Source organism: Cygnus olor, chromosome 1 (assembly GCF_009769625.2).
Source record: "Cygnus olor isolate bCygOlo1 chromosome 1, bCygOlo1.pri.v2, whole genome shotgun sequence".
In the NCBI taxonomy this organism is placed as follows: domain Eukaryota; kingdom Metazoa; phylum Chordata; class Aves; order Anseriformes; family Anatidae; genus Cygnus; species Cygnus olor.
The window spans coordinates 189,746,392-189,818,480 of record NC_049169.1 but is presented as its reverse complement, the minus strand read 5'-3'; the positions used below and the strand labels follow the sequence as shown (position 1 = coordinate 189,818,480).

Genomic DNA, 72,089 nt, shown 5'->3' with positions numbered 1-72,089 from the left:
ATCAAAGAACTGAAGAAACTGAACCAAAATTTACAGGTGTCCTTTGCTTTGATCACTAATTAAAATGTGACTTATACTCACAGTGTCCCTATTAGAGGACTTGACACAACAAAGCATCCGAGGTACCCGATTATTTCTTGTAATGCTGTGAAAGACAGGTGTTCATTCCTGGGAAAGCTTTGAAGCTAAAAACAAAATAAAATTAAAATTAAAGGATATTTCCAGGTACATAGTAATCATCTTAATACTTACATTTGAGGGGGTTTTGTGTGTGTGTTAAATACTGACAGAGCTCCTGGCTGGAAAGGAATGCAGACAATGAGGTGAAGTAAAGCCTTGTAAGTCATTTGAGATCAATCGTCAGAGAATGTGCCTCAGCCGTGTCATTATCAGATTAATAGTCAAGTTCCAATTTAAGCTGGAATTATTTGGATAACAGAAATCAAAAGGAAAGTTTTTGCAAACAATTTGCCTTGAAGCAAAATAAAAGTATTAGAGATAGGATTTTTGTGATTTTCACCACACCCCTTGAAATTCCGTGCTCCGTAGGCAGACCATGGGAGCCAGCCCCAGCACCCTGGGTTGTTCCAGCCTGACATGTGATGTGGATCAGGCCATCTGATCTCCCCTGTGCTTCCAGCAGCCAGCCCAGACACTAGAAGCCCAGCCTACTGGTGTTAATGGGCCGTATGGCAGCCATATGTGGTGATGATACAGAAAGGCTAGCTTAGGTTAGAGATTTGAGGATGTCTTCTTACAATAGGTCATTTGCTAAGTGAGCTTTCCTGCAGCTTTTATCTCTTTTTTTTTTGCTCTCCATGGCAAACATTATAAAAATCTCTCAACCTTGCCATTTTCTGTTGCCCCCTACTAACTTTGCTTTCTATCCCTTCTTCTTCTCTTAGTCAACTTTCATAAGCTTGTAACATATCATTTAGGTTTATCTCTTCTTTGAAATAGCATTGAACATGTCTGGAGGTTGAATCAGCTATTAAAGGCGACTTATGCGCAGAAAGATCCAAAAGAAATGCACTACCCTATCCAAATACTCAGTGACTTCTTAAGCACTAACACATCTTCTCCCCTCCTGCTGTGCCTCTATGAGTTTCACTAGCATTTCATAAATGTGCTATACAATGTGAGTGGTTGTTGTACCATCTGATCTTTCTAACACCTTGGGGTGGGGAGACCCAACAACATGCAGGAAGTTCATTGCAAGAGCATTGGCTTCTCCTGAGGTGTCACACTCCTCCTGTGACCCAGAAGTGGTGGCAGTTATCAGCTAGTGCTGCATGGCTTCCAGTGTCAATGCTGAGCATCTGTGCAGTGTCCATCCCCAAATTCCTAGTTTCCTGGAGGGAGCCAGGAGTCAGAGGAGAGGATCTTCCATCTGTCAGTCTCATCCCCGTAATCTGTGTGTACTGTGGGTGTTAAGGAAATGTGTTAGACCACTCCCCTGTCCCCAAATATAGAATAACTGAATAATTTCTGCAGCTGTGGAGAGATCCCATTCGTTTTGTCCTGTGGTTGGATGCATTGACGATGCAGGGGCAAGGCATCACAGAAACAGGGCAGCTCTGATACAGCTTAGATAAGGACGCCATGGTTTTATTGCTTCTAGTCATGGGGGCTAGCTCCCCATTTGGTTTAAATCTTCACAGCTCCTTTGGCTTTAACTTATGCCATCTGCAAAGTTGGTCTGCTCATACCATACCATGTAACAATTAAATCAAGGATTTAAGGAGTAAGCCTTGCAGTGTTTTGCTGTAAGAAATGGATTTCAGAACACTAGGTTCACCAGACTGATGCCTGTAGTTCAGGGCTTCTATTAGGCATCCTAGACTGAAAAGGATGACAACCCATGAGCAGAGTCAGTTAAAGACAAGCAGGCAAAGCAAATCCCAGGTGTTTTGGCAAAGTTTCTATGAGGAGGATGAACCTGTGAAGTCCTGTGTCGCTAGGAGGGGGATCTGCCTGATTGCATGCCCTTTGGTAAAGACTGTGAAGTGCTCTTCCTGGAGACCAGACAACCCTCTTACCCATCAGGGATGCTTTCTCCATCAGGGCTTATGTTCTAATTTAGCAGAATAAGTGACTCCAGAATATGAGGACTCTTTTTTTTTTTTTCTTTTTTTTTTTTTTTTTTTCTAATTTGCCTAATGTCAGATATTGGACCATGCTATTTTTGACTGTGTCTGTGTCCTTGAAGTTGTACCTAGTGGTATCCAGGTCATTGATGTCTGTATACATTCTGCACTGAAGTTTTTTTAAAAACATAGAGTGGATGATCAACATTTCTCGCTACAACATATTTTCACCAGATGTTTCATGTCCATTGATAGGTACTGTGTCCTCACTCCATTCTTAGTTAGCAACTTGTTATTTGTCAGTAAGCACTCTTGAGGAATATTTCTGTGAAATATGAAAAGCTTGCAAATATACTTAAAACTATCAATTAGTTAGATGAATGACACGAAGAATGATTCAACAAAGCTGTCCAGAACAGTGCACTAATGAGGACAAAACTTTTCATCCTTTCCAGGAAGAGTCTCCTTGATTTCTGTTATCATTAACATCTGTACTCTTCAATGCAATTCATATGCCTTTAAAGAAATGTAAATTAACTCCATATTCCTAGACATTCATTTCTGAATACTGAGTGCAAAATTTTACTCATGGTGACAGAGATGAAATATCACCCTATTTACTAATCATAGCATCATAGAATGGCTTGGGTTGGAAGGAACCTTAAAGATCATCTAGTTCCAACCCCCCTCCCATGACCTAAGAGTCTGCAATGTGAGGAAAGAGAGGGTGTAGACAGTATCCATCTCCTTTTGCTCTTCCCAAAACTTTAAAATAGAAAACAGTCACCTCTTATTTGCACAGCTATTGTTGATGTGAGTCCCCCCCTATTCCATGCTTTTTAGATTTTTCTTTATCTTTGTAATCTCCATGAAAAATTATTTGCCAGGGAAAACATCCCTAAAATAAATGATTTTAATATTGCACTGTAAAGAAAAGAATAATTTCACAATTGAAAAGAACTTAAGAAAAGAAAATCATGGATATAAAGGTCAGATGCAGCCTTAGATGTCAGGTGGAAAACGGAGGGACAAAACTCCCTCTCTTCTGCTGATCTTTGGCTGCTGTGTATATGAACTTATATGACTGTTACAGCTGTGGCTTATTTCATTGTTGGCTGTTCTGTGAAATATTGATTATTCCAAAAGTCTGTGTCAGTAAATTTCCAAGAAGTCATTAGCTGATGAAGATATGTATTTTACTCTAGAAGTCATTAGCCGATGAAGATACGTATTTTATTCTAGAATTGTTGCTGTATCTTTATATATGTAACTGAACACTTGATCTACCTTTTCTTGTCAGGCACTGAGAGAAGGGTTGCAAGTAACTTATATATTCTCTTTCCAAGGATTTACTTTACCAAGCAAAGCTGAGAAAGAAAAATTGATACCTGTTTTAGAGTATATACATCCCTAAAATTACAAAATTGGCCAGGGAAATAGTTTGGGATAGCCTGTTTATTTAAAAAGGAGTAAAGATAGGCCATTATTCAGATATACTGTTTTGTTGATGGGAAAAAGGGCTACGGGTAGAACAGCTGTTTAAAAAACTGAGTGAAAGTTTTGGGTGAAATTCTGTTCTGAACTGAGCACTTGGCACCTATGTTTTTGTGACACAGGATCTGCATGTACACAAGATGCAGGGCAGATGCATTCTCTGTAAATACATGGTTAGCATGTGAGTGTTTGTGCATATATGATTTTTTTTTTTTTTTTTTTTTACTGCAAGACTGTTACAGGCATGACTGTAACAGGTGGCATTATGATAGCTTCAGTATTTCAAAGCTGTGTCAGTACACGAGAGCCTTCCAGAACTGAAGTATAACATATAAAAATGGAAATTAAAATGAAATGAAATTAAAAAAAAAACACAACTGAAGTAAACCCCAAACCCTTAAAAGCTTTACTATGAACAACAAGAATCATACATTTATTTGTACATGTAACTTTAGCTGTAAATTTCTTATATGCATTTTATTGTTTTTCAGAAAATCATGATTCTGTGGATCTGACTCATGAGAAAATGTGGGTGTAGTGCCCCATGTCCTTCCTGCCACCCTCCAGTCACCCATTTTGAAACAACCCTAATTTATTTATCAATGTAAAACTGGCAGTCAAATTTCTGGATCCTCAGTTATCAAAGGGTAGATGGATGGATGTTTATGATATTTTCATTATCATATTCTTTTTTTCCTATTTCTCCATCAATTTCTGGAAAGAACACTTGCTGATATAATTGTCACACGATAATTTGCAAAACACTTTTTCCTTCTGGAGATATTTAGGATGAGTAGCATCTATTATGTTAATTTATCATTGCTGCAAGCAACACATTTTTATTTCAGAATGTACTTTGTGCATTCACCAGCCACAATTCAGTTTTATCAAAGAGTGTAATGGAAAAATGTAGGTACATAACTTGACTGGCAGGAATTAGCACTTCACACATCGGGGCTCGATGTCTTTTCAGAAGATTTTTCTTGGCAAGCCTAAGCAGCTGACTTCAATACAGGAGTAACTGGATGAGATTCTATGGTTCAAATTAAAGAGACAGACTGGATGATCTAATGTTTTCTTTCTAACCTTTGCATCTCTGAGATGGGGATAACTCATGTGAGTCAGGCTACTTCTCTGTAAGCATATTTAACTGTAACACATGCTTTTTTATTGTGCTAGGCCATTTCTGAGGCACTCACAATGATCTGCATTGACAGAATTTTACTTTACAGATATTCGGTTGAATAGTGTTGCAACAAAGGTTACGGATGAGTTTGATAATAGGTGTTATGGACTTTTTTTTTTTTTTGTATCTGTATTCTTTAGAAATTGCATAGCATAATAATTCCTGAAAGCAGTTTAAGACTGTGGTAACTGAGGATATGAGCATATTTTTAGATTACAGCTGTGCTTTTCTAGTTTAAAACTCTCTGTCAAAGATTGTACAGAACATGAAAATGTGATCAACCTAAACCATAAACAAAAATCCCAGCCCAACAACCACATGGAAAAATAGCCAACTGCAGTCTGGATTACCACAACTGTCAACAAGGTTTCCATTCAGAAATCCTCTCTTTGGCCTGTCTTCTAATACTATCGTTAATGGAAGGAATGCTATTAAAGAAGGCAAACTCCTTTATATAGTTGCTTTTGATCACATACCAAGTAGAGTTTCAACCAGAGAAAATGAATAAACATCAGTAAGAATATGCAAACAATTACAGCATGTTTTTTCTGACTCCCTCTCCCTATCTCAATTCTAGTGTACGTGGACATGCATAACTTTTTCAGATGCTTAATATTCAAATATTATCCAGTGACATTTTGCAATTGCAGAATTGTTGCACATTTTCTCCAGAGACTCAAAACCGTGCAGCTAAATTGTGTAGCTTCATTGTGACTTGTCAGACAGGGTGTCAAATTTTCTCACAGCTTGTTTTATAGTAGAAGTAGATGCAGTGGCAAGAGTTGCAGGGAAAGGTGGCAAGAACCATTTATGATTTATTATTGCTCTATTCTGGGTATTTGCAGAGGGGGTTAGAAAGCACTTTCTCAATACATAGCTTTAAAGATACCACTTAAAGGAAATATCTCAACTTTTATTCAGGTTGCCAAATGACACTTAAACCTCAGTCTCTGAGATGCTGGCTTTGATCTTCAAACGTGTAATTTATTGCAGTGGAAAAACAGAGATAAATTCAGGTTCACTATTACAGTGTTCGATTCTTCTTGATTTTATGAAGAAGCAAGAAACAAAGTTATAAAGTTAGGAAAAAAAAGTGTGTAGAATGTATAAAAACCTATTTCAAAATTGAGAGTGTTATTGATTATCTAGTTCAAAGCACAGGTGCTTTTATTAATGGCAAGTCATGATGTTTGGAACGTACTCCTTTTATTTAGTGGATGAAATGAATCATCGATTCTCTCATTACACTGATCTGTCTCTATAAATTCAAAGATGTGAGACAATGCTACTATAGCTAGTACTCTGAGCATGGCCTGCTAAATCCTGTGCCATCTATCTTTATAGTTGTTTGTACAGAGACCTGCTGCAAAATCAGCTCCATTTATGTACTGCTTAACACCTCTGTTTTTATATAAAAGCTGCAGTTCAAAAATACAGATATGTGGATAACAAAGTTCATATCCTGCAATGGAAATATAAGGCTGTCTGTCAGTTTTCACTAGCTGACCCAGCTTTAAAGTAGTGGCTGTTTCTATAATGGATTATTTCACTGGAAATTCAGCTCAAAAAATGGACCAGACTTTGCAATGTCTCTCTCTGTGAGGATCATGCACTTGCATGCTAATAGTCCGGATCAGGGGTATGAATCTGGTAAACTTGTTCTACAGTAGCTCCCGGAATGATTTTAAATGACTCAGTCTAGCACTGACACTAGGAATGGCCTTCTCAGCACTGATTTTAAATAATGATCTCCCCTGATGCTCAGTGCCTAGCCTGCCCACAGAAACATCATTTATTTGGAGACTGCTGCACTTCTCAGTCCACTAAAATTGTGATGAAAGTCTTCCTTCTCTTCAAGTATCTCTTTGCCAGAAGCAAATAGCTATGGCAGGCAGATAACAGGAAAAGTACCTCCCAAGAGCAAAATGAAGTTTTATTTAATGTGCTCTAGGATAAATAGTGCATTAAAATGTTAGTATGAGCAAATTTCTTTAAACAGTTCTTAAGACCTAGACAGAGATGCATATCAGTGGTTTTTGCCACATCATCCCTTAAGCAAAAAATACACCCAAGCCCCAGAGGCATACTTCCCTCTATTTTTCTGTCACCTGCAGATTTCTGGGTAGGTCACCCGTTTCTAATGTTAGCCTATCTCTGGACACTTGAGGTTATTTTACTATACAGAAATGCATGGTTTTCCTCAGAAGTTGTGAGTTCTGCTGAACCAATGCCAGAATGAACATTGATACCAGGTGCCGGCTTTGGCAGAATCCAGTATCACACCTACAGATAAAGTGTAAAATTACATGTGTCATGCCCAAGCACCACAAATTACTCTGCCCTTCATCTCAAATAAAATGATAACTCCTACTTTGAGACTTCAGACAATGTAGCCTTGGCAAAAGGAAAGTTTTTCATAGCCAAACACATCAAACCTAATGTATTTTACTGCACCAGAGGGGTTGACTTTTAAAGAGAATGCATTCCAAATTGAATCTACCTTTGGGGTATAAAATAAAACATACTGTCCTGAGCAACTATAGTGATAAACAGTATTTCACCTGCTTGGAAGGAACCACAATACTCCCATGCTTACTGCTGGAGGCTTAGATATGAAGGTGATACAGACAGAAGCACATGGGGGCTCATGATGAGAGAAACAGAAGGTTAGGAGTGAAGCGCTCATCTCCTTTGAGGTTTCTGACTGTTGCTAAAGCATCTGAGATGTCCATATTTTATGCTCATTGTCAGAAAGCTATTGAGGATTTGAGAGGAGTAGTGGTCATAGCAGGTCTCACCATGAGAGGAAGGTGATGACTCTTCAAGCTCTTGGGACCCTAGAGGCCACTGCTGCTCTCCCAAGATCACAGCCACCACGTGGGTGGCTGGGAGCTCTCTGGGTATATCCCCAGATTAACTGTTTTCAATCAACAAAAAACACATCTGGGCCTTTATCTCCATACTTTAGTTTCTCTCATCTCTAACTCATCTAGAAATTTTGAACCCTCCAAATGCATGGCTGATCTAATTGGACTCAATCTCACAGAGGAGCTAGTTAGCAAATAAAGTTTTGCTCAAAGTGAGACCTGATTTAGCAGATGATTGTTAATTTTTAAAGGAGGGTTGGGGGAATTGTACCTACCACTTCTGCTATTGACATCAAAGCTGTGGTTAGGTAGTGTCAAGTGGTTAGGTAGTGTCAAGTTCTCAAAGGACTACACTTGTAATTAGTCTCTAAAAACATGACCACAATATTTGCTCTGTGAGCCTTCACATGAGGAAGTCCTTGAGTTGTGCAGAGCCATGTTCTTTTTCATACAAAACTGCAGGACTTTGCACCAAGGAACAGACTTGACCTCAAACAGTGGGCTGTCAGCAGAGATCATATGAAAATTTACATATTATTAAGACCAAAAGAGTAATTTACTGAAGATTTTTAATCATTTTCAGGCAGTGGCAAAGATGTTATTTAGGTCTTTCTGTTTCAAATTGTTTGGTGGGATAACAGGCTTAAATTGGTTGCTTTTGAAAATGTATGGACTAATAGTTACTATGCCAACTTCTATCTTAACCTCAATTTCATTTTGAATTTCTGAGCTTTTTGCATTTTGCTAAAAAAAAAGAAAGAAAGAAAGAAAAAAAGCCTAGGGAAAATATTGGCAATTTGAAACAAGTGACTGCTTAGCATATCATTGCTAATATGGAACTGGCCTGGTTAAGGACATAAATCTTTAAGGACAAAGATAATTATCTTTATAGCTTGCAAATTCCTTATTAGTGTGTGGATAGTGTTACTATAAATTCAAGCTGCATATTATGAGCCACACATCTTTAGCAGTTTGAATTCATTCTCTGAATATTTAGTAAGATGATGAGAGGAGGTGAATGGCATCTCCCCAGCTGGACACAGTTCTAGCTTAAGCAAGACGATAAACTTCTAATATGAAGATGGAACTTATGGATACTGGCCAGCACAAAATAACATTTCACCAGTGGAATTCCAGTTCAAACTCTATTCTGGAAAGAAAGAATTCTAACAAGGCTCCTCTCCCTTTTAGGGGCTTCTGGGAAAAAAAAAAAAGAAAAAAAAGAGAGAGAGAGAGGAGAGAGAGAAGTAAATGGAAAAGCCAAGTGTGTGGTCTTTGAAATTTCAGATTAATTTTGTAAAAGAGACAGCATGGGCAGCTTTTAGGAAAAGTAACAGAAACAAATGCTGCAAGTTGACAAGAAATATTTGCTGTCCATAAGCTCTCATAACAGCATCCATGACCCTGCAAATAGAATTATTATTTTTTCCAGTAAAATGCCTACACCAGAGAGCCTTATAAATTTGTGCAGATTATTGAAGCAGTACTTGATCCCCCCTCCCATTTTTTTTTTAAGGGAAAAAAAAGTTATCAGACACACGGATAAAAATAATTTTGTTGGGATACATGGATCTTACTGTTTACATTTTTGTGTCCTTTTAAATTTTTACGCGGGCTTTACCCTTGAAAGAACTGTTCAACTAATCCTTTGTTTTGTCACTTAATTCAGATAATGGCATACATGCCTTGGGGAGTGCTATTGACAGGTAGGTCCTCCCATGCAGCAAATCTAGACAAGGCAAAGTGTTTTCAACATGTGAAGAAGCACTGATTTATTCCTGAAGGTATGGTAATAAGATGGGGCTCCAATAGGAATGTTCATAATCACAGTCCATGCAAATCTATGTAAGTGCTAACATCTTCAAAATATTATGTGTGATCCTAGATGCAGTAAATTTTTGCAACGTTCAGCACTGTACTATGGCTTCATACTGGCTCACCTGCCAGTGTACTTACTTAGTCAAAAGTTTGCATTCACTCTGGTTGAAAAGTGGATCTTTCACTAGTCCAGAAAAAGTTATCATGTGATCCTCTCTCCTGCTATATTCAACCTTAAACAGACAGATCACAGGATATTTCTGTGCAATATTAGCTATCCACCCCATTTATTAAAAATAAATAAATAAATAAATAAAAATCAGAGCATTGTTATGGAGTCTGTACCCTTGGACATGTTCAGAAATCGAATGGACAAGGTTCTGACCAAATTCATTTGATGCCCCCTGTTCTTAGCAGGAGGTTGGACTACTTGATTTTCAGAAGTGTCTTCCAACTGAAGCTATTCTGTGAGCTCATTACTGAAAATCTGCTTTTTCAGGCTGGATAACATAACAGAAATATATGTTAAAATTGTTGTATCTAATGTCCTAAGAATCAAACGTATTTCACTGTTGTAGACTCAGATCCTGATTCATGCCAACCTCAGACACCTTGACTTAGTCATACAACTGTCCTATCACCTTTCCCAGACAGTGATGCTGGAGGTCTTATGTAAAGACTTCTGCCTCCAGTAAATGCCTTTCTCTCTCCACTGATTCTATGGGCAGCCTAGAGCAAATTAATGCACCTTATTTTGATGTCTGTAGCTAAGTGGAATGAATTTAGGCCCTAGTATATACTTTTAATTTGTCTCTAATAGTAGACATTTACCTTCTTTTGATAATAAACAACTGCTTTATATACTCAACCTCTCAGACATATGAGTGTGATAGAAGAATAATGTAGGAGCCTAAGGAACGTTTAGTTCAAAGGAAGCCAGAGGATTTGTAAAGCATTGCTGGAAGTGGGATACCATGTTTTTATTCCAAGAATTACTGGTAATTTGAAAAATTGGCCCCACAGAGATCAGTGGTAAGACTCTGAGATAGCTCTGAGCCACATGAAAGGAGCAGCTTTTCAGAGTGGTTACTTTGGGAAGGAAATTCAGAATAATCAAAAATTTGCATTAGAGATGCTGCTAAAATCAGTGTCCTCCTTTGTCAATTCGGTTTTTGAAAGACTTCCGAGTTAGTATGGCTGATAGCGTTGTTACTGAGTGCCACATTTCAGCAGTTGGAGCTGCAGGATACGCCCAGTGGATGAAGGATAAGGGAGATAAAAAGATTTTACAGATGAATTGTTTTTACATGAAGGCAAATACTACATTTTCCTTTTAAAGCAATTGTTATTTTATCCCATAGATGCTCTTATTTACAGTGGCTCAAATAGTTTACATTTGAGATGAAAGCTTAGCAAGATCAACTTGCTTCGGTACAACCAAATGAAACGCTTTATAACAATCTACCAGCAAATTTCTTATACAGTGATCGCCACACAAACTCTTTGCTCTAGCAATAAGAAATTGAAAAACTCTACTGCAGCACTCCATTACGGAATCAATTTTGGTTGGGCTATTCTCAGTCTACAAAAACCTCAGCAAAGATGCAAAGATGGATGTAACCCTGTCTGAATTCATGACCGTGGACATGGCACACTGATTGGAGTCGCCTTATACCCAACAGGGGAAAAACACACCCTGCTAGTTCTCTGCACAGAGGTGACCTGAACACCATATGATCTGGACAGAAGTATGAAGTAGTCAGTGATGCAACATTTTGGCAAAATTTTCCAAGTATACAAGGAAGCCATGAGAAAAATCAGGCAGCCCTTTCATTTATGTAAATGCTTTCATTTCATGTAAATCCTGGCAAAAGCCCAAGCATTCCGTATGACAATTCATATTCACTTGCAAAATCTTAGTGTCCTTAGCAAAACTGGTGCATAAATAATTCTAGAGAACAGTTCTTGGAAATGATTATCTACAGTAGTAATATTTTAAGACTTTTGGGGACACATTCAATTAAATCTTCATATAGTTTCCATACCAAAGAAATCCACACAAAGCTGAATAAATAATAGTGGAGAAAATGTTTCCAGCCTACACTGACTTATACTATGGCTCCTTTACACTACTTTAGAGATGTTTAATTGCTTTAAATGAACTGTTAATGCAGGACATAAAGGACATTAGCATAAATGAGAATCAGCTTCATGTATATTAGGGAGTTAAATGATTGCCTGAATTACTTGGCTCCAAAAATTCAAAGAAAGATTATGAATCTATTTCAGATTTTGAAAATTATTAAGCCACCTCCTCTGCTATGCTTTTTATTTCATGTTTTCATCTCAGTCATGAATTGTGATTGTCTTTATGCTCTGTGGCCCAGCTTCAGAGGAAGGGAAGGGAGAATGACACTATCCCAGCAATTCAGCAGTCTTATTCCTACTGGCTACCCCCTGAGACCTGAGATGTGGGTTCAGTCTGAGAAAGATCTGGATCTCAACCCACTTGATGCCTAAATGAACCCTGAACCCTAAGAGGTGTTTAGCTCCATTACCCCATTTATTTTTTTGTGCTGAATTTTGTGATGAATTAATCAAGAGTGGGCTAATAAATCAGACTCCTATGAAGGTTTATGTGGGATATCCTTGCTCATCTATGAAATATCAGGAGGTTATATGTCTTGCTTCCACCTGTTTTGCCAAACCAGGGACTTGTGAAGATGTATGAGAATTTAGGTCCCACAAGTGTTCAATGATACTCCAGCTCAAGCTACAAGGTTAGCCCTCTAGAGAAGCACCCAAAGCAGCAATGAGATGAGAAGTCACAGTGGTACCAGGCGTAAGGATTTGAGGCAGGACTGGAGCAGAGATAGGAAGTTAAGAAAGGATCAGCAGTCAGTGAAAACTAATTTGTGAAGTGCCTGTTCACTTAAGCTGGGTTTAAGTACTGCCATGAATTCTTGATCTCCTACATAATCCTGTAAATCTCTAAACCAAATTTGTGTGGAGCACAGGAATTGGCTCTTGTCTGGAAAGAGAATTCTCCCTTATGGTGGTGGTACTGGGTTCCTTGGTGGTATTACATTCCTTACATTCATTGATGATCTTGATAGGCCGATAGTGTTGGCATGTTGGAATGCACTATTACTGTTAATACCAAAAAACATTTGTCTTCTGATTGGCATAGAGAGGACAGCACATGCCAGTGGTACCTGATTCTTGACTCTGTTGGCTCATGGAAATTGTTAATGTGTTGGTTGTACAGAATCTGGCAGCTCACATCAGTGAGAAGTTCTTGCTGCTTTTTGGTGCCCCCACTCTCGAGTCAAGTCACAGATCTGGGAAAGCAGGAGTCAGAGAGTAATACCAAGTGAGTGAATGCCCCTCGTATATTTTATTCTGTTTAAGCAATCAGTACAGATGCAAAAGGCAGTATTTTTTTTTTCAGTCCCTGGAAGTTGTTTTCTAAAGTGAAGAACCCTTGCCTGTCCTTATCAGTCTCTTCCAGGAGACACGGAGTTTGGTGTTCAAAATTGCACTCACTGCAGGAGCCATCCAAATCCATCTGTGTTCTTCAGTTTTCTGGAGACTTTTCAAAACCATTTCCATGATTATGGCTTCAGCTTCTTTCACTTTTTTAACATCCCTAAAAAATATGTTAATCCATTTTAGGCAAAAATTTATTTAATCTATTTTAGGCAAGATATCACAGAATCATTTTATGGCAATAAAATCTCAGTCTAGCTAGACATCCCAACTAGAGCTTATCCATGCAGAAGGTGAACCAGTAACGTGGGGTTAATGTAATCTGTTTTGAGAATCAAGAAGTAAGACAGCACTGAAAACCTTGTCATTGTCCATAAACATTTGTCTACAGAAGGAGAGGTGATTCCTGAGGAGCTAAAGGAGCTGCTGGAGTGACTGCCCAAGCAGCTGAGGTGGAAGCTGCACTCCGAGGAGTACTATTTATCTTTTCTATGTCTGTGGCATTGCTAATGAGTCTGGATGGATTCACACATTGATTCAGTCTTCCTCTACTACATATTTAAATATTCACTATTCACTGGTATCAGCTATGGAATCTAGATGTCCCATTCTTACCTCAGTAGGCAGAAGTCTCTTGTGGTTCTCTTTGACTCACTTAAAATCTAACAATGCTCAGACACTCATGGACTCTCCTTGAGAAACTAGAAGTGGTCAGTGCTGAGAGATGCTCCAAATGCTGGTCCCTCAGTGACCCACTGCTGGGAAAATTCTCCAAGAAGAAGAAAGAAATGGAGGATTTTTATTTATTAAAAAAAAAAAAAAGGAAACAACAAAACAAAAAAGGATTCTATTATAAAACAACTGCTGTCATATAAACCTTGCCCATCATCCTTACACAATACAGAGCAATAACAAAAGACAGTGTTGATGTTTTTCACTTCACTTTTAAGTCCCAGAGAGTCACCGTAAATTACTAAAATTATGATGATGTGTTTGATTTCAGGAAAGTCTTTGTCCTGAATTGAAAATACTGAGTTGATATATCTCCTGCTGGATTCATTTTGAATCTAGTACCATAATATATTGACAGAGTGTTAGTGATCAAGAAGTTCTCTAAACTTAAAGTGTTTCCTAGGTGTTGTGGTTTAGCCCGGCTGGCAGTCAAACACCACACAGCCGTTTGCTCACCCTCCCCCCTCCCTCTCCGGGATGGGGGAGAGAAACGGGAAAGTGAAGTCTGTGAGTTGAGATAAAGACAGCTTATTAAGACAGGGAAAAGAATAACAACAACAATAATAATAATAATAGTATTAATAGTAATAATGTGTACAAAATAAGTGATGCACAATGCAATTGCTCACCACCTGTTGACCGATGCCCAGCCTATCCCTGAGCAGCCGGCCCCCCCCTCCACCCCGGCTAGCCACCCCTATATATTGTTCAGCATGACGTCAGATGGTATGGAATACCCCTTTGGCCACTTTGGGTCAGCTGTCCTGGGTCTGTCCCCTCCCAGCTCCTGCTGCATCCCTAGCCTGCTCGCTAGCAGGACAGAGAGAGGCTGAAAAGTCCTTGGCTTGGTGTAAGCACTGCTCTACAACAATTAAAACATCAGCATGTTATCAGCGCTCTTCTCATTCTAATCCAAAACATAGCACCCTGCCAGCTACTAGGAGGAAAATTAACTCTGTCCTAACTGAAACCAGGACACTAGGGAATAATTAGAATTTACAGGAAGCAAGAAAAACATTGAAACTGACAGGGATTAAAAGCATCGGATTTTTATTTTTTGGTGTGGTTTATAGGGTTAATGTAACAAACAGGAATACTTCTCTGGGTAACTGAGAAACTTAGAAAATACTTTAAAAGCTCCTATGACATGTCTGGAAGAATACAATTCAGTGAAAGAAAATTGGTGAGGTTGGGATTGTATTTTGCCCTGTGTTGCAGAAAGACGGGCACTTTTTAATATTTCCATGACAGAAAGCAGGTAAAGGATCTGGGTGATGTGGGAGAGAGCAGCACAAGCATATAACCAGAGTCAATCAGCACAGGTACTTGTGGGGCTGAGATGAACTGTGTTCCCCATCCTGCTCTGCATTCACTGGTGCTTCAGCAGGGGAAAACTTTTTTTTTTCTTAGTAGAGAATTTTTCTCCTAGTTTGGGGTGTAAGCAAACATGTTTTCCTGTTTTTGCTAGTTTTTCCCATGCTTGACCGATGAACTGTTCTTATGAACCCACTCATGTTAACAAGGACCCAATCTGTTAGCTGTTCATGACTTCACCAAAGGTCTGCTACCTGTGGCAACTATTTCTGCCAGGCACCTCCAAAAGGACTGTAGCACCCTTATTTTCTATCCAAATAGACCATCTGCCTCCTTTCCCTTATGTGCCCTGCTGAATTCACAATTTGTTTTGCTGTCTCAGGCAAAGAAAGCTAGAAGACACAATGTGACAGAATGACTTATTTTAGATGTCATTATGTGAATGCACTTTCCAAGATTTTGATTTCCTGTGTGAAATTTAAGATTTTATGGCATGTGGGTATAAATATCACTCTCCTTTCTACACATGGAGAAAGCCAGACTTCATGTGAGAAAGAGAGCTTCTCTTCTTGTTTGTTTTGGGACAGAGGAGGGTGCAGGGGTGTGCAAGCTGCTTACTACAGAGTTGGAGGGAGGAGACGTGTGGGTCAGCGAAGAGGTAGCCCCTAGCAGAAGCTGAAGGAAAATAAGGAGTGTGAGGATAGCACTCTGGAAACCAGCGAGTACCAGTTTGGCACCTGGGATGTGGAAGTGTCCAGACTGTTCTCTCCCCCAGTACATTCCTGTGCCCCTGCAGCTGCCCGGAGCAGTGACATCATTGCTCCATCCGCCTCTCTGTTGAGCTGAGGTCTCCTACCAACAACAGAGTCAGAGTATGTTAGAAGTTGTGACCTCAGAATACTCAGGTACACTCATCATGATTAATTTTGCTATTGGTCAGGCCATTAGGTCTCGAAGACCTCCCTCTGCAATGGGTTATCAAGAAGGCCCCTGATGATAGCCCTCTGCACACAGACACATATTCACAGGTGAGGTGTCTCAACTCTGGGATTCCCAAGACTCTCATCATGTATTTGCTACCTTCACCTATGTTTACCCTTCCATAAAATTGAAAATAAGATGGGGAAACAAAAAACTACTTATTTGAATTGTTTAAGCTAGCACAGCTGCTTTTGGCTGAAGTGGGCTAGGAGGCAGCTCAGCCAGCACATCTGAGTGGGAGATGAGAGAAGTTGAGGTTGGGCTGAAGACAGCAAATTTGCAGCAGGAAGAATCACAGAATCATTAAGGTTGGAAAAGACCTTCAAGATCATCTGGTCCAACCATCCCCCTGCCACCAATGTCACCCACTAGACCATGTCCCTAAGCACTACATCCAAGCTTTCCTTAAACACCCTCAGGGACAGTGACTCCACCACCTCCCTAGGCAACCCGTCCCAATGCCTGATTGCCCTTTCTGAGAAGAAATGTCTCCTCATTTCCAAACTAAACCTCCCCCAGTTCAACTTGAGGCCATTCCCTCTAGTCCCATCACTAGTTACCTGCCGACCCCCTGCTCCCCACAGCTTCCCTTCAGGTAGTTGCAGAGAGCAATAAGGTCTCCCCTGAGCCTTCTCTTCTCCAGACTAAACAATCCCAGTTCCCTCTGCTTCTCCTCACAGGACTTGTGTTCCAGGCCCTTCACCAGCTTCGTAACCCTTCTCTGGACACACTCCAGGGCCTCAATGTCCATCTTGTAGTGAGGGGCCCAAAGCTGAACACAGCGTTCAAGGTGCAGCCTCACCAGAGCAGAGTAAAGGTGGACGATCACCTCCCTGGTCCTGCTGGTTGCACTATTCCTGCACTCAATTCCCTCATCCAAGTCATCAATAAAGACATTAAAGAGGATGGGTCCCAACACTGACCCCTGGGGAACACCACTCATGACTGGTCACCAGCTGGATTTCACTCCATTCACCACTACTCTCTGGGCCTGGCCATCAAGCCAGTTGATCAACCCAGCAAAGAGTGTAGCTGTCCAAACCATGGGCCTCCAGATTCTCCAGGACAATATTGTGAGAGACTGTGTCAAAGGCCTTGCTGCAATCTAGGTAGACTAAGCTTTCCCTCATCTACCAGGTGGGTCACCTGGTCATATAAGGAGATGAGGTTGGTCAGGCAGGACTTGCCTTTCATGAACCCATGCTGACTGGGCCTGATCCCCCAGTGGTCTTGCATACATTGTGTGATTGTATTCAAGATGACCTATTCCATCACCTTTCCTGGCATTGAGGTCAGGCTGACAGGCCTGTAGTTCCTCGGGTCCTCCTTACAACCCTTCTTATAGATGGGTGTCACATTAGCAAGTCTCCAGTCATCTGGGACCTCTCCAGATGACCATGACTGCTGATAGATGATGGAAAGTAGTGTAGCAATCACATCCGCCAACCCCCTCAGCACCCTTGTGTGCATCCCATCAGGGCCCATGTGTTTGTGGGTGTCTAGCTTGCCTAAATAACCTCTAACACAATCTTCTTCAAACAGGGGAAAGTCTTCCTCTCTTGAAATCCAGGGCTGTGGTCCTACTTTTTGCCCTACTTCCTCCTAGCAGGATCTTGAACTCCAACATCTCATGATCACTGCAGCTGAGACTGCCCTTAACCTTCATGTTTCCAACTAGACCATCTCTGTTAGTACCAAGCAGCACCCCTCTCCTTGTTGGCTCACCTACCACCCACATCAAATAAGTTATCTGCAATGTTCTGCAGTAATCTCCTGCTGTCTTTGCTGTCTTCCCAGCAAATATCAGGGCGGTTAAAGTCTCCCATAAGAACCAGGTCCTACAAACATGAGGCAACCTGCAGCTGCCTGTAGAAGGCCTCATCCATTTCCTCTTCCTGATCCGGTGTCCTGTAGTAAACACCCACCACAATGTCACCCCTATTGGCCTGCCCTTTAATCCTCACCTGTAGGCTCTCAACTCTCACTTCATCCCCCACTAGGCAGAGCTGCACAGATTCCAGTTGCTCACTCATATAAAGAGCAACTCCACCACCTCGCTTTCCTGGCCTGGCCTTCCCAAAAAGCACAATGCTGTCCATGGCCTCATTCCAGTCATGAGAGCTGTCCCACTGTGTCTCAGTAATTGTGACAAGATCATAGCCCTGCAACTGCAGGCACACCTCCAGTTACCCTTATTTATTCCCCATGCTGTGTGTGTTTACACAGAGACATTTGATCTGGGCTCCTAATGCGTCTGCCTTTCTGGATGAAACAACTATAACTTGTTCATGTGAGCCTACGGCAGCTCTCCTGTTAAGCTCTTTTCCCTCTCTAGGTTCTGGGCATCCTTTGCCAGGTCTGGTGTTCAGCTGGTGTCAGCAGGATGGCATGTCATCCCGTACCTCATCACCAGCACCCGTGATGATATCCCCCTCCCCGACTGAATCTAGTTTAAAGCCTGATCAATGAGCCCTGCCAGCTCATGACCAAGGACCCTCTTCCCCCTTTGGGAAAGATGAATCCCATCCAATGCCAGCAAGCCTGGTGCCCAGTGATGACACCAGCCACAAAACCATGTGTTAATTTCTATTAACATGTTTCAGAAGTTTATGCATAAGCCAGTACTTTGATAAGTAAACTTCTGGGGTAATGAAAATGGTTTTCGTGAGCCTTATTTAAATGACAGGAGATGTGAGCTTTGGGGAGCAGGTCATAGCCAGCCTGTGCTGATAAACTCTACCCAGAGGTGGGTGAACAATAACTTCACCTTCATCTACCTGGTGCTGGTTCTTGGGAGGCTCCTAAATCATCTTGTAATTCTCTGTAGCTTACAGGTAAAAGGTGTTGCTCTGAATTTCCAGGCCACATCTCCTAGCATCTTTACTGGAAAGACCAGGAAATTAAGTCAAACTAGCTTTTCAGTGTAGATTCATGCATAGATCAGCCCTTTTTAGTTCCTCTTTGTAATCATTTATATCTACCCATATGGCATACAGTCAGCTGGTATAAGGCTTCTTCACCTCTTTATGGTAAAATGCGATGAAGCTGCATGGAGTATATCCTTCTTTTAAATATCTATGCTATATCTATTCTACATTCTTTTAAATATAGCAGAAAAGCTTTGTATTGAGAACTTGCAAGTATTCCAAAAGAGAAAAGGAAAAATAAAAGAGTAACCTCAGTGTTAGGTCTCTATTCAGATTAATCAGCTATAACCAGCAGCAGAATCACAGTAATGGACTCATCAGGTTTCTCCAACCCTCTGCTGTTGGTATGGGATTGCTCCTGGGAACGTATGGTTTCTTGCTTTTGTCAGTGGTTTCTTCAACTGCACTCACAAATCTGATGGGATTTCCACCACCTTCTCTGGGAGTAATTCCACATTACACTCATGACAAGTTGGGAGTATATTTAATTGCAGTGTGTGAGAGATGCCTCCTTTTGACCACAAATTTCACACACTGTAGCTTATTGGCCAACAGATGGTAGCAATTTTTGGCCACTGTGGACCTGGGATGTGTCCAAAATGGTCAGAAATGAAAGGTCAGAAATCCTACAACTAATTCTTAAAGTTCTTCAGCCTCATCATTAATGAAATAAAGAACAATGAGTGAAATGATAATGGATCATGATCATAGTAATAGCCATTAAAGTTAAACCATGTGTCAGTTTTAGAAAGATGCTTACCTGCAACTAAGTAATAGTGCATTATCTGAGATTTTTTGATAGACAAAAAATAGATGAAGAGCCTCAAAATTTATGGGAAGCATTTGATATTAACTTGTTTTCTCAATTTGCATTAGAATATTCTAGTATGCGGACATGCAAACTAACTGATAATAAGAGAACTTGAACAAAATGTCCCCATTCGTAAATCAAAATTATTCAACACAAATATTAATTGCAAATTTAGCCTTTTTTTTTTTGTCTGTTCATGAATACATTTGTTATGCATAAATATTTATTTACTGGTTTATGAAAACTGATTTTAATCTGTGGGTTGCTCATAAGATGGTCGTTATATCTGTATAGTCTTTATCTGTGCATCATAACTAGTCAATAATTCACATAGGTATCATCTCTTCTCTCTCTGAGTGAGATTGTGACTTTAAAAACAAAATAATATGGAATAAAGTATACAGATAACTGCAGTATTGGCATCATTTACAGAAACAAATCACATGCGCTAAAATTTGAGGAAAGTATGAAGATTCGTGATTATCATGACAAATAACCACAGCTGTGTGAAGATTTATAGGCATGACATATTATAAAAGCACAAATAGCAGGAAACTCTACTTATTTCTTTTATTCACAAAAGTATTCTTGAATCACAATGTTATTGTAAATGCCCATTCTCACAATGATATAATTTTCCATTTGAATTTCTGAGCAAATGAACTGCATTAATTGTAACTGTTTGTGAGCTTCCAAAAATTGTAAGACAAGATAATATCCAAGCTTTATGTTCACATGAATAGACACTGTGGTCTGCACCCCCTGTCCTTTCCCTGTCTTCCTTCCTCTTTTCTGAGGAAAATGAATCTCAGACAAGCTCCTCTTTCCATTTTTATTGCTGAGGGCCATTCCACTGTCAACAGCTCTGCACCTTTTAACCCTCATGATGGAGCTGCCACTTAAAAACAAATTCTGCTAGGCCATCAGGGAGCTTCCTGCAAAGATGGAGATGACAGAGCCTCTTGCAGGAGGCTGCTTTTAAATCTGCTGTTGGGGGGAAGCCCTTGTTGTCTGGGATCTAACAGTGTTTGGGTTCAAATGTGAAATCCCTGGCCTCATTCTGGATTCCTTACATGTAAGAGGCACAGCCACTGGAGAGCTTGGGAGAGGGGAAAGTCGAGAGAAGGAAACTCTCACTTGGCATAAAGCCTTGTTTACCCAGCCTGGTGGAACAAACAAGCAAACAAAAAACCCTGTTCAAAAAAAGCCCCAGTGTGTAACCCACTGTGTGCACTTGGAGTGTAGAATATTGGTTGGCTTTGAGTTCAGTGATTTGAGGCAAGAAATTACGGGAGTGCCCTTGGACAGTGAATCTTTCTCTAGTACACTAATTATTCTTACTAAACTGGCTATGATGAAGGACTTAACACTGCTTATTTTGTGATCTTTCTCTTCTAGCACAATGGCCCTATGAACAGGTGGAGGGGATTTTATCCAGCACATCTTTGGTTGTTAGCCAGCACATTCTTGTTCTTCCAGACACAAAGATATTTACATATTAGCATTAGGAAATAAGATCTTTCACTTTTTTTTTCTTCTTAATTTGTAAAATGCGTACTAACAGCTTATCAGATACTCCTTTCCAACAAAAATTAGTACAGAAAACCACACCTCCACCTTGCACTTGCTGCCCCTAGCTAACAGCAATATTTTTGTGTTAACTTTTTGTCACTAGGAGTCGATTTTTCCCAGCACAGCACCTAAGTACAAAATGCATTAGCGCAAATGTCTGAACTCCAAACCCATCTGGCACTAGGAGCTATAAAATATTGCAGTATTTGTCTACAGTTGATTTTAACAGACTTTCTGGACAATATCTCTTAAAAAACATTGTTGTGCAATGGAATTAATTAACACAGGTACCATGTACAACATAAATTTTTATTGTTTCTTATATACCATAAAATTTCCAAGACAGAAGCACCTGGTAAAACCATACTGTCTGACTGGGCATGGCATTAGGAAGGCCTCGATGGGAGCAGATGGAAAGTCTGAGGATGAAATAAGAACAGATGGGAAGTCTGAAGGCAAAATTTGAACTTGGGTATTTCAAAGTTCACATGGCTGAACATAAAGTCCCGTTAAACAAGTTCCAATAAAGAGTTAAACTGACAGGCTCTGCACTGCCCTCCCTCCTTTCGGTTTTCCAGTGTCACTGAGCTGTCAGCAATGCTTGTGGCAGCAGTTACAAAAGCACTTTCCTTAACTCTGCCTCCCCCTTTCAAAATGGAGTTTTCAGCATTCATCCTGTACCTGGGATTTTACAAAGGCGTTCATGCTATAAACGTGGAAAAACATTTGAAGCTTTGTGTGGAGCTGATGGCTCTCCCCTGTAACTTCCCTCTCTTCATTTAGACAACTGTGTGGCCACAGAAAGCTGTGCTGGCTGAAGGCTGGGATATGCAGCTGATGCCAATCGTGGATGGACCCATGGGGCTGCAGAAAACAGCACTGAGCTTCACCCATGGCTGGTGTTGTGAAAGAAAAGCCCTGCTCCTGCTGGCATAACTGAGTGCAGTGTGCAGTTGGTTCATTTTAATGCGTACAGCTTCTTGGAAAAACTTTCCCTCCTACTGCTCCTCCAGCAGAACAGGTCTGCTGCACTGCTAACAGAGAAATGGAGGCCAAAAATGTAGGAACAAATATGATTGCTACCTATACATTACAGGCAAAACCACAGGTGGAAAAAAACTTTGCTCGACCTGTTTCTTGATGTTTACTGAAGCTTTTTAGCATCTCATTGGGGATTTGGTGAAAGATTTTTGTTTTAGAGTGAATTTGCCTTAATTTGGTGGGGTTTTGTGAAGACTGGATTTGTATGTAGGACCTTGCATGGGCAGTGTTAGTAAATGGGGTGAAATGACAGATAAGGGCCTGGTGTTGCTCCTAAACCAGGATCCTTTGTATGCAATTGTTACTTTTAAAACCCATCAAACCCTAATACGCAAGTGTCAGCTTAGACTATTTTCTCCAGCTCCCTCAGATGTGCAGAGTTCCCATTTCGTAGCCCATCACTGGTTGTACAATGCAAACACTGCTCTGGGCTCCAGAACTGCAGATTCAAAGGCCAAGGCAGAGAGGTACTTTTCACATTTAAATAAACGGCTCTTTTTAGAAGTTGATACAGACACAACAGTTTGTCCACTGGTTCTAAAACATATCTGTAATTTTTTTTAATGCTTCCCATAGCAGGATATATCAGTTCCAGCATCTGATGGATCACATGGAAAGTGCCCAGAAAGGAGACACCCATCTACAACTCGTCGAGTTCCCAGGTTACTTATCTCATGCATGTGGCCAGCAGGATATCTGGGAAGAGCCGTCTGTGCGAACGCAGGCAGGGCACTGGTGTTGAATTCACGGTGGGCTTCCAAGGCCTGGAAAAGTGATGTCTTCCTCCATCCAAACATAGCTCTTTGAGTAACCTACACATGTGGGTCCCTCTGTGGCCCGGCTGTGTCACCTGGGTCTCGAGAAGGGGGTCAGCATATTCTGAAATTCTGGAAAGCTCTTGAGTAATGGCCTGAAAAATGACAGGCTTCCACATGTCCCTACTGTACTTGAGGAAGCGCAATCCCCGTGATGAATGGCCTCTCTGCTGTGCACAATGCCTTTTAAGATTTCCCCCCCCCCCCCCCCCCGCCCCGCTGTAAGCCAAACCAAAGAATGTTTCCAGTTTCTCAGGCTCTATTTACCTTCCCTCTCATTAGAGGAGGCTCTCTCCCTTGCTTTCTGATGATTGTGCACATACTTCAACACTTCTGACTGATTTCAGCTGCTCCCGCTATGTTCCAGAAAGCTGACACATGGGAACGCATCACCTCGCAGCCAGCGCACAGCTGCCCCTTGCTGACCGCCTTTAACCAGGCAATAACCAGGTAGAAGTATGACCCAGAGAGTTTCCTAGTGGGTCATCGAGCTGGAGATGAGTCCTTTAGCTTCTGTCACCGTTCCTGTAGCTGCTGCAGGGTTTCAAAAGCCACAGACCATGCCCATGAGCCTGGTGGAAGCTGGCAGGGGAGTGAAGGCAGGTTGCAGAGGGCTGAGTGGACAAAGCGGCAGCAGGCTGGGCGAATGCTGTACCTTTTCCATTGTGCACCACCAGACCACCAGCAAACAGCATGCTGAAACTGGCCTAGTTCTCAGCAGCCCAAAACTATCCAGTCTTCAAGGTTGCGATCTTTTTTTTTTTTTTTTTACTATAACTGCTCCCTGATGACAAAGTAATACATTTTTAGCATAGTTCAAGTATAAGATGCTAAAATTATACTACCTCTCATAAGTGTTGCCTCATAAATACAGATTCTGTTTTCATGGACATTGGAGTGGGTGTTTCATAAAGTATCATAAACAATTTATTCTGTAATGAAATAACGCAGTAAATTATCTTTGGTTTCAGATTGTGCTCGCGGCTGTGCTGAGAACTTTTTGGTGTGGTCTGTAAGCCAGAGCTGTGGAATGTCTCCCCTCCCTCCTCCCATCCCTTCCTCTCTCTCTAAATGTAAGTGAAAAGCTGAAATTATTTGGAAAAATGTAAAACTTACCAGTTGAACATTGGGAGGTCCAAGAGTATATAGGAAGATGGAGCAACTCTCCTTGCTAGCATTAATCAATCATGTTTAGCACTTACGTCCTATCTACCTTTTTAGTATCACTGAGTCCAGTAAAGAGATGCAGCATCTCATCTCAGGTAGGATCCACCTGCACATCACCCTGTGTAGAGTGAGGGGATGGTGGCATGATGAGACCATGACCACAGTCTGGTACCAGAACTGGGTGCCACAGAGGGGGTGTGGGTAGTGAAATGCCATTGTCATAGACACCGCTCCCATTAATCCATGCCTGTCTATGGATGTTTTCCAGTGCTCCATGGGAACAACTCATTTTCTTGCACAAGAAGTTCCCAGTTCAGCCAGACAGTTGTAAATATTGCTTATGTGCCACAGCCCCACAGTGCATCACAGGATGTGCCTGAAATATGTTTTCCTCAATCAGGGATGAATTTACTCACAGTCTGAAAAGTAAAAGGTTTCTGAATTAGGACTGAATTTCCGAATTGCTTGTAGTGACAACAGGCAGAAAGTTAACTGAGTAAAATAAATACAGTAATAATTGAACATACACGTGTAAGAACACAGTTACATTGAAAAATGATTCCTCCTTATTTCTTTCCTCTGACTCTGTCAGGAGGTATGGCTGAAGACACCCCTGCTTTGTGAGAATCAGTAAAATGTGGTAAGTTTTGTGTCATTCCTGCTTGTTTATCTTTTTGTTTCAGCATTCAATTTCTTTTATAATAACTCCATATAGTTATCTGTGGCTCATTTATTTAGGGTGAAATTCTAATCTGTAAAGAGCTCAGTTAAAAGATCTGCTGTCACAGTTAGTGAAGCCAGGACTTCATCCACAGCATATGCATTTCCCTACTGCCAATTATTGTCAGAAATAGTTGAACCTTTGCAGTCATCCAGATTTTCAGTTCTGTTTTTCTCCTTTTATATAGTGACTGATGTGACAAATTCTTTGCAGAAGTGACCTGCATTTTGTAAAGATGTAGGACAGTGAGTTTCTCGCCATGATGCTCTACCATTTTAAAAAAACCTTTAGCCATATCTATGAAAGTGTTAAAATGATATGGTGTCTTTCACATTATCACTCAGTGCCTCCAAGTGCAGGTTTGCAGTTACACATCAGGTGGGTAGATAAGTCTTGCTCTTTGCAGTGATGGTGCTCAACTTCCAATGACTTCTGAAAGAGCAAGGTGGGTAAGAGCCAGACACTGAGTTTCTAGATAATTGCTTAAGGTCCTTTCCATATCCTCCCTTATCAGTTTTATACTTCCTTTGCTTTACTGCACCCAGCCGCAGATTTACCTGTATCCTTCAATACCAGCTCTTTGGATGCTATCCAGTAGGATGCATTTTTAAACAGTGCAAAATGATTGCTACACTGTCAGGGAGAATGTGTGTTTCATATAAATGTTATTTCCAAGTAGCACTATATAGTACTACTTAGGATACAATACATCATCATCATCTTTTTTTCACTAACATATTAATAGTGTTATAATTAAGAATAGTTTATTTGAAATACTTAAGAATTCATTTAGTTGTAAGCATGTGCAACAGGTCAAGTACTTGCTAATAAAATGGCTGTTCTTAACATAACTGCACAAAAATAGGACCTCTCTGCTGTTTGGGGGAAAAGAGCTTTTAAAGCAATAGCAGTCAGATTTGTAATGAAGAGAAAAAGATGAGTGTAGGAGCAGTGCAATGTTGATAGCGGGCAGCTGGTAGATTCTCTGGAATATGACCAGTAAGCTCTGACATTACTCTAAGTAGCATCACAAGAATTGATCCAAGAACTATTCGGACAACTTTTGTGGCATGATTACACTTAAGTTGAACTCTTTTTCCTGTTTTGACTGTTTTAAATGTTTCAGTGCTGCCATTACATTTTCTGTGAAGATCTCTCACATATGCTGGCTTGGCCCATTTTGGCTATTTTTTTCAAGGTCAACTCACTTTTCAGACCCTCCTTTCTGTCCTTTCCTGACATAACATGGATTTTAGAATTGGCGATACACATTGCTGTTGTCCATTTAATGCTTCTAGGTCTGGATTGTCTTTGCAGGTGCTGGGGTTGGGATAGGTGCTGGGAGAAAAACGGACAAAGTGAGTAAACACTAGAGCTAAGTTTGTGGAGCAGATGTGCCATCTCACGCTGGGGAAGGCCTTCATGTTTTTGAACATCAATTTTTAGAAGAGTCTCAAATACTAAATATGTTTCATTTAAGATTCAAGTGTTCAAGCTTTAAGCTAAATGTTCAAGCTAAAGTAGCCTTTATTGATTGCTGGGGAAAAGAAAAGTAAAAGCAAGGCAATTTCAAAAGTATCCAAAAATTTCAAAAAGCAGGGGCATATAACAGAGGCACACTTTCAAGAGTTGCTATTCCAAATCAGGGAAGAACTGAGGAGAATTTAGATGAACTTTGGTTTAGTGTAGTTTAATAGAAGTTCTATGTATTTACCAAGGATTCAGTGCTACCTTATTAGAAAAAGCCACACAAATGAAGTGTTGATGGTAAATAATTTCAAGAATAAGTTCAAGTTATTGAACTACAGAGATCTGAAAGAACTTTACAGACCAGATAAAACATCCATTCTGCTTGAAGATAGAGCAAAAATGTCAAAAAAAGGCAAAAAATTTACTGACACACACACTGGCAAAGAATATGTATTCCAATGATGATGACATTGCAACACTTACATAAAGCACTGAGAATGTGCCAGGAGTGGGATATATGAAAATAAACCCTGCTCTCACATGGTAGGTATATGACAAAACTTGGGTTGTATTAAATAGTTTTTATTTTTTTTTCCCTTAAGATTCCTAGGAATTAACTTCATGTTCTTTCTTCTTCACAGTTCATTCAAACCATCTGCAAAGTTTTGAAATAAACAAAGGGAAGGAGAACAGTAATGCCACACGTTTTCTGGGAAGTACCAAGGTACAATTTCTGACCTGCTAAGGCATCTGGGGGCATATCCAAGGTGGGATGGGGGAAGGTGACAAGAAGGCCCAAATCTCAAGTGAGGATCCAAAACCCTTTGTTTGGAAGGTGGTTCCTTTTGTGTGTTATAACTGGCATGTCTGATCTCCCAGCAGAATGCTCTGAGAACCGGCCTGTGAATGGGTGAATGTCTGTAGGATGGTGTCCTCCACCTTTTCTGTACAGGCTAGGACACTTTGGCCAGGGTGGTGAGCCTCATTGCCAGTGGGTGAGCAAAACCATGATGTGTCTCTGCAGCCTTGCAGCCAGGGCATAGGCTGAAGTCTGGTCACTGCTAGCCAAATTTCTGGAGTTCAGTGTTCAAAGTAAAACACATCAAAAGGCTAAGCAACAAAATGTGTATCTCCTTCCCTGCTGACACTCTTTGACATTAGGCTGCTTGTGATTTACAGAGTTTAGGACTAGGAGGAACAACCAGAAATCTAGTCAAATCTCCAGTGTAATTGAACCAGTTAATTGTTGCTTGAACCATACTTCTTTCTTGACCATAGACACAAGATTTTCCATTTAAAACAAAAGGTCAGCTGTGCTTGGGCAAATGTAAAGTTCAGCCAGCCCTGTGCCTGTTCTCTTGTCAGAGAGGCTTAGGGACAAAGGAAAAAGACAAGAAAGTTAAAAGATTATTTTTTCTCTCTAAAAACCTTCCAACTAACAGAAACCTGCACCTCAGGTTCCATCTTCTATATCTTCTCCATCGTCTCCATCTGCTATAGCTTAGTCTTTCAATAGCCGTTTGGAGACATATTCTTCTGCCCTGTATTAAAATATATTTTCTTTCAGTGGGTTCCAGTTTATTGAACAAATAGATTGCTCATAATAAATGTCCAGTTCCCATCACGTTATATTGTTCCACTAATCTCTAAATCAGCAGGAAATTTCTTCTTATTACTCCTGCTGAATATAATGATGTTGAATAATGTAACGGGCAGTAACAATCCTTAAAGAAGCCCACTAGGAACACACCCTTTTATTGAATTTTCCCTATCAATATTCAAGAGCTCTCATTTAGCTTCTTCTATATCCAAATAAGCACTCCATAGATAAGAAAATATTTCTAATCAGAATATTGTGTTCTATTACTTTAAATGACTAACATTAGTCCCAGGTAACTCACATCTTTAAGTAACCTTACCTATGTGAATTTGTAACCTGAAAGTTTACAACCTGATTTTGTTTTACAACACCTACTTGATCGACATGGATTAAGTCATACATTGTTTTCCATTATTTTGTCTGGAAATAATGTTATTTCATAATAACTAATAAACCTGTAAATATCCAGATTTCTGTTGCTCCATTTATTTATTTTTTTCAAACATAATGTCTTCAGTGTTTTGAAACATCATTATCACCATCAGGTTCATTAAAAATTGCTGTCACTGGCAAAAAGATCACAGCTAACTCTTCTCGGACTCTCAGCAGAAAGTTATGTAAGAATGGTTCCTTTAAAATATTTTGTTAAAGTGGATGTTTTCCTTTGAGCTGATGTGGTTCAGAGTTGCCCTTAGATTTTTGGAAGTAGTCGTTCTGAAACATCACTTATATTTTATGCTTTGGGGCTATCCTTTGTTTGGGTATACTGAATGCAATGAGGTCATGATCATTGGTTCCTAGGCAACGAACAACTTCTACTCCAGTGGTTAATTCATCTTTATCCATCATACGAAGTCCAAAGCAAAGTAACCTTCTGTGTCAGAAACCTATGATCTATAATTATTAGAAAGTCTGTGACGTTTTGTTAGTGTGAGATTTTGAGCACGACTTCCAAAGTGAAGTCACTCTCTATAACAGCTATTTGTTTCTCATTCTTTATCTGTATTGCAGATATTAGTATTTTTCTGACAGGCAAATAAGTTAATATTAATTCACTTGCTTTGAAATACTTTCTCGACTCTGTATTTAATAAGACAAAGATCTGGTATACAATACACATTTGCATGCATGAACTATATACTCAGACACAGAACAACAAAAAAAAAAAGACAAAAATTTTGTGAGATATTTTGCATTTATATAGCACCTTCATCTTACCATCCTAAACTGCCTTTAAAAATGAATTAACATACTTCTGCTAAAAATTTATGCCAGTCACTGCAGTTTCTTGGCTCAGGGAGGTATTGAGATAGATAAAATCTTATTAGCTTGATTTCTTGTAAGTGGGGAAATTGGAGGACAAAGTGGTTAAGTTCAGCATGTGAAATGTGGACATCTCATCTATATTTAGGTGTCTCTGTGGCCTGATTTTCAGAGTTTGCTGAGCATCAGCAAAATCCCATTAGGGTAAGTTATCAAGGTCATGCAGGAATCTTATGCCAGGAATTGTCCTGACTCCCTGCCCAATGTTTTAGTGATGTGTGGAAACAAAATTAAGATATCAACTCTTTTTATAGATAAGAAAAGGCATAAGGTTTCTAAAAAAAGAGTCCACCGCTTTCAATTTCATCAGATCTGTACAATTTAATCTCCACCAACTCTAATGCACTAACAGCCATATTATCCTGATTTGCAGTTACCCAAACTAACACTAGGTAAAGCACAGAAAACTAAGTTTCAAACAAGCTCTTTGAGGCTGTTGCCTGTTGCGTTGCTGGTTTGTTCCAGCTGTGGGCTGCTAGCCCTTCACCCAGAAAATCATGGGATGTTTGCAGCCTGGTCCCACCGGCACGAGGCTCTGGAGGACCCATGGGCAGGTGCAGAAGGGCACTAGAAGGAGATGTTAATGAAGCAGAGTGAAAATGAAGCACAAAAGCATATTTCTGTAGTGGAGAATGGAGAAAGGAGTGGCAGGAGGCTAAGCAGAATGATGACAAGTTAGTTATTCAAATAAGATGAAAATACTTGTGACCCAGTCCCATAAAGCCTGCTATCTTATTGCTGTATGCTGCAGAGATTTTTAATTTAAAGGGCTGGAGAGTGATGGAAGTAGAGGCATTAAGCCCTGAGCCACCAGGCAGGCAGGAACGCTGAAATGAAAAAGTTATGTTTAGAATGAGTTCACTGGAACATGACCTCCATCTGCACAGGATTTCTTTCCTTCCTTTTCTTTTCATTTTTGGTAAGTGACAAGCGAGTTCTGGGTCAGATTCCCGACACAAGTGAAAAGAAGCAGAGTGAAATAAAAATTTTGATAGAGCAATTCACTTGGGAAGATGACTCCTCCCCTGCTCCACCACTCACCTTGGTTGAAGAGGGAAGGAGAGATGGTGGCAAGAAACAAACACTATCTCCACACATATTGTATAGTCTGGCTGACCATATTCTGTCTGGGGTAGACACTTAACTGCTTACCTTTCATTCACCGTCACATTTAATTAAGTTCCCTTAAGGGTCATCATGAGCATGGGAGCTGGGCTTTTTTGTTCTCCACTCTTTTTTAAAGTGAAATGACACACTAGCCAGATTTTCCAAAGCACACAGCTCCCTTTTGAATCAAATTTTCCACCAGATGAAAGTGTAGAAGGAAAAAGAGGGTGAATGTGACTTTTTTTTTTTTAAAAAAAAAAAAAAAGCTGTGCAACTTTAAATTATGCCCATTACTGCTCCGATCATAAAGGAGCTGAGACAGCACCTTTCCTTTAAGGCTTGCTAGGTGAGAACTTTCCCCTGTGCTTCCACAGCTCCCCTTACAGGGCCATGCTCTGTCTGGGCTCGCCGTGATGTCAGCCCAGCACCAGCCCGCTGCTGGCACCAGCAGCAGGTTTGCTGAGGGGGGAACTGCTCTCTTGGATTTCCTCCTTGGGCTGCTTGGTTGGAAGGCCAACACATGTGGGTGCTGCAGGGGCTGTTGTGTGATGACCATGGCACCCTCACCTCACCAGGTGATACAACCCCATGCAGCCCTGTGGGTTGTATCTCACATCCCTCTGCAGTCCAAGGCAAGGCATGTAGGTGAATTTACCCCCAAGGGATGGATGTCCCAAGTTGTGCTTCCAAGCTGCCGTAGGCATAGAGGTGATTTCTGATTTATATCTCCCGAAGAGTTTAGTTGCAGATGTGAAGAAAGCCCCGGACAGTAAGCAATTTCCTGGAAGTCCTTTTCCTTACTGTATCTATGACAACCTGAGTACATGTACAGAAAAGGCAACAGGTATCTAGCTGAATTGCAGAAGACTAACCCTCTGTCATATCTGCATAAGTAAGCCTGCCGTAATGAGATTTACCCTATTTTATCGAATTTGGGTATTCTCCTGAAACAGAAAATACATCTTCTCCATAGCTTGCAAAACTGGGAGCAGGATCTGTTGCCAAAATATAGGCCTCTCAGGACAATTTAGATGCTCTAAGGTATCTAAGCCACCCCTGCAAAGCTGGTAGAAAGGACTTTAGGACCTATGGCAGACCCACACCTTTCAAAAGCCACAATTGGAGGCCATACCAGATAGTCTACACCATCTCAAATGGCATGAGAGGCCTACACTGAAGCAACTGAATCCTCCCCTGGGAGCTCATGGTAGCCTAGCATGATCCAGCTAGGTTAGACACGGTAAGTAACGCCATTCATATGCTTTGCTTTGCATGCGTGTGTGGCAACAAGAAGTAGGAAAGGCACAGAGATGACCTGTAGTAACACTCATCTGGACATTTTCAACTTGACTTGAGCACTGCTCTAAGTTTTTAATATTCCCAAATTTGGCTCTTATGCAGAAGCTAAGATTGCCTGGATGAGTGTTACAACAGATTACCTGTGAGCAGTCATAATTATCTGCAGCAACTGCGTTCACTCTAACGTTAAAAGGTGTGGTTATTCCATATGCTCATGGCTGTTTGCTGTATCAAACACGCTGTAAACCTTCTCTTCTGTGGTGGAGAAAGGCATAAGCTCAAATGTGGGTGGTGGAAGTGTACTACGGTCAAAGGACAATCTGGAAGCCACACCCTGAAGAGGTCAAAGCATCATGTCTACCCTATTTACCCTTCCTGCTTCCTACATGCTTGTGATCCTCTTCAGTATGGGGCTGAGCATAGAAAGGTTTTCTTGTCCAGGAAAAATGTTTAAGTTTTCAGATAAAACTCCCATCCCATGTTAGAGCAAGCCCTGGACTCTTTGGAGATTTTTGCTCTTCTGTTTTGAAGGGTGTCAGAAGGGGAAACCTATGTTGAAAAAGACCCTTGTCCAATACAGAATTCCTAACAATTTGTTAGGAAAAAATTTTACAATTTGTTGTTTACAAATTGCTTGAGAAGTAGAAGATCCACTTCAAAGCTCTGCCCACATTTCAGGATCTGATATGCCAAGAAAGTGCACACAACTGGCAGCCTTTGGGATGGGATCTCACTGGGATCGGTCCCTGTTGTATTAAGTGCTTGTTCAAACAGAGCCATTGATTCAATAGCTCAGCAAATATGGTGCCAGTATTGGGGAAATACAAGTTTCAAATCTGAGATACTCCATTGTCATCAAAACTGAGATGAAACTAACTTTCAAAGGGAGCAAGTGATTTTTTTTTCTAAATAAAAACAATATGCTAAAAAGTAAATGATCTGCTTCATTCCTTCACTTCTGAAAGCAAAAAGTATTTCTGTCTAGCATAACTAGATTTCTCAGTGGTTGAAGGTAGGGCTATGTCTCTAATAGTTCACCAAGGATATCAAGGAGGTAGGCTAAGAAGTATGTGGATGTATATACTAAGGAGGTGATCCTCACATGAAGCACGGGAGTGCTTCTTTTTCTTCTGGACACATCTTTGTGCTCTTGGAAGCAGTCTGTAGATAAAACACTTAATTTTAGTGTTAGACAGTGATATTTTATGCAATCTAATAGGCTGCAAAATAAAATATTTTTCACAGAGAAGTAGAAGTGATAACTAGCTATAAATGTAGGACATGCGGAAATTTACTAGTTTTCCTATGTTTGACTTTTGCTAACATATGAGACCAACAGTCCTGGAAGAGTTTTTCAAGGTTTTTCTAGGTGTACGAGCTAGAATAAAAATACAAGTTTCTGGAGGTTCACCCAGTTATAAACAATTAATACAACTGAGAAGAATATATTACAAAAACAAAGCAAAAGAAAAACCCACCAAAAAGATAACACAGAATGGGGAAAAATGTCTTCCTGCTTTCTCTGCAAACAACTTAGAAAGAATGCTTCCTGACCTGAAAACAGTTTACGATGAATCAGACTGGTCTAGAGCTTTTGCCCAAAACTTTAAATCAACAAATCAACATTATCACTATTTCTAACAGATTAAGAAAGAAATACAGTACCTTAATATTAAGTGAAGAAACCAGAGGAATTAATGTCATCAAGCACAAAAAAATGTGCTTAATCTGTGCTTAACAAGGCTTAATCTGGTTTTGATACAGATTGTTGTCTCGTATCTGCTCTGAAAACTAAGGGTAGCTAAACTTGCATGTTCAGAAGTGATCAGAAGTAGGTATTCTTATTCTCTTAAGGAAGACTCATTGAATGATCTATTGATCTCTTGTTTACTGCACAGCCTACAGTGTATGGAAATGAATTCTTCACCCCAAACAGCCTTTTGTAAACAAGCTAGTTTTATTTTTTCTTTCAGAAATTGCACCTCCATACAAAGATTCTTCCTTATTTTATTGATCTTTCACAGATGAAGAGAAAGAATTGTAGAATTTGGTGGAAGAAAGAAGTAATTTGGGGTTAACTGCTGAGAAAGGTATTGACAGGATCATATGGTTTCAACTTCTAAGTTTTGCTGCAGAACATAGAATAAAACAAATGTGAAGCTTTACTTCCAGATTCTCCGAAACTACACTGAGTCATAAGTAGAAATTGGTTTTGATTACAAACACAATATTAGGAATGGATGCGAAACACAATATATTTTGTAACCTTTACTGTCTGTCAGTATTCCATACTGTTATCAGCCCCAAACCTTCCAATAGTAAAAATAAGAAACAAAGGTAAAAATGATTAACTTCTTTCATCATTTTCTAAAAAGATGATAAAAGAAATGCAGAGTGGCATGGCTGTGGTATACTAATTACAACTGTCATCAGGGGAAAAATATATGGAGAAGACATTCTAGATTCTCTGCATCTGTAGTCACAAGTCATCTGCCCTTCCCCAGGTCTCCCTAGCTTAGGGTCTGGGCGTTAGGAATCTTAGAATTGAGAGCATTTGTGGACACAGAAGCTGTCCTACACAAACAAACTCAGTTGTGTCCTAAGTAGTACCCCATGGTTTAGTGGTGGGACTTGGTAGGTCAGGTTGACAGCTGGACTTGATGGCCTTAAAGGTCTTTTCCAACCTAGATGATTCTATGATTCTATGACAGATACTGGAGAGGAAATAGTCAAACTCATATATCATACCTGAGAAACAAATCCATATAGAAAGCAAATACACATCTTTTTCTGCTGTTGGTGAGCTCACCCCATGAGGCAGCCAGATTTATGATAGCCCTTGATCTTTTTATCTTGATGGGTAATTTGCAGATCCTTTAATTATGTACAAGTAGCAGATTTTTCTATGAGGTCAGTGAGCAGCAGTGCTGGTTAATGGAAGATGTGAGCCTCAATTTTTGTAAACCTTTTTGAAAGCAGTTTGAAGGCTAAGTAAATATCTCAGAAACACGCATCACACCATGCAGGTGTGACAATCACTAGTTTAGCTGGCATTTTGGAGTCTTACCCTGAACTGTCACTTATTGTCATTTTTCTCTGGGAAAGTCTTTCGCATACTCCAGGGCTAGTTAGTTTTCCTCATGAGAGTTTGCTTTTACTGTCATGGAGTACGGCATAAAGATTATTTCAGGGAAGGTCCTGTAGAAAAACTTGCTAGTAAGAGACAATTTTTGCATGTATTATGTGACTTTATGTCGTATGTAACAAAAAACAAAAAATGTTGTCATTCATCACTTTTGAAATTTTTGTAAATGTGCATTTCTGCCATATTAAAGCACCTTAAATTTTGCATGACAGGAATTTTTATCATCCACTCTGCTTTTCAATTCATTAAGAACAACAACAACAACAACAAAATCAGGGAGGACAACAGAAGGATGTTTCAAAATAATCTGGGAGGGAGGTATTGTAGAAACAGAGATAAGCAATAAGGTTATATCTAATATAGAAAAACAGTTATTAGATAAATATCAACCAAAATCTAATAAGAAAATTGAAGAAAAATTCTTAGAACACAATTACAATCAGCAAGGGAAATGGAAATCAGAGAAGAGATTAATTTTCAAAGCAGCCAGAAGATTTCTAGTTCTTCACTGCCTTCATTATCATCTAGAATATTGCTTGAGTTGCTTCAATTAGAAACCTGAGATCCTACACTGTTGCGTGCAATAAATTGCTACTTCTAGTTTTGTATTCTAAAAGCAAATGCATTAATTAAAGAAAATTAAGGGTTTGTCAGATGGAAGGCCTGTGCTAGCCTGTCGAGGTTGCTGTCCTCCAGCTGTTAGACTGGGTCCTTTATTCGAGATGTGGTAACTGTACAAGATACTTTGCTACACTGCATGGAAAAATAGGGTCATTTGATTGTGACTCACTTGAACCCATGTTACTTTGCTTCCCAATGGGCTAACAGCACATGCACAGAGAGCTACTGTGTCTCAGCTGACTATGTCCAGAGCAAGCCGGCTGGATTATGTCCCTCATATAACGTCATGGCCCGGGAGGCTAGCAGTCACTGCATGACTTATCTGCATAAACTCCACAGAGTATAATTCTGGGCACGTAATCTGCAAAGACATGTCTCCGGATCAGAGAATCATTGGGAAAGAACAAAATAATAAAGCGTTTTGTTTATTTATAGATAGAGCAAATATCATCAGTACAAAAATAATGACTAGGGAGAGATATACATATAAATGTTTGAAAAGCACAATTGCTAATGAAGGAGTAAAATGTGTTTCATGGTGCAAACAGACCCTGGTAGGAGAGAGGTTAGAGGTATATCCTAGAAAAGAGTTCTTATGACTTGATTATTGCATAAACTGCATAAAAAACCAGCTCCCAGTCAATGAGATAGACCCAGCTGTGCTTGATATGATCCCATATGTGCCCTACAGCAAGTAACTCAGGTTTTTGCATTTCTGACTCAGAACTTATCTATTTCATGGGGGGCTGTTATGAAACTCAATTAACACTTGCAAAGCTTTTGGATGGCAGTTACTGCATAAGTGTGAAGTATTATATAATGGGATGAAATTAAGGACAGAGAAGCCTGATTATCAGGAAAAAAAAATCCAACAATGTCGTCTGTTAGATTGGGGAATAATGCCGGAGGGGAAGTAGTGGATGACTCATTGCTTGAGTCAATTAAATCTGGGCTGGATGTGGCACCAGCGAATATAATGTAGGGCACAACCTTGTAGTAGGAAAGATATGGTACACATGACCTGATTTCTATGATCTTATGCTTGACTCTATAACCAACCAAGATTATATGAGCTCATATAAACTTTACATCATTTCTCATGTGTTTCTCATGTGTTTAAGAACTCTCAGAACATTGTTGTGGTCTGTGCTCAATTGATGAATACTTAATATATTAAAGTACTGGAGATCATTAGCATTCCTGAGGTTGTCTGGCATGCTTTGTTTATGCAGCATGGAAATGGGAAATATTTCTTTCAGCCTTTATGAGATATTGGCAGTGTCACCTCCCATAACCATCAGCCTACCAATTATTTGACAAAATATGCTGATTATTGAAATTGCACTGTTATTAAGCATTGGTGCCAGAATACTGTTAAGACCTGCAGCCTGCACCACACAGAGGACACAGACCATGTGGTAGGTGCTGTGGAACTGATTGATTCTTCTCACTTCCCTAAATCACAGAATTTGAGGACTGGACCGGCCTTGTTAACTTCGATGTCCTTCATGACTGGTATCGACATTAATTTTTATTCCCCCTGAAACAGCTTCTTGCTGTTCCTATACCCTCTACTAAAACTTGATGATAGGTTGCTAGGTTTTAAAAGGCTTGAAGAAGGGAGGAAAATAGCACTCTTTTTTAAGTGGACATTGAAAAGACTATGCTCCAGCCTCATCCAGCCCACCTAGTTTCTCAGGTAGGAGCCCAAATGTTTTGTTTGTTTAAACCACAGAATGTGACAGGAGCTTCTGGAGAATTACTCAGATTTGTGACATCTTTGTGAGAGGATCTTATCCTCACTGAACAGGAGAAAAACAAACAAATAAACAAACAAAACAACCACAAAACAACAACAAAAAAGCACCCTCATTTTTAATGCTTCTGGTTGTGTGATTTAACTGTTCCTTAACCCAGGAAGCTCTACACTATTCTACTTGGAAGTACAAGATCATCAGCAGCAATGTGTTATTGAATGTTGTTTACATGGCTTGTAAGGAAAGTCAGCTGAAAGGCTTCAACTGGTATTTGCTATGCTGACTTTGTGCAAAAGCTACTTGCTCCCCAGAATTTTACAAAAGAAAACTTCCAGTGCTTCAGCATTTGGATTACAAGGTAAAATAGCAACAGACCTGTAGGTGCCGAGAGGCAATGAAAGTTTTCTCCATGGCCCAAAACACCTTTTAGTGGCCCTCTGTGTAGAAGGTACTGGCTTTAGCATCAGAGCTTAATTGATTTCTGACCTACGTGTTTGTGTGAATGCCAGCATAGCCAACCTGTCCTCATAGTGACATATGTGGTGCCTTCTGCTTAGAGCAGCCAAAACAATAGCCAGCGCATTCTACCTTTACAGCACTTCTGTTAAAAAGCTCTGAAACATATCATCCCCTGATATACCTCGTTGCACTTGATATGTCAGAGCTGAACTCTGCCCATTTACAGATATTTGAGAAAACAGCCTCTGAGGACAGGACGAGGCAGATGTGCATTGCACTTAAAGAAGTAATTCAGCCACTAAGTTTGAGTGACTGCATTCAACACCTTCTGTGCAGCTTGAGGATATTGGACACTATGGTGATGCCACTCTGCACAAAGAATTACTGCTACCTGGTTGTATTTGGTGATGTATATCAACATATCTAGAACATACTGAGCTGGTATATTGATATTCGTTGATATATCTACTACCTTGCACCATAATAATTGCCAGTGCTCTAAAAATATAGCTTCTCCTTGCACTGTCACCATGCAGCAAGGTCTGTCCCATCTGCAGACATCATCTCACTTGCACTTGGTTTGTTGTCACGGCTGCCTTTGAAAACTACTCTTCCTGCCTAGGTAATGCCTGAGGTAGGTAGAGGTGATCCTTACCAACAGTTACAGTTATTTTTAACCCCCATGTCCCATACAGGTCCTGCTGATTACGATGCAGCCAGACCAAGGTCACTGACCAGACAGCCTCCTGGATGGGGGCAGCTTGAGGCCAGCCTGTAGCAGCCAGCCAGACATGACAATGCTGCTGTTGATGAATGTTTGCTGTGGTGATCTCATGGTGATGTGATGACATTAAGTAGAACAAACAAAGTAGTGGCTAATTGACTCATCAGTAAACATCCAGCTAAAGAGAATTAAATGGAGAGAAGGCTCTGTGAAATGATTTAATTTAATAGGAAGCTCTTGATGACAAGATTTTGTTAATTATAACTTCACATGGCCCAGGAGGTATAAAATAAAAGTTTGGAAATGTTTCAAAAGGGTATTGGAAAGAACAATCTAAATTTTAAGTGTTTTTTTCTTTTTTTTTTTTTTTTAAACTCCAAAAGGTAGCTGAAGTAATTTGAATAATTTTTAACATTTGTTCATTTATAAGCTGAAATAAAAAACTACGTCCAGTAATAGGCAGAACTTCAGAAACACAGAGTTTACACATTGCCCTTAGCACTCGGTGCATTTGTATACATCACCATTTCTAAATTATACAAAATAAAAGCCAAGGCTCATGTAAATTAACAGACTTATAATTGGTAGTTTTCAATTTCTAGTCAGCATTTCAGAGGAAAGAAAGCTACATAAAATAGAGCTTCATTCAAGGCAGCTCCTGTTTTCATTATTAGTTCTGCACAGGGGTGGAAATTTGGCTTAAAAGGACAGCTCATCGTTCTTGTGGCAGTTCAAATGTAGCACACAATATTTCTGAAAATATTTTGTGAGGAAACTGTTGATGCAATTGTTATGAAACACGCCTTGAGGGACGATCTCCATCCTGTAGTGAGCCTTACAAAGACTTGCTGTGATGTTTCTTTTAGCCATAACTTTGTTAAAATAAATATTAAAGTTCAGAAAGGAAACTTCCAGTAGGAAAGGGCTTTTATCACTTCAAATGTGGTATGTCTCCAATTTGACAGCATCAGCTGCTACTTCAATCTTCATGTTCCCAAAGTGTCCTGCTAAGTTTTACAAGCAGCTGTGTTAGCACCAAGCATCCTTCAATGGCATTTGCTTTAAGAGAGCTCAGCTTTCTGCCACAGTGAAGCCCTGCAGTGATTGCACACCTCTTGAAACATTTACAGAGCTGTTACTTCAAAACCGACTATTAAACATTGAGCAACCTCTACGCATGCTCTTAGATACTGCTATCAGGCTAATTCCTATCCACTAGTTGGAAGACATCTGTAGCCCCTGGGTAGTTATAGCCCCGTTCAAAATCCAGCTTCTTCCTCCTGGAGGAAGAGCAGTATGTGATTGTGCCATTCAGAGATTACTTTCTTCTTTGTACTCACCTATGAACAGAGGACCGAGGATTTCCCCTGGTCTCTGTTGAAGAATGAACCCGGGAACAATCTTACCCTCTTTCAGCACTGCTATTATTTATAACCCTCTGTACATAATGTGATTGTTTAAGGAAGAATACTTAGATTTTTTCTCTTTCCTTCTCCCTTCACACCAGGCCAATGTTCTACTTCAGTAGCTCTTTCTCACATCTCCAAGTTCAGCTCTCCCTCTCATCTCCAGCTACAGAGGTATCAATGAATGTAACCATCCTGATGCTTACGACCTACTCCTGGCCCCCTCCTCCCAGTCTCTCACAGCTCAGCCTATCCAGTGTGCAGCTGACAAAATCCTTTCCCATTGCTGTGATGTTATATCCCTTCCCCCTGAACCTCCATGTTTGCCAGACTTCCCTCAGTGCCTGTGACAAGCTTCTCCTTGCTGGGGGATCCTTTTACTCTGCCATTATCTGAGAGCACTTCCTCTTCACTCCTTACAAAGAGCATCCATGCCAATCCCATATTATTTGCATAATTAGCCAGCTAATTTTTACAAAGTAAAATCTATTCTGGCCATCCTAGAACAATTTATTTATTTTCTCGTTTTTGGATTCTTGTTGTTTACAGATCCTTCTGGGAAGGTTCTATATTCAGATTCTATGTTAAAAGTGCCAAGTGCATTTATGGCATTATTATGCAGGAGAAGCACATATAATTTGTGGTGGATAAATTTAAAATCATGGTGATACACAACATGTAGAACAGTTCCTTAGTCCTTGCAAGCAGGTAATTCTTTCTTAGAGGTCAGTACAATTAACATCACCTCTCTAAATCTTCATAATAATTACTTACATTATTTTAATCGGAGGAATAACCTTGTTCCTTTCAATCTTGATTAACAAGAACTACTAACTAAAAAACATTCTTTATGTATTGTATGTGGAGCACCTTCTGATGGCTCTGTATCAGTCAGTCAGAATTAAATCCTCTGAGCATACTAAAAACATGGGAGCCTAAATGACTCACAGACCTGCATGTGATATGATGCCTGTGACTTTTAAGTCACTTGTTCAGCTCGGGAGCTACTGAGAGTCTTTACTGGAAGGTCAGAGAGTGCTGCTGCGTGCCACCCTGAAACCTGTAACACTCATGTTTGCTTGGTACTACATATACCAGTAACAAACTGTGACTTCTGCTTTTCCCTTCCCTGCTATTGCTACTACATTCTATCAATGATCACATATTTCATGGGTTCTATAGTGATCCAGCAATTTTTGGAAGTTAATAGAAGATTTTTCCACACTGCTTTCTCAGGAAGGAGCAATCTTCATTTTGATGAATTTATTAGGCCTGACTTGGTAGAGAACAAATGATGTTCTAATTGATAGCCTCAGTAGAAAAGCGTGATAATAAATAGATTAAAAAAGATAAAATGTCTTTGACTAAGATGGGCACAATGTCAGTATGTGCTAGGAAGACACTATTATCTCAGCTGTTGGTATTCATTTTACTGCTATTCTGTGCATTAATAAGAAGTATTTATTTCTTTACTTTCCTTCAAGAATTCCACCACTTCATGAAGAAAACACACACATGCAAATACCAGGGCATTTAAAAAAAAAAAAAAAAGAAGAAGAAAATTGATGAACAGACTATCATTTTAAGGTCTTCTTTTGATGAAAATGAATTACATGTTTAGGCGATCCATGGTTTTCTAAGCTGGATTGGAAACAGTAGGTAATTACAACACATTTCCGTTGGCAGGTCGACTTTAAAACAAAATTTTTTTAAAAAAGTTTTTTAGTTGGTCTCACTAGAAATGTCAGTTGTTTTAGCTAATTGCTAGGATCAGTGGAGGAGGACAGCTACGTTAATCAGAACTTATAGGCAGAGTATGCATAAATATAGTGCTACATTTAGCAACACGTTCTACTAGATTTCATGAGCAGCAGTAGGTGTGACTGTAATACATTAGGATCAACCAAGACAATGAAGTTACTGGACTCCCAAGGGCAGTTGATTGAGCTGAGGCTGCCAAATTTTCTATTACCAGGTAACATTGGCTTTCTATTTTTCATAATCAGTAACCATGAAATGATAGTTAAAAAACAAAAACAAAAAACATAAACACAACATATGTAAATGGATACATATCTCTATATAGTTGAAATTGCATTGATAAGGAGGGAGAAAAATGGCTGAAGACCAGAATATAAATATGGATACTTTACTCAAAGATGCACAGCTCTTAGCAGGATTAAAGACTAGGTCTGCACCCGTATGTACAAATACACTGAAAGATGCCAGTGGAAATATGCTTCTGACCTTTGAATTGGCATACTGGATGTTAACATTGGTCTGAGTTAATGGACTTTAACAGTGACTTCTGCTACAATTTTATTATCTGAACAAAGAACTCACTACCAAGCTGACTAGATGTGCAATTAGAGGTACAGAGAAAAGTAAATCATTCAGTCACTAATTTTTCTAGGAAGAAAAAGAGGTTAATTTTACATTTGTCCAAATCGTGAATGTGTTCAAGGTGATGGGAAGGGAAACCACTCTCTACTAAAGCCTGGTTTGATATCCTCCTGAAAGGATCAGCGGAAATAAGATTTGTGATAACTTTTTGCAGGTGTGTCACAGGCTGAGGTAGCAAGGACTCCAGAGGAAGTATGCATGTTTTTGTTGTAGCCTGTACTCCAAATGCAGTGTCTTGCCTTATCTCCCTAACAAATGTCCCTTAGAAAAGCTCTCCTTGAAGATCATGAAGTGAGACTCTAGGGGCTGATCTTACTCTCTTTTCAGGTATAACTTGAAAAAAATAAAATTACATTAAAAAATGTATATGTTTTTGATTCTTACATTTCTGGGTAGCAGTTGGAACTTTGATACCTTCCACATATCCATTAAACTTAATGGTACCATTACCAGACCCTTCTTCCCTCTCATCCTGAGTTTACAGTCCACTTAGCCCTGTTTACTGACTTGGGATTTCATGGTCAAGGGAGACAGAATTCAGCTTCTTATCAGAACTGGCAGCCTGGTGTCATGTACCACGCTCCTTTGCTATGGGTTAATGTGAAAAATCTTTGGCATGGCTAATTTTTTTTCAATTTGTAAAATGTTAGCTCATCGCATTGAATGTCATTCAGCCCAGCACTTGAAGCACTGAATGTCAATTAGCTTGAATAAATGGACTAACAATTTCAGAAGTGCAAAAAAGTCACTTCAGAAAATTCTAGCTGAAATTGATCCTCTACAGCCATGTGTTGAAGATGTGTAATCTGGTTGCTAAATGTTCTGCTTAGAAAAGACTTTTACAGCTGTCTTGCCAAGGCCTATATTCAAAGGGGGGGAAAAAAAAAAAGCCTTTTAATTCTAAATTTCTTTTTTTTTTTTAATTTTATTTTTTATAGTAAACAGCTGTAACTGAAAACACAAGCAGTGAGGAATTGTAATTTTGTGGATTGTGCATACATCTTGGAATGAAAAACAGGTTCTAGTCCTCCATCTACCATTGACTCATCCTTCTTTCAGACCTCCTGGAAGCTGGAGTAGAGTCTACCCCTGTGATTTCCCATGACTTTCATTACACTCCCGGCATAGCCTCTTTCAGCATGGCTTCCAGCCTTAATCTGAAGTTATTTGCATGGCTGCACTGTGCAAGGCTAGATTCTACCCTTTAAAAATGTAAATCTTCCCCAAAAAGTTTCTATATGCAAAGTTGCTGTGGTCTCTTGTATGTGGATCAATACAAGGAACTGATTATAAAGTTTTAAAACTGTATTGTGTGCGAAAGCACTGCTTGTTTTGTGTGCTGAAACACATTTAAAATGGCTACTCCAGTTTTGCTAAATCTTAGAATACACAGAAAATGTCATCTCCAAATAAATGTATTCTACAAAACCACAGGCAGTGAGAAAGAGTAGAATATGGAGAAGAACAGACCAGAATTTGGGCCTTTGTCTGGTATTTTGATTACTACGAATAATAGCATTTGATTCATAATTATACTTCTGATGGCTTCTATTTCTTGGGTTTGAAGAGAGAAATGACTGTGTCTGACAGATGTTCATTACATATTTTTTAAAGTTATAGTGGGTTTCTTTCAGTGTGACATTGTGCATTTGCTGTTTCTCTGTCTAGAATCAAGTGAAATTACAGGGCAGGACTTGACAGGGTGCTTTGTTACCTGGGGAAATCTGCACTGCAAGTCGTTTAATGTGTTGCAAATGTTAGAGATGCCTTTTTAGTATGGGTATAAAACCTGTGAGAGTACAAATATCATGAGGAGACGGTCCTGATTTACAGCTTGCTAGCTAGACATATGAATGTTTTAGCTTTGTTTTGAGATGAAATATGAAATGTAAAACTCACTTGAGACCGCATGTACTTATAGCCTTTAAAACACTTAGAATCAGTCCGCTTAGGAATTAACTTATTCTCAGTAGAAGTTAACATAAGTTATTTCAAAGCTCAGTGTTTACATATGACACAAAAGTTGAAAACAGCTGGGGACATACTTCATGCATTATTACTATCTATCTGTATACATAATGTAGTTTCGTAAGTGAAATACACAATAAGTGGCCCATTGAAGGAAAAAAATAGCAGAAACATGAAAAATAACAGCAACTGGTTAACTAAAATAGACATACTTTTGTTCTAAAGACATCTTGTTAGTTAGTGACAGAAAAATTAATTAATGACCAAGATTTAAACCAGGCACATGTGATTTCTTCTAGTTGTGGTTTATTCTGGGACATAGCAAATGCTGATTAAAAAAATACTAAATACTTACTCTAGAATTTAACTGGGTGCCAAATATGCATTTGGGGCCCTATTCTTCAAGCTGCTCAGTGTTTCCTGTGAGGCAGCCATCAACTAGGAGGGATATTGGACCCCTTCTTGAGGGTCTGACTGAGTGCTGAGGGCACTCAGCCTTTGATCTTTTTTAGTTCACAAGACGCCCGAGGCACAAAGTGCTATAAATGCTTACTAGACTCAATTGTGTAGTATTACTTATGCACAGAATTTGGATTTTTATGGTTTAGATTTCTCGTAAAACTGTTTGGAACTAACAGTGCTTCCCACCTGACATATTGTCTAACCCTCTGGACTCTCATAACATTTGTCAAGCAACTGAAAGACCTTTCTATTTCAAATTGCTCTGGATTTCAGAAGTGGCCACTGGCTCTCCCACGCCCATTCAGAGAAAGCCGGGTGCACTCCTAAATTTCTCTAGAAAGTCAGCAACCTTCCAGTCTCAGTACTGGAAAAACAAGATCTGTGATCAAGCAGAGATTGTCTCCTTTGCTGAGTTGTCATTTCATAGAGGAATTTGGACATATTCTTACAGTCCTCATTTCATTTCATCCTCCACAGTCATTGCAGCACAGCTCTTGTTCTGTCACCTGAATGTCTGTATCCCTTTTACAGAACTCCAGTAGAAGTTGTCTGTGGCACTGGCTGTTAAACTTTTGGTGATCTAAGAGAGAGCTTTTCCCTTTCTTGATGTTCTGCAGATGAAGCATCCTGACATAGAAGCCTGTATAAATAAATGAGAAATAGCAGATGATCTGGTCACTTCACCAACATCATCCAGAAAAATTATACGGATCCCTCAGGAGGGAGGTGGAAACTTTTACTTACAAGTAGTTCCAGGGTATGTTTAGTCACCACAACCTGAGACTTCTTCTGCCTAGATCACTAGGGAAAAAGAGGGGAGACTAATATGCAGCCAAGATCCTTCCTGGGGTTGTAAAGCAGCAGAAGGCAAGAACCCCTGCCCTACTAAGGCAGCTGTTCTCCACACTGGAACAGCTGCCTACATTTGCCAGGCACGAAACAGAGGCCATTTCACTGAAGCCCAAGTTACAGGTCTGCAAATTTGCTCCCAGCACCACGACCATCTCTCATTTCTCTTTTCTGCCCATGGTGTTTCTGTGCCTTGAGGCTGATGAGAAGAGTATATGAAACTGCCATCGCTCAAGACTGTACCCTGAAAAGGTAAAAATTCTGGGTGGCAGATCAGTCAGGCTCCTTGTAAACATGGGAATAAAGGATAGCCATCTTCTTGACCAAACTGACTTGTGCCTACCTTTTAGGTTAGTGATGGAAAAGGTCTCCAAAATAAAGTGTCTTTGTTTCCTGTAAAGACAATATCCAGTGGAAAATGCATTTGAAAGCCTCCAGAGAAAGATCTGGCCTGCCTGAATAAGGCATCTAACCTTACGACCTAACTCCTCTATTTAGTTTCTACTGTGAATGTGCTATTTGAGGGAAGGCATCTTTTTTGTTTCAAGTTAGATAGCTCAGACCTAAAAGAAGTCTCATGAGTCATGCAAATAAAGCTCAAAGAATCAAAACTAATATTGACCCCTTCTCTGAAATACTGAAATGGTCTACTTGTCTCTATATTATATATATATATATATATATTCTGTGTTTCTTACAGGGTTGTATGACTAGTGCCCTCGGCTAGAGAATGCTAAAATCTTACATATATATGTGGATACAGTGAATGTAAGTTTCAACAGTTTTGCTCTTGTGTGTAATGCACCTACAGTGTGTGTGCATGCTATCGGTTATCTCCAAGAGCAATAACTGTAATAGCAATTATCCCCTTTACTCGTCTTAGCTCATCAGGACACTGATTATACTAATGAATTTTAATCAAGTTCCACAGTATGTACATGCTCAAAAAAAATGTCAAAGGGAAAAACAAAACTATATAGTCTCTTAAATTCCTAAAATCTGCTGTAAAGAAGAGAGACCCATAGCTCACACTGTGTCTACAAAATGTCTTGGTGGTGTGTTGTTCCCGAGACTGCTTGTAATACAGTTGGGCTCACTGCAGAATAGAATGAGGAAATGTGTTGCCAGTTTGAAAAGAGTGTTAACAATTTAAAAAGTGCCAATCAAAGCAAAAAGATGAAACATTACACAGCTATTAAGAATATTATTCAGTCCTTTTAAATGATTGCCAATTTAGATACTTCTCTCGTTAAATCATTCTTGTTAGGTATTGTACTGAATGCCAGTTTTCAACAACAACACAGTCCACAGGCTTAGCTCATTAATGAAGACACAACCTGGTAGGTAATTTTATAATTAAAAAGGATATTTTGAGGACTAGAATGACTTTTGCTACATTTCCAAATCTCAGTTCAGTAAGAGATTCTGTGTAAAAGAATTTTCATGCTAAATTGTAAGAGTAACTGAGGAGATGAAAAGGAAGGCATAGTTGAACATTTCTGTGTGTTTTCAGCAGAACAGCCCTAAAATGTTCTGTTTATTAACACAGTGGAGAAAGGTTTGTGTAAGGTTAATGTTAGAATCACTTAGGATGGTAACTCCTTCTGCAAAGCATCTGCATAAATTAGAAAAACCTGCCAGATTTCCATCTGTTAGCAATACAACTTCAGCCACAAAGACAACTGTCGTGACAACCACACTGAGTTAGTCTTTCAAATAAAACCTGTTAAAAGCTACTGCCCTCCAGCCTCCACCCACTACAGTTAACAGCATTAAATAGCACTCTAACTGGTATTTATTTTCTTAGGCATTCCTCACTTGTGCAGCTGCTGGCACACTGGCCTTTGATTTAAAATAACCTCAACAGGATAAGAGTATACAGTCTCTGAAGGTCATGATGTATATGAAGTGCTTGTCTGAAAAAAACATCCAACCTGAACTTTCTCAGGCTGATGTTACTGGATTCTGTATACTTGTCTCTCACCTATTTTGCATGGTCTCATGTCTGGGAACTGTGATGGTTCAGATGATTTCTTCCAGATGATGGCTAGCCTCAAAGAGACCACTGAGGCTGTTCTGGACAACTGGCCTAGGTTTAAAGGTGGTGAGAATCATCTTTAGGTCCTTTCTCCCCTCCCCGTCCAAGCTCCTCCTGCAGTATTTGATGAACTTGGGTGGCACAGCAAGTTCAGGCTAGTTTCGGCTCATCCATGAAATCTGTGCTGACAACAATATCAAAGCTATTAGATAACTCATTTGTAGAAGGTCCCTCATTCAACAGTCTATTTTTACTCAGGCATTACAGTGTCTCGAGACAACACATATACCACGTACTGACCTTTAAAGGAATAGGCTTAACTTTTCTAAAGCCCTCACTGAAATGTGAATGTACAAATGAACAGACTTTCTTGTAATGGTAGAACTCTCTTTGTAGGATTTTGTCATTTTTGCCATCATGAGGGCTGAGCTGCCACCAAGGCAGCCTACTGGTGGGGCCGAGGGTGCTGGAACCCTCCTCCCATCCTCAGAGGGGATGTCTGTCCATCTACCATGTCACTCCCTTATCCCCACTGCAGTCGCCTCTAGCACTGGATATTCCTGCATGTATGTACTGCACACTCTCACACTGGTTGCACAACTAGGGTAGGAGATGTGAGTTAAAATGTTTCTCAGAAATTTGTAACTAGTGATTTAAAAGCACAGAAGAAATTTCTTGAAGGCTGGAACACCTCTAAAAGCATTAATGAGTGTTTTAAAAGCTTGCTGTTGTCCCCCCTGGATGCATGCAAAACAAAAATGAAAAGCAGTGATCTTTTCCAGTTATCAGTGTTGGCAGAATTCCCATAAATAATTCTTCATTAACTTTTGCGCATAAGCTTCAGACTAAGTCTTGTACATCCTTATAGGAGAAGGAAATAATCACAGAGGTTTCTTTCTCTGGGCTCTTGCATCTTACAGTAGATGTGTTCCTAAGACTTTAGTGTGATCACATGGGAGCCAAAGGGAACTGAACACCTAAATGTCAGATGCCATTTGCTTTCAATTTAAAAGGACCTTTTTCTAAAGAAAGAAGGGAATTAGCTCTCACAATCTTGTGGTTAGGTCACTTGTGAAGAACGGGAAATAGAGTCTCAGACTTTCTTCAGCAGAGGATATGAAGATGTTTCTTATGTCTGCTGGAAACCATTGTGATGAGGCTGTGCAGTAGCTTGGTATGATTTTAACTCCTTTAGTTTATCTAACAAACCTAGTATGTGAGTGCCATATGGACCATTTTGTTGGTCTCAGTGTGTATCGTTTTAGGTCCCCATTTGGATGACAAATCAAAGACTTCTGACTTCACATCAGTCCAGATAAACTCTTCTTCCTTGCCTATCCCTGCTCTTTTGGGGTTGGCAGCCATATGAAAGGAAACCAGCTCACACTGCATTGTTCAGCCCAGGGGGGAAACTCCTGGGAAGAAGTGGGATAAGGAGGTGGTGAGCTACCCTGCTGCTCGCTATGGGTGCTCAGAACTGCACATAGGTGAGCCATGTGCCAGTGGTGGAATGGTGCCAGGAAGAGGTATGAGAAGAAACCAGCATCACCCTCCCTGCAAGCTCAGTGCAGAAGTAAGGCAAGATTTTATTGACACCATGAGGCACGATGGACCTGTTCACCGAAAGGTGGTACAGGCTGACAGTGGGGTGCCAGGGCACAATAACTGTAATATCCCAGGTTCAAAACCAACATTGCTGCCCTCTGGCTGGCTCAGGTGTGCTGAAAGTTAGTCAATAATGACACAGCATCTTCAAAGCATTTACAGTGTTGGCCAATTAAAATTCCTTCCTTAGCACTTTTATTCCTGTTTGTTAAGGGTTAGATCAGGCTTTTTAACTTCAAGCAAGGAGCTGTGGGAGGCTCTTTGGAGTAATGCTCCTTCCAGCATATCCCTCTTATGTGGGAGGTGTGATGATAATCAGCTGCGGCTCTTTCCAGGACACAGCCTAAGGAGGGAGCAGGGAGGGCGATGCTGCAGTCCTGCTGCAGACCATGCCCGTACAGACAGTCCCCATCTCAGGGGTGCCTCCTCCATGGGCTGGTGGTCAACTGCCTGCACTGACCTTCCTTCCATGGGACCAGGCAGAGAGAGGGCAGAGGGACATGTTTTACCTGGAGGGACAACATGCCAAAGGAGTGGGGAGCAGACTGAGCTCGTTGTCCCTGATTCCTCTCTCCCTATCAGTTAGCATGGGCTGCCTGGCCCAGCGGAAGGGTGTGTGCTGCTGGCGTAAGGGGATGCAGCTGGGGGACTTCTCTGTGGCTGGAGGCTTCATCAAAGGCTCCTACAACTGCTTCAGTGGCAATGCTGTGATCTCCTGCTCCAAACTCAGGCTAGTACCTCCCAGCCACAACCACGTCTCACAGTATTAAAAAAAAATCTCTGGAGTTTCCTCTAAGCAATTGCAACCAGAAGTGTTGGCCTGCCTAATGCAATTGCATTATCTACTGATGCAGTAACAGTTAATGTCACCACCCTCTAACAACATTAGCCTGATCTGTAAACAGATAAAACAGAGGCTGCTGGTGATGTAACTTTGTTGATCATAAGATTAGAGATCATGCTGGTCTTTGTTTGAACCCTTTAAAGAAAATCAGTGAGATTAAGTAGAGAATTTCCAGTGATTTTATTATTAGTGTGTAATATGTTTACTTAGTACTGATTAAACAAGATAGCTTGGTAAAAAAGTGATGCATGCTTTCACCAGCTCTGGAAGGGATAATCAAACTGGGGAAAGTTTCCAGCACACTTCGGTTACAAAGCAAATGTGACCATCAGCACAGCAGCCAGCTGAAAAAGGATCATGGTCCTGGAACAGAAATCCTCCCTTCTTGTGTGCAAGTCCTGAATTTTCCTTGCAGTGCAACAGGATAAGTGCAAGAGGTTCTTAGTCTTCATGTGGAGTCATTAAAGGCAAAGATATTGGTAGGTGGGAGAGGTGCATTCTCTTGGGTTAGGACCACAAGGGACCAGGTAGTGACTTTCTGCTTAAAGAAAGCCTTTCACACTATAATGTTCAAACATGGGAGACCAAATATAATTATTTACATTAAATTCACATGTTTTTTCCTGGCTGTTTTTCCTTCTTACTCAAGGTGCGTATGTTTCAAAGCCAAGCCCTAAAGGCCTTCTTCTATCTAAACTATTGAAGCAGGGACTTTGTGGCTCATGAGTAGCTTTTCTTCCTGGTAGCTCATTTTTTCAGGGAGGTCATGTAATGAGCATATCATCTACTGCTTTGGGCTGCATTTTCTACACACAAAACTCAACGTAAAGGTGATCTTATTTTCACTGATGTGCTCAGAAAATTGTAAGATTTTGTAGAAATATCAAATTTAATATTTGAAGAAAAAAATTACTTTCCAATTTTCAAGTTTTTTTTTTTTTTTTTTTTTTTTTTTTTAAGAATATCGGCTTGTTCTCACAGAAGAATGTATTTAGTTAAATACACAGCAAATCATCAAGCAGCCTCATTGCTGGGACAGCTCAGCATCAAAGAAAACACAGCTGCTGGTATCTCTCATGAGTAGATGCCAGACCCTTCACGCTTCCTTTGTGCTTTGGGAGCAGTGTGAACATCCATCTCAATGCAGGAGGCTGGTGTCTCCAGCCGCAGAGAGTGCAAGGCCAGCAGCTGTGCTGTGTATTCAGCATTTTGCAGCGGACACTGTAGGGGTCCTCCAGTTTGCTTCCGATGAACTAACTGGAGTACAGGGAGTGCTAGCTGCTGCAGTGTGGAGCAAAACTTACACTAGCTCTTACTGAAAGCTGGAATAGATACCCCTCATTCTGCAGGACTGAGACTTGCTCAGCTCCACTTGCTCAGCTACCAGAATAATTATAAGGTGGAAAAAGGGAGTGATTCACATCCCAGGTCAAGTCCTTGACCATCTTTCTGCAAACCATTAAAAAAAAAAGAAAAAAAAAAAAAGAAAAAAAAAAGAAAGAAAGAAACAAACAAAAAAAACAGGGCAAGAGAAGGGTTTTACTTGTGTCTTTGCTCTTGAACAAAGGTGCTATATCAGCTCGTGCTGTCTTCCCTCATTTACAGGTCTATATACTTGACCTGTCTCTTTCCCACACTTTCCATTTCAGCACAACAGCTAAAAATAAATAAATAAATAAATAAATAAGTTAATTAAAAGGAGATCCTTGGAAGTGGTGACCTCATGCAGACTGAAACTGGAGTACTGCTAATATCATGAGACCCTTCTTGTACTATGCAGATCTTCACAGCCTTAGAAGAAGGACACATTAAACCTCATTTTGTGACCTGGATGGAGGGATGCCACTTAGAATATCATGAGAAAGCATTCCTTCATGGGGTGAGAGGGAAGCTCTCTGCTCTGAAGCAGTGTCTGGCTAACATGAGGCAAGCAAAGATGGTCCTTCCATTGTCCTGGGAGGGGTTTTATACCTGTCCTGCTTGAATCTTGTAATGACAATGTTATCCACAAAGTGTTCTTGTTACAAGATAGCCCTCAGGAGACTTGCATTGAAAACCCCTTTAGTTAGCTAGCTACAAAAATTGCTCAGTTGAACAATTTGAACTCAGAGAGCAAAGGAGAACGAGTTCGATCTTAGTATCAAACCTCACAAGCATCCCTGATGCTACGGGTATGAAGTTATAGATACAAACTGTACATGGAGTTATGATAAGCAATGTGTGTGCTGTATATGCCCCTATTCCATTTTGTGGTGATTTAAAATCCATCTTCGCCTACTGAGAAGAAAAAATACCTCTTACTATGCCTTAGGAAAACCCACTGTGTTGGCTGCTTTGTGGTAACTGCAAATTTCTGGGCTCCAGTCTCATTTTACCACAGGCACAAGGCTGCTTATCCCTTTCTCAGTAGTAACTAGGCCATGTAGAAAGATGTCCTGCCGGGTATGAGTGTTCATTCAGGCTGTCCCCATGGGCTGCCGAGGCACATTGCTGTTTCTGGCCTGGGAATCTGCTCTTGCATTAGTCAAAACTGTGCATGGATCCTACGGAATAATAATCCCAGATGGCAATGCTGCAATACTGAGTAAAAATCAGCCATTTCATCCCCAGAGAAATCAGTCATTCTGACTGCACAGATCTACTTGAATTTTTATCAGTTTTCAAAGCCTTTTTAAAGGATGTTGAACAAACCTTTTTTTTTTCTTTCTTTTTTTTTTTTTTTTCTGAGAAATTTTGACATATTTTCTTCTCCCTCAATAATAAAATCAATATTTTTTTTTTGACTGTTGCATATAATTCTACAATTTTCTTCTTCGGTTTAGCAATTTTAAAACTATTTTTCTCTTTCTTCTTTTCTGACAAAATTTTTTCTAATATAAGAAAATATCAAAAGGAGATTTTTTTATGTCAACAAAAAAAACGAGCAAAAATAGCCACTGTTATTGTATGATTTGTTATAAATATTTTTCCTACAGCAATGTTTCAGATTCAGATTCCTTTGCAAAGTGAATAGTTTATGCACTGGATGCTACTCTTCAGCAGAAAAATATTCTTCCCATAACTATACTGTATTTTCTATCCATATCCTGAAGGGGACAGTGAAGAAGTTTCTTCTCTGTACAACTGGTATTGGAGTTGGTAAGTGTGCCCACATTCATAGTAAGCAAACTGTTATTTGTTCCCCTCAGAACATAACAACCGTAAATGTTTATAAGTGAAACACAGTCAATAATTCAGACATAAGTGTATTTTGGAATAAGCAAAAGGAGCATTGTCTGAGGAATTACTTGGCCAGCATAAATTTGCAAGTTATTAAAGTTTTCTTACAACCTGAGCATGAATTTGGGAAGGTAACATTTTTCTCATGTGATGTTAGGCACGACTAGTTAAAGTGTTCTAAATCTTTTTTCATGGCAGAGGGACAAAGGCACCTTAGTCAGATGTTCATCACACTTGAAGGGACATTATTTCAATAGGCAGAAGAGGTCATCCTCTGGAAATGCCAGTCTTTCCCTATCCAAGATTATTAATTTATAATAAAAATTTGCATTTTAGATGACTAAATCTGGAACTAGGCAAGTACTAAGCCCTGATGAGTGACTGGAGGAGACTAAGATTTAAGCAGAAGAGAATATTAGAAGTCAAATATTACTAAGGTTTTTCTTCCAAACTTCCTGAATGTTTGTCACTCCTTGCAAATCCAGAAAGGCCTAAATCTTATATTAGTAGCTTGAGAGGGAGATTGCCCCCCATGGGAGGAAGAATAAATTTAATAGTGTTTGCCAATGTGAGAAGTGAAGAAAGATTAGGGGTTTTGTTAAAGAAATTATTAAGCTTTTGTGCTCTGTTGATGCTTATGGTGAAAATGGCAGTTGGACAAATCCCATTACTTCATCTAGTCTATCACTGTAACAAGCAGATCTGTTCTGCTATAACAGCATCATATGCAGCACTGCTGTTAAGAACATGTATTGTCTATTAAGAAGGTCACACAAACACTGACCTCAGCAATACAGAGTTCTTTTTCCCTCTTCCTTCTCTGTTGTTGTTGTTGTTGTTTTTAAATATATAAAAAGATAATAAAACATAATTTCAGGCAACTCTCCCCCAGTTATTTAATAAGTTAATGCAATACTCTGTGCACACATTCACACACACACATGAGAGATGGAGGCTGGAAGCACATCATCTGAGCTTCATGGCAGATGGGAGAGTTATTCTGCCTTTTTGGGCAGCTGTTGTTGACTTCTGTCTCTGGACTTCAATGGCTCCATGATTAAATTATTCTCAGAATGGTTCTTTCTCAAGTGATGAGTGTGGCTGGTTCTCCAGCTGGAGCTTACATGTGTAGCTCCTCAGCATGCTCCGTCCTCAGTGCCTGGGTGGTCATGCTTTACGTCTGCCAGGGCACAAGGACTGTGAGCTGCATTCTGGATGCTCACAAAGTTCAGATACAGGATCTTTTGCCTGGTCCAGCTATATATTTACATAACATTAACAGCAGAAGGTTTATCGTGTGACCTCTGAAGAGCTGCTCACATTTTATTTGCCTTCGAAGTCCCTAGGCACACACTGTGGTATTCTGTGGGAACCAAATATACGCAAATGGAGACTAATGTGACAGCACATGATCATAGGCATGTAGCTGTACAAATGTACCCCCTGTCATCTGGACCAAGCTCAGTAAACTGAAATGGTCTCCTTCATAATTTCACTGGTTTATATTCATCCATCTTTGTAAAAATTCCAAATTTAGCCCTATGTTTCTAAATAAAGTATTGGGGATTTTGATAAGGTATTTAGCAGTGAGAAAATGTATGGAGACAGAATCTGTGTGTTTTGTTAGAATTTTGCATACTGTTATCATTTGCATATGACTTTTCATCTTCAAAGTGTTTTAAAACATTTTTCCAACTAACCACCAGCGTTGATGTAATTCTAATCATTCTAGCAGATGTTGTTTTGCTGGACTGTGATATTGTGTCCCTATATCCAGTAACATGAAGTGTAGCCTGGACCAGCAGCACAAGCTGCAGAAGCAGCATGGCCTTCTGATATAGCTTTGATGGATGTTACTGAAACTGAAGATAATATGGGAGCAAATGCTTCTGTGTACTGGAAAAAGAAACATTTGGCATTTAAGTGGGTTTATGTTTTATTCAAAATCCAAACTGAAAGCTAGGAGATGAGTAGTGTGCTGCGGGAATCAGGAAAACCACTTGTTACTGAGGCATAAGATAGACACAAAGGTAAACATACACACAACCAAAACTACAAAAGTCTGATTATCAGTTGGAGCTTTTAATGTGATGCAGTGGATAAAATATTTTTCTATTAGAAACCAGAAAACACTTAACTATATGTTGGAAAGGAAGTGGCAGTGTCTAGAGAGAAATTCAAGATATTAATTTCATATTGATGACTACCCTTTCTCACGTTTATTCTCATCAATGTCTTCTCTTATTAATACAAGCAGTAGAAAAGTATTAACTACTTATAGCACAATTTCTATGAAGGTACTCTGCTATGTGTGGAATGAGACCATGGTTACTTGTTTCTAGAACTCCATATTCTTGTAATATTTAGAACTGGCTGGATTATTACACCACCTCCTCTACCAACTTTTGGAAATTACTGCTGTTTTTAAAAAAAATGTTTCACAAAAGTACAAACTTTCTGAATATTTTCCAAAAAAAGTTATAATAGAAACATTTCTCCCATCACATATTCCTCTTGTTTCCCAATTAATGGGTATTATGAAGGATGGTAGCAAATTATGAAAGTTGGTGAAATAAAAACCAGGAACTTCATGCTTCATTTCAGTTACAATAGATAGAGACTCCTTGGCAAATTTTCTCTTTGAGAAATCCCAGCCTCAATCATTAGAGCACATCCACATAGGCTTCCCATTGACACATACACACACTTGTGTGCATACATGCACACTCGAGTGCGGCCACCAAATTAAAATCCTAGGGGAAATACATTGTGAAAGGTGACATAAAGTGTTGAAGTAGCATTGTGAACCACATAATTAAAATGCTTACTTAAAGTTGGATTTCCTTTGTCACTTTTTAGTGCTATCATTAAAACAAGAGGGAAAACAGAAAAGAATTATTGCACTGTAATTTCATCCCCACAGTCCTATTTGCCAAGAATATATGTAGTATATTCTGTGAATTCTGATGTGTGGCCATTGGCCTAGGGAAAATAAGCCTCTCCAAGAGCATATGACGGGAATATATAATGACTCCAGTTAACTATCTCAAATAATCATACTTAACAGCTTGCACATGGGGAAGAAAACTTATATGAGAATAGATTGCTAAGTGATACTTCATAATGAACTGTGTGCATCAGTGTTTGTATATTTTCCTATAAAAACAATGGAAATGAGAAATCACCACAGAGTGCAGGATGGCACCATCGGCTCTGCACTGAGTCCCAGCTGGACCCATGGGGAGCAGGTTGGAGGATGTGTAATGGCACTGAATGATGGTCTGCCCCTGCTCCCCTCCTTACCTAGGGAAGGATTTTGTTGTTTCAGACTTTCCTTTGTCTCACCCATTACCAGCAGCCAGAGTAGCCTGCCAGGCATAGAAACCAAGTTAGAAGCACAGGCCTCTCTCCTTCCTGATGCTTCCTATTCCCAAGGCTCCTGATCACCTGCTTGCAGCAGGGCATGTGAAGCTGTCATTAAGTATAAGCAGGGCCAGAGTTGGTAGAAGTGAATATTCATTTTCTGCCTTCTGTTATGAAGTGGAAATTGTACCAGAGCACCCCAAAACACATAGAAAGGCCTTTTTAGTCCACAGGGGACTCCTCAGGAGATGATGTGAAGCCTGGGAGATGGGCAGAGCACCACAGGGAGCAGTAGTCCAGGCTCTGGGGGCTGCAGGGGCTCCCTATAGATTGCAGGGCAGGGCAGGGCCTTACAGTCATGGCCCCCACTGCCCCAGCCAGGAGCAGGGCAGCCAGGAGGAGGGCAGTCAGTCCTGGGCATCAGTACCTCCCTTGGGATGGGGATGGGACATGGGCCTGAGGGTGGGCCTGGCTCAGCGGAGCCCATGGCTGGCCAGGGCAGGGCTGTGGGGAGCTTGAGCCTCGCCCTGCTGTGGCCTCGCTGGGGCAGAGGCTGATGACCCCAGTGCTTAAATGAGGTCCTTGCTCAGAGCCCTGGGGAGGCCGTCAGGGCCATTATGGCCTGTGGCACCTAAGGGTCCTGACACTTGTCTTGCAGAGCCTTCCTTACAGCGTTTTCTGGATGCAAGTGTACCTCATGTTCCTTAGAAGCCAATCTTCAGCTTCATGTGCTGGGATCTTGCCCCTGTGCTTGTGTGCACCTCACTGGTTTCCTGCTTCCTCCACCTGTTCTGACAGGGGCAGTGTGGCATCAAGCCAAGTCCTTTAAATCCACCCCTCTTTAAGTCCACCTTATTGAGGGGGTACGAGCAGGGGGTGGCTTCTCTTTAGCACATGTACAGCCCCCTTCCCCTGTCCCTGGCAAGCAATCCATGAACAGAAACACACTTGAACCCCACGATATCCAGCTCATGGTGGGGTCCAAGGAGGGGCCCTGCATGCTGAGTTGTAGATGCAGCCTGGATGCCTGACCCTGTGCGTACACCTGCCTCTGGAGGAAGTGTTAAGTCAGGTAAAATAAATCAGCTGTCTCCAGCTTCCAGGGTCTGTGCTTCATGCTACAAATGTCCATGGGGCCAAACTGACCAATTCTGACCTCAGTTAAGCAGAAATGAAAGAGCTGACAGTAGAAATTAGCCCATTAGTTTCGACCATCATTCGTCCATGCTGAAGTTAAAAACCACAAATAACTCCTTTCTCTAGACGTACTAAAGACTATGATTGTATGATAAAGTTGATAATACTGAGTTACAGTTATAAATCTGGAGAGAGAATGTCTGCATACTTTCTCACACATATAAGCCACCACTTATACCCTAAAAAAGATGTATTTTGTTATTTTTTCCCTTCAGAGAAACCTTACATCCCTAGAGTATAAGAGGGCAGAACTGAGCTCACTCTAATAATACAAAACCCTCTTATGATTTCAAAATAAAGTTCACTGCTTTTCAAATTGACAGGAGTTGGAAAGGTTACATTTTCTGCAGAGGGCTATGACATTTGCTCAGCTTTCTTATACTGTGATGTGGGACAGCATCTTTGAGCCTGCTCTCCAAAGCAAATCATGGTTCAGATACCCTTCACAGCTGTACGTCTGGCAGTGCTGAGACCTCTTCACTGAGGGCTGATTTCATTTTACTTTCATTGTCTCCAGTGGAATTGCACCATTACAACTGTGGTTTGAACCTAGATATGTGAAAGAGTAAATGGGGTTGTTTCTGGGAGACCTTCCTCTGGAGTCTCTGTAATATATTTCTTTAAAAATCAAACAAGCAAGCAAGCAACCAAGACCCCAAGTTATATTAACCTGTGCACCTTGGACCTGGGTCAAAAGCCAGCCATGAACTGAAGGAAGAGAGCTAAAGCACATATGGGTAAAAGTGACATACTAAAACTCTGAATACCTATTGCATTGACATTAGAGGAGATAAGAAGATGACAAGCTCACCTAGGAAAACAGAACAAGGATAGCTGTCACATTACATGTTGAAAATTGACAAAACATCCATATATCAAAAATAGGATGTAGTTTACAAAACAAATATGTACATGGGTTTTTAAAGTGCAGTTAAAAAAAAAGTGCAAAATTGTCTACAAGCATTTCTACACTGAGAAAAGAAATGGTTTTCTTCTCTAATGATGTTTCTACTGTCTCAGTCCCAGGGTCAAACAGAAATAAGACCTTTCACATTTTCCAGGCAAAAACAGAGAAGGAAGGAAGGAAGGAAGGAAGGAAGGAAGGAAGGAAGGAAGGAAGGAAGGAAGGAAGGAAGGTAGCCTGGGACTTGAGTTGATCTGTTGTAATGTAGACAAGTGCCCTAACCACTAAGCTGCGGTAATTGGAGAGTGGCTTTTTCTTCAATCGTTTATTTTGACCAGAAATTCCTTCTTGGCCTTCAGAAGATTTTCTTCATGAAAATGTTTTGGCACACGGTCAAATTTGAGCAGCATAGGAAATTATGAGCAAATGTAAGGTGATTTAAATTTCATTGCCTATTAAGATAAGACATTTAAGCAAGTCGCCTTATTTTACTTCTAGTGGCTTTAAAAATTTACACTTCTTCAGACATTTTCCCCAGTTCAGCTGACAAAAAGTAACACCTTGTGCCATGCTGAGTGGGCAATATGTAATCACTACTGGGATATTCTGATGAAAATCTTCAGATTTGCTATATCTGTTTCAAGCCAAAAAAATATGTAATGGAAAATTCCCAAACAATTTTAGCTGGAATCATTGCTTGAACAAGGCTAAAAAGAGAGTCCGAGTCTGTTGAAAGGTATTGAGGTCATTGTCAAGACAGAGTTGTAGAAGGATTAGTGTCTAAGAGGAACATGGAAGAAAAGAGAGGTTTAAGGTAGGTACTATTCTCTATCACTAGAAAAAAAGGTGGATTCTTTAACATGTCAACATGGAAGAAGAAAGAGACTTAAAACTTTGTAACAGAAGAAAGAAGAGTAAGGAGGATGAGATAGAAGAGAAGAAAGAAGAGTGAGGAAGACCCAGCAAGATGAGATAAATCAATATGAGACACATGACAGCCTCTGAAAAATTGTGTAATGTCCCCATCTTGAGTAGTTCAAAGTCATGTCAAGCTTGATGTACATGATAGGAGAACTCACGGTTGTTGCTATTCAAATATTCCAAGTTGCCTCTGTTTCCCATGGTGGTTGGTAGCACTACCTCGAAACAGCTGTCTGAAGAAATCGGTTAACAAAAGCTGTAGGAATTAACAGTGCTTCTCACCTCTGGTCATCAAGCTACAGCGGTTTTCTCTGTGAAATTGAAATATCCAAATTGTAGGTCTTTTATTTCATAGAGTGTGCATTCAAATACATGTACAGGGAAGTGTATAGCAACAGTGTTCTATACAAATAGTGTCTGTGGATAAGTTGGGAGGTGGGTAGATCAGAGCACAATACAAAGGCTAATTTGGGGGTGAATATTTCAGCTTACGTATATTAAAGCATTGATGCATGAGTCATTGGCACAGAATGACTAATTTTTTTGCATCAGAGTAATAGAATGTTCTTGCGTACAGCTTTTCAAATCTATGAATAGTGCCAGATGAAATGGTTCTTCTTTAAATCAATCATCTTCTGTGTTTGCTGCATAACAGAGATACTGGTTCTTAGACAATACATAGATGGATGTCCTAAATATGCCAAATATGATAGAGAGAAGAAAGAATAAGATAATGAAAAGAAAAGAAGGAAGGAAGGAAGGAAGGAAGGAAGGAAGGAAAGAAAAACAAAAAAAGAGAGAGAAAGTAAGAGAGAGAAAAAGAAAAAGAAAAAGAAAAAGAAAAAGAAAAAGAAAAAGAAAAAGAAAAAGAAAAAGAAAAAGAAAAAGAAAAAGAAAAAGAAAAAGAAAAAGAAAAAGAAAAAGAAAAAGAAAAAGAAAAAGAAAAAGAAAGAAGGAAGATGCAGAGACTACTTTCTGGTAAAGCTGTGTATAGGATCAATGTAAAGCTTTTTATTGCATACATTTCTTTTGTAACAGATCTCTGAGAGGTCACCAGCCAGGTGTCTTGCTATTCTTGCTTAGAATAGAAGCCAATTGTTCATTTTTATATTAATAGTAACTGGGAGAACAGGAATGGTAAATTCAGTTCTTAAATTAACAACTTATGACAACTTGAGTTAAAACATAATATGAGTGTATTACATTTCACAGTGAATCCACATGGTTAGCTACAGCAGGTATCAGACCAGCAGGAATCACTACTTGTCATACTTGTGGTAACTTTCTAATTAGCTATGACATAGAACAGCCTTTTGATCTTGACCATGTTCTACTAATTATTTAATCTTTGACAACATAAAAACGTGTTTCAGCACATAACGTAAGAAAGAAAACAGTACAAGTTTTCTTCCAAAGCCTGCAAAAGCCTATAGCATACACAAGAAAACAATTCCAAAATTTTCTCAAATCTTTTTCTCCCTCTCTTTTTATTTAAGCTGGAACTGAGCCATAACTCCAAACCTGAATGCGCCCAAATTTTCCTCTTAAGATAAGGTTCATCACATCCAGTGTCAGACACCTATGAGAAAGATATTTAACCCTGAGTTGTTCTCTCAGTTCTCCTTATAGTCAATTGAAAGAAACAGCCACCTTTAGATCATTTTAGACTTTAACCTTAGAAACAGGGAAATCATACTCTAGAGCTGCCTTTTTTGGTCCACTGATTCCAAAGACAGACTTGAGAGAGACCAGCTTGGAGATATGTACATCTGGTAAGATAAATCTCACCCAAGGTATCTAAGGAAGACCAGATGTATCACACCCCAGAAAAGCCTAATTCCTTCCATGGACTAAAAGAGCATGCTTGGGGTTAAATGAGTTGAATTCCAGTCTTGTTGTCTTCTATATATTTGGCAGAATCTGTGTCTGGATCTGGACAGAAAACAATGGTTAGATTTCATTTATGAATAAAGTAAAAACATTCTTTGAAATTCTGGAATTTGTGAGTGTCTTACCCAGAACAGTAGGCTTCTGGCTAAAGCATTTGCTGAAGAGTGTTTGGGGGAGAGCCAATCCCTTGCCTGGCTTGATTCATGGTGAGGAATCAAGACTACTTAATGTAGGTGAGTGCCCTGACAAATGGGTTTGTGTCTGCTTTTGGGCCTGTTTCACTTCATATCATTGGATAAGGAAGAAAGAATCTGAATCAAGGCTGAGTAGTACCTTCTGGATGGGTCTCTCACCTACGGAAAATATTTGCTCACTGCATTATCAGGTCATCTCTCACCTGCTGTCTCATTAAGTGTAGAAGTTCTCCTCAAAGAGTTCTGTTAAGACAGATATGATGCCAAAAATTCTTGGGTTTTGAGAACCATCTCTTTCTGATGAAAAAGCAAGTTGTTGGAAAGTCCTGGCCAACACTCCCCCAAACCATCAAATTGGCTACTTATCTTCCTGTTTGAGGCCTGAATGCATAGAAACATTTTGTCCCTGTTATTTCTCTTTGTATCACTTTATTTTTTCATTAGAATTTTGCGAGACTCTTGTGTAAATGAGCAGAGCACATTTGTTTATTTATTAAACCAACTTCATCTTCGAAAACACTCCACTCTGATTGCCTTATACTCTACAGGTAAAAAGCTTGGACTGATAAACTGCAATAGTGTTTGCCAATGAGCAAGAATTCTTCAGCAGCAGCCGATGGTTTCAAACACTCTTTCCTTCTGTTTGATGAATATCTACCTGAACAGGTGAAAATGGGCACCAGCTTCTCTACTCCTGTCTAGCAATGTTTAACACCTCATGCATATTGTGCTAACACATTTGTACAGGTTCCAGGCTGTAGCTGTCTCAAGATCAGCCAGCTCATTTTCCTGCCCTCTCCCTGCCCATTGAGTACAGTATTGGTAGCACATTCCTTTCATGCTCTACAGACCAAGTGCAGCAAGGACCGCAGCTCCTCCTGGTTCCTAGTGCACTCGTTCTGATGGAGCTGTGCTTCAGATACATAAGAGTTTCATACCCAAGGGTCTTGCTGAACTTTCTTGAACGTAACTAACTGATTCTAAATAGAAATCTTTTCACTTATTTTTAATAGATGCTTTTCTCCATCAGCTTTGGCAACCAGTATGGGAAAGCAAGTTTCTCTCTTGCAAGCAGCAGCAAGAAAAAGGAAGAAACACACTCTGAAGGTCTCAGCATACTGGAGAATTGGGTTTTCAGAAAGCTCATGGAATTCAACAAAGGCAGATGCACATTCCTGCAAAGTGACTTAGAACAACCCCATGCAACAGGACAAGCTGGGGAGGAGGCAGCTCTGCAGAGAAAACATGGGAGTCTTGGTGGACAACTCCATTTAGTGAGAGTAGAGTCTCCAAACTGGGGGAATAGAACACTCTTTGTCATTTCTGAGATTACATGTGTCTAGCGCAGTTTTGGGCTCCCCAAGACAAGAATAATTCTAACATACTGGAATGAGTCCTGTGTACCACCAAGGGTCACTGAGATGATCAGCTACTAAGTATTTGATGTAGAAGGAGAAGCTGAGAAAGCTTGATATGCTCAGTCTGAAGGAGAGAATCTAAATGACAGATCTTATTGGTGTCTTCTCTTGGAGGTGCACAGCAAAAGCATGAGAAGGAACAGACACAAACTGTAATGCAATAAAATTTCTAGTGTACATCTGGAAAAAAAATCACAATGAGGGTTGTCTAACATTGGCATAAGTTGCCTAGAGAGATTGTGAAAAGTCAGTCCTTGGAGATACTCAAAGTTTGACATAAAAAAACCTTGAGCAACCTCATATAACAACAAGCCATCATATGACCCCCTAAGGTCTCTTTAAACCCATCTTATGGTGAAGATCTTGGATGAAGATCTTAAAAATTTAATTTTTGGTCTCAGATGTTACCATTCTGGTGAGTTTAGTATGGTGAATACAATTGTGAAAGACCTGAATCTACTTATTAAAATTATGTTTGTGTAATAATTGCATGAGGTAATGGAAAGAGTCACTGAATGGCTGTAAGTTTCTTAAAAGTATCTAGTTGTCATATCCATATTCAGAGATATGCTTTTACAGAAAAGAACTTGCCTTTTGGATCATTTACTGTTATAATCCAAAGCTTGTATTTTTTATTTATTTATTTATTTATTTATTTTCAGAATTTGCTATTTATAGTTATTACCTAACAATGCATTTCCTTAGCAGTTGTAACAGAAGTATAATATAAACATGTTTCATATGTAAAAGAGAAGTAAAACCTTTCTGACTTTGTAAACAAAATGAATAGTTGGTTTTGTTTGTTCTCAGTGTTTCTGATAATACAGGGATATGTGACCATGACGTAATAAAGTCTGCAAGACAAAGTTCAGCCTCTCCCTTTCAAATCTCTAATTCTGATGTTCTGCAGAGCAAGGTGCAATTCTGAGAGATAAGCAAATGCCACTGTTTAGAAATTCATTTTGACTCAGAAGAGTTAAGGCAGTCAAGAGAAATACATGCTACCAGCTCAGTGCAGTGCACTTAACCTCTGTTACTCATTCTCTTTTTCCTTTGAGACACCCAAACGAAAGTTGCACAGCTGGTTCCTGTTGCTTTTATTTACTGCTGTTGCACATTCAATAGTTTGCCATTTCTTGTGACATTTTTCACGCACCTTAAACATCGTTTTCTGTGCTCTTCCTGAAAAAAATGACTATTTTGCTTGGGTGCTGAAAAATGTACCCTTTCAAACACAACATTTGTGGGGAGGTTCAGCTTTGGTTATTCTATCAAACCATTTTCCATTTATCCTGAGGATACTCCACACCTCTATGTACCAGGATAGACTCCTGAAGGGATAAAAGAACATGATTGTTAGAAAAGGGAAAAGTTGTAACTGTATCAGTAATCCTCCCAAGTATCCACATCGTATCTGTGAGGCTTTGCATTGAATTACTCTGCAGAAGGCAAATGGAAACAGAGGCCTCTCTGCAACCTTCAACATATACTCAGCATGCTGATGGAGAAAGCAATATGTAAAAAACAGCAAGAGCCTATAAAAGGAGTAAGAACTTTGAATCTATGGCACTGGGAAGAAAACTGGCTTCACGGAGTTTTCTTTTTTCCTTCAGAATCAATTTAGAGCCTACAAAAGCTGCTGAACTGAGAAACAAAATTCCTTTCTTAATACACAAAACAGGTACAGAAAATGGTGATTTTCGAGCTTTCCCATAGTACCAGTGCATTTCAGCCCTGGTTGAGGGGGACCACCTCCAGGTAAAGAAGGGAGTTCATCTTCCAACCCCACACGGATTTTTTTCTTTTCTGTGCTCACTGCCAACAAAGGCACCAATTAGTGCATAGCCTCAGCACTGAAGCAAATGAAAACAGAGACAACAGAATAAAGGGAGATATGTGTGTGCTCCTGGAATTCTGTTTGACATTTATTTTGGATTTCATCAAGGCCTACAATCTTTTGCATTAATTTAAGGAAACAAAACAAAACAAAACAAAACAAAAAACAACAAAACACCCAATCTCATTATCATTGGATATGATGATGGGGGAAATGGGCTGGAAAAATCCTGGATCTTTGCTGTCCCTTATTCTGGAATTACAAAGAGTAGAGCAAATTCTTTACTGCTGTGCCATTCTGCTATTATGTTTAACAATCTAATTAGAAAGGCTGTGTTGCTTTTCCCCATTATAAAAGCAAAGACAGTGCACACAAGCAAAACCAATTAGACAGCTGTAGTTTACAGAGCGGACTTGCCTTGAGGCTGGTTTCTAATGAACCCCCAGTAGATGGTTCGTATCCAGAAGCAGGACAGAAGAAGCACAGCAATAACACATGCTATCTTTCCTGCCATCAGGCGCTAACTCCATTGCAAAATGCTTTAATCGAGGGAGCTGTCACTCGTGATGGTCGTGCCTTCTTGCAGTCACAATTGGCACCAGCACCAGCACCAGCAATGTGACACTCACCTGGCTGAAAATGCATGTCCCCATCTTGGCTCAAAATCATGCTAACAGGTGATGATAAACCCAAAATGTTTCTTTCAGTTTTATGAATGTTACTTTCTGCTCACCAGGGACTTGCCTTAACTTAAAGCAGACACAAAACTGTACAATAAGCTGCATACTTACCACGCTTTTATTTTTCACCATGTATGGCTCAAATTAAGGCAGGCTGTATTGAGTAGATTGCTCACTACAAGTTAGTCATCTGGTTAGTGTTTCTGATGTCCCACAAAGCAGTTGTGGTTGTTCACAACTCTATTAATTAAAAAGAAAACGACTAAGGAAACTACTCAGTGGGTCGATGAACCATTCAACCACTTCAAAACTAAGGAAAACATTAAAACAACCTCCCCCCCCCCGCCATTCCTTTTCTTGAATAGCCTGATAACAGGTATTTGTTTGAACTGAACTTTATAGGGCTTGTGAAAAAAACAAGCTCTTGTCATCACTGCATTTAAATGAGTTTTATATACAAGGAGCTGAGTAGCACTGTCTGAGCTAGAATAGATGAGATCGTGTCAGCATTCCCATTAAATATACCCTTATATTCAGTAGGATATGACTCACCTATAAAATTTCACTCCAGGCTAAAATTTTATATTATTTGACAGTAATACTTGGGTCAGATCAGGCAGGCTGGGGACTTGTAGGGGGGTTTGTATAAATTCATGTGTATTCATAAATTAAACATATTTGCATAAGACTATATTCATATTCTTATTCAGCTGTAGAATTGCATTGCTATAACTGCTGTTGTTATCACTTCAAGCATGATGTTCTCATTTATGTTATTCTCAATTTCATAAATAAGTGCAGAAAGTGTTCTTTTCCCTCATTTTCACAATCTGTTTGCCTCATCTCTTCTTGTTCCAGTGGGGTATGTAAGGGTGGAGGGGGTTAAGAAAAGCAGAGAAAAAAAGGAAAAATCTGAAGATCCAGGAGTAAGAACAGAAATCCAAATTCTTGCAGCTTACATGAACTTAAAGAAGACATTAGAAGTTAAGACTGAGCAAATAAGAATTTGCAATGCATTTCAGTTTCAACACTACCACAGAAAATCAATTTTTTTGACCCAAATATTTTTGAAAGAGTGCATATTTTACAAATGGACCGATGAGGGGACAGCAGAAATTTTCGATGAGCTGTCATTGTGGGGATGCATTTAAAACGAAATAATGAAAAAAATTGCACTTGAGGATAAAGCCTGAACTGGCAGAAGAATTATATCTTCAGATTCACCTAGACAAGGGCAAAAGTAACAACAAAAAGGGCAAAAGGTAAAAGTCTATAATATTCCCAATTTATATCTTCATTTACTGCTTTTTAAAGGAATCAGTTTTCAAGGCTGGTCAAATAGAGTAAAGATCTAGTTATGAACTTTATGAAGTTCTACCCAGACTGATAGGAGTGGCTTAGTATAACCATGTGGGTGAAAGTAAACACAAAAGGAGGGGTTACCTAGGCTACTGTATATTTGCAAGTACTTGCCGATAATATCTCCAAATGTAGCTTAAAAACCAACCAAAAAAATAGATAATGAATGCTTGTAAGGATTAGGAAAAGTGCCAGAGATAATAGATCAAGGAATTATTCTTCATGGGAAAAAAATGTAGGATCAGGTTTCCAAAACTGAAGCTAGTGTGAATTCTTTATACTGAAGCAATTTAATTCCCCAAAGAAAGTGCTTTGGTGGGTAGGTGAGATGAAAAGGAAGCTTTTAAAGGCATCTTCCTGCATTTGTAATGGTCATTTATTGCTTGGAGTAAAACTAGGTCAATTATTGTTAGTTCAGAAAGAGGTAAAAACTATGCCTGGATTAATTCCAAAAGCCTCCCCACACATCATGTCGTTCCCCCTTCCCCACCTCTCCCCTCCATTTTGTGCTATGAAAATAACACAAAAGATATGTTTTCCCAGTGATTGACAGTCCACTGTAGGATGTCCTTGCGAATGTTGATAATGGTATCTCCCTGCTGCCAACCCTAGGTTAGAGGAGTGCACTGCTGCTGATTTTTAAGTTTAACCTGCATGTGCTGGATAGGTTGTCTGTCTGAGGAAGGAAGTCAATGACTTGCTTCCTTCATGGTTGGTCTATATGAGTGCCTATGCTCTAAGACCCTCATGACAGGATGAGGACCACACTTTGTGTTCAGATTCAGTAGAAGTAAACCAAAGGTAAAGAAAACAGGGAAAAGAGGCATCTTTTCAATACCTCTTTTAACACATTTCTTATGTGTTAAATATGACCCTTGTATTCAGTCATTCTACTTTCAGGTTTTGTTATTTTGAGGTAACAAATGTTGATAAATATTCTAGATTGCCTTGCTGTTAAATATATCTCCTTTACACACTTGTCAAAACTGTTTCATATCTTCATGCAGAGGAACAAATTCTGAAGTTCTGGGCAAACTTCAAACCAGAATCTGGAAAGCAATCAATCTTTGCAAGCACATAATCATGTTTACTATCCTTCACATGGGACTAAAGACCTAAATTGTGGCCTCATCCTGTGCTTTCACACAAGAGTTTAAGGCATATATACAACCATATCTGGGTAGAGCTTCTTTGCAGAGGAGTGTAAGGTTAGAGGAATCCTTGACTAATTCAGACTAAAGAGACATTTTGTCTGTTATTCTGTCTGAAATAACCAGTACCAGATGCTGCAAAGAACAACAGAAGAACCCTGCAGGAGGCAGAGACAGAATAATCTGCCTCCACAAAGGTCTCCTGATCCTGCTTGCTAATTGTCAGAGATTGGCGTAAGCCCTGAAGTGCTAGGTTTAATATCTTTTCCAGAAGTTTTATTTTCTTTAATTATGATAACTCTGGATATCCATGATATTGATATAATATCCAATCTCTTTATGAATCTGGTTAAGTTTTCGGTCTCAACAACTTCCTTTGGCAATGTGTTCCACAATTTAATTACACGTAATATAAAAAGGTATTTCCTTTTATCAGTTTTGACTTGCCCACCTTTTAATTTCAGTGAATGCCTTGTTGTTCTTCTTTCCAGAGGCAGGGTGGAAGCCCCTGTTCTGCTTTCCCTGTGCTGCTTTATATGATAACATTAATTTGTAAAATATTTTCATTTTGTGTCTCACTCATCCTTTTATAAGGGGAAAAACCTCTGTCTTTCCAATTTCTCTTCATATGACCACATTTCCATTTCTGTCATTTCTCTGTGAACTCTCACCAAGTCTGTTTTATTGTTTTATGGGGCACAGCATCTGGTGCTGCAAGAACTGTCTTAAGTATACTCTATCATTTTTATTTTTAAAGACATTATGTTTTCCATGCTCTTTCCATCCTGTCCTTCACTTCTACAGCATGCAAAATAGTTTAGTTTTTTTGGACCGCAAGCACGCTGTTAGTATGCTGTCTGTAGTGGTACCTACGTTTACCTGCTGAACTAAGCCATTAAATAGATTCTAATGCTTTGTAAGAGTAATTTCACTTTTATCCTCTGATGTGTTTTACTTTGCATTTATCAGTGATACTTTCATCTAATTTAGAGCTGTCTGTTCCTGAATAACAGAAGTGATTTTGGATGGGGTCCATTCTCCATAAGTAAGGCGCTTAACTCGAGGCTGAATTGTTGGTCCTTAGTGAGATAGCTCTGCCCAGATAAGAGGACAATTTTCCTTCCTCAGCTGATGGAGAGAGGCAAATGATGTGAATGCTTCTGAAGGGAGATCCTGTCTACCTAATCTAAGTGCTTGAATTTACATGTGAATTAGGATTCCACCTTTTTTGTATATTTTAATATGTTACTGTTCGCTATTACCAAACCTCCACATGTATCAAAAGCACACCTTAGAATGATATTTGGGTTCACTTCACCAGCAACTTTTGGCTTTAAAAAAAATGTAGAAACCTTTCACTCAAAATTTTTGAATCGTGGAATCATAGAATTATAGAATCATAGAATGGGTTGCAAGGGACCTTAAAGATCATATAGTTCCAAGCCCCCCTGCCATAGGCAGGGATGCCACCCACTAGATCAGGTTGCCCAGGGTCCCATCCAACCTGGTCTTGAACATTTCCAGGTATGGGGCATCCACAGCTTCTCTGTGCAACCTGTTCCAGTGCCTCACCACCCCCTGAGTGAAGATTTTCCTCCTAACATGTAATCCGTATTTCCCCTCTTTTAGTTTAAAATCATTCCCCCTGGTATCATTATCTGCTCATGTGGGAAGTTGTTCTCCATCTTTTTTATAAACCCCCTTTAAGTACTGAAGGGTCACAATGAGTTCTCCCTGGAGTGTTCTTTTCTCCAGGCTGAACAACCCCAGCTCTCTCAGACTGTCTTCGTAAGAGAGGTGCTCCAGCCCTTTGATCATCTTTGTAGCCCTCCTCTGGACCTGCTCTAATAGAACCACATCCTTCTTGTGCTGGGGACCCCAGATCTGGACTCAGTGCTCCGAGTAGTGGAGTGCCTCATGAGGGCAGAGCAGGGGGGCACAATCCCCTTCCTCGATCTGCTGGCCACCCCTCTGTTCATGCAGCCCAGGACACAGTTGGCCTTCTGGGCTGCAAGCGCTTACTGCTGTCTCACATCGAGCTTTTCATCCACCAGAAACCCCAAGTCCTTCTCTGCAATGCTCCTCTCATTGAATTCTTCCAGTCTGTACTCATGTCTAGGTTGTTCTGACCCAGGTGCAGCACCTTGCACTTGGACTTGTTGAACCTCATTAAGTTCACGTGGGCCCAATTCCCAACATTGTCCAGGTCCCTCTGGATGGCATCTCTTTCTTCTTTGGTATCAACTGCACCACTCAGCTTGGTGTCATCTGCAAACTTGCTGAGGGTGCACTCAATCCCACTCTCTATGTCACTGATAAAGATATTAAACAGCACTGGTCCCAAGACCAGTGTAAAATAATACATAGCTATTTAATCCAGAGAGTTGATATAAAGGAGATTTAGAAAGCTGGGTAGCATGCTAAGCTCTGTCCTAATCCTGTACAGAGAGCACTGGGAGGAAGAGTGGCTTTTCTTTACACTTCCCATAGTACACCCAATCATGTGCCCTGAAAGAGAGAAGGATGAGGGATGCTAAAGTGCTACTGATGAGGAGAGTTTGTGGCATGCTGGCATTTAATGTTGGAAGTCAAGATCACAAAATTATTCGTCTTATTCATTCTACAACTCAAAAGAAGAAGATTCTTCATATAAGGAACCCAGCCTAATGGAAGCCAAGAAGAAAGAAGAAGGGGGACAATAATACAGGAATATTAAGGAAGATGAAACATAAGGAGTGAAAGGGATATGTTTATATAGCCTTGGAAAGTACACATTTTAGGTGGATTATGCTTTTTTTTTTTTTTTTTCCCCCAGACATTGTATACAAGGACATAAGAACTGTTCTGAGATGAACACCAAATAACTGTAAGTAGATCCTGCTAGCTCCCTAGTCTTGTAGCACTACATATTGTAGGTTCTGACATTTTTTTCATAATTATTATTATTTTTTACTTTATGTGCATTTATTAAACAATGTAATGTCTTACCATTGTCATTACCTTATATGTACTTATTCCAGCTGTATTATTTTATTTTGATATTTAAGATTTATCCTCAATAAAGATTTTTTATGTAAAACTTCATGTAGGTTAATGGAAAGATAAAGACAGTTAAAGGTCAGTGCCTTAGGACACACACGCCAGCTGGTCATGTGGAAATATCCTAGGTGGCCTAGGATGTGGCCAGCTGTGATTTTGGAGTTATCTGCAAATAGCTGGGAAGTTATGATAAACCTGTTCCTGGACAGATCTGGTGAGTCTGACTTTTCGTGCTCTGTAAGACACTGGCACATGAATGTCAGCATTGATCATTGGAACCATTGCATAACACTGTGAGAGAAATTCTGAACCATACCCTTTGGAAGCAGATGGCTTTCATCATGTGCACCATGTCATATCGTAATAGTGGGTAGGCCTTTCTCTGCTGAATTCAACAACATATTGAATTCAAAAAGGTTGTTTACTTCATTTAGTGGCTTAGTAACAATCAGGAGAATGAAGAAGAAGTAAGGAACTATATCTCTGTTGAAAATATATTCCAATTTAGTCACTAGAGAATACTTTTATAGTCAGTTTACTTCCAATTGTGTCATTTTACTTGTGTTTTGAATATGTAAGTGCTGTCTTCCATTTTATGCACACATATGTACAGGCAGACAGGTTGTTGCTTTAAAATGTCATTTCCATGAAGTATCACTTGAAAAATCCTCATGACTTTAACTAAGGTAGAGTAACTTGGGCAAAATATAAGGTCAAACAGCCCTATATGGCAGATTGCTGTTTGCCTGCTTCAGAATGCTTCAAAGGGCTTACTTACTTACTGCCAAAGCTTGGAATATGTGTCAAAACTACTT

General features: G+C 39.8%; 1 long non-coding RNA gene across 2 annotated transcripts; it reads left to right on the top strand.

The window, feature by feature from the left end:
* Positions 1–24,104: 24,104 nt before the first annotated feature.
* On the top strand, positions 24,105–63,239 carry LOC121063513. Of its 2 annotated transcripts, XR_005816041.1 has the most exons (4): positions 24,105–24,207; positions 24,894–24,941; positions 27,134–27,216; positions 62,804–63,239. It is a non-coding gene; the product is annotated as an uncharacterized LOC121063513 (long non-coding RNA). The 2 variants fall into 2 exon arrangements; XR_005816040.1 differs by lacking the exon at positions 62,804–63,239 and having other exon boundaries at positions 27,134–27,921.
* The last annotated feature ends 8,850 nt before the right edge of the window (positions 63,240–72,089 follow it).